This window comes from Benincasa hispida, chromosome 4 (assembly GCF_027475165.1).
Source record: "Benincasa hispida cultivar pf3 chromosome 4, pf3_genome.v1.1, whole genome shotgun sequence".
In the NCBI taxonomy this organism is placed as follows: domain Eukaryota; kingdom Viridiplantae; phylum Streptophyta; class Magnoliopsida; order Cucurbitales; family Cucurbitaceae; genus Benincasa; species Benincasa hispida.
The window spans coordinates 20,494,180-20,566,268 of NC_143481.1; the positions used below are offsets into that span (position 1 = coordinate 20,494,180).

The 72,089-nt window shown below is 35.5% G+C and overlaps 2 protein-coding genes across 7 annotated transcripts; both read left to right on the forward strand.

Annotated features, from left to right (window-relative positions):
• Positions 1-14,121: 14,121 nt before the first annotated feature.
• On the forward strand, positions 14,122-16,734 carry GLB3 (hemoglobin 3). The gene is given in 6 exon segments (XM_090313169.1): positions 14,122-14,161; positions 14,164-14,251; positions 14,571-14,689; positions 16,499-16,609; positions 16,612-16,646; positions 16,717-16,734. Coding segments are annotated over 6 exon segments (411 nt in total).
• A 3,820-nt stretch (positions 16,735-20,554) lies between these two features.
• On the forward strand, positions 20,555-58,012 carry LOC120076001 (MUS308 and mammalian DNA polymerase-like protein). 6 transcript variants are annotated; one of them, XM_039029770.2, is made up of 27 exons: positions 20,556-20,715; positions 21,212-21,654; positions 21,760-21,970; positions 22,082-22,966; positions 23,280-23,344; positions 31,291-31,396; positions 31,510-31,710; positions 32,011-32,211; positions 45,621-45,782; positions 45,859-46,098; positions 46,173-46,385; positions 46,562-46,912; positions 47,093-47,245; positions 48,697-48,915; positions 49,202-49,420; positions 49,518-49,635; positions 50,521-51,653; positions 51,830-52,027; positions 52,381-52,640; positions 54,024-54,213; positions 54,302-54,391; positions 55,502-55,854; positions 56,068-56,176; positions 56,318-56,455; positions 56,570-56,666; positions 56,748-56,899; positions 57,036-58,012. In XM_039029770.2, exons 1-26 carry the CDS (start codon positions 20,680-20,682, stop codon positions 56,846-56,848), a joined length of 6,492 nt encoding a protein of 2,163 aa, XP_038885698.1. In that variant the 5' UTR covers positions 20,556-20,679; the 3' UTR covers positions 56,849-56,899; positions 57,036-58,012. The 6 variants fall into 6 exon arrangements, with proteins under 6 accessions (XP_038885702.1, XP_038885698.1, XP_038885699.1 ...); XM_039029771.2 differs by having other exon boundaries at positions 57,079-58,012; XM_039029773.2 differs by having other exon boundaries at positions 57,091-57,950.
• The last annotated feature ends 14,077 nt before the right edge of the window (positions 58,013-72,089 follow it).

Below are 72,089 nucleotides of genomic sequence, written 5' to 3' on the forward strand. Positions count from 1 at the left end.
TTCAACCTTTTCCAATACACGAGATCTATTAGAAATAAAAATAATATTTTAAGAATTTATTTAATAAACAAAATTGAGAATTTAGGGTCTATTGGACAATTTTTTAAGTCTATGAATTATTTATAATAGATACAAATCTAGAAGTTAATAGGCTAAAATTATAACATTATATAAATGGATAATTACATACTAAATCTTTTCAAAATTTATTTTCATAAATGTCTAAATTTGTTGTTATTTTCAAATATAAGATTTTATGGGATTTTCGGTCAAAAATACCCTTTTCGATGGTGTGATGATTGATATTTTCATATTTACGAGGTATTCTTAATGCGAGAGAGAGTACATATTTATGAGAGATAAGTAATTAGTTGAGATTTTAAAACCATTTGCTATTGGAGAGAGAAAGTCTACTTAATGAAAATTATCCATTTTCCTTGATATTGGAGAGAATTTTCATAGCATTAATTTGTTAAGATAACCCATTTGCAATTGGAGAGAGAAAATGTTATTAATGAAATTTTATATACGTTGGTTACACGTTTTTTGGTTTCGCATTTTATTCTTTTTTTTTCATTAAAGTGTTTGAAAATTTTGTTCAAAGTGTTTGAAATATACCACGGTATAAAAATAAAAAATTGACTCAATATTCAACATAGTAGTATATATTATAAGCTTCATTTATATCATTGTTTATATCATACATTTCATAATTTATTTTTCCATTTTCACGTATGAATTTGTTAAGATTCTAGAGCAATTTGCAACTGGAAATAGAAAATGTATTTAATGAAATTTTATTTTTATACGTTGGTTCCACATTTTTTTGTTCCACATTTTATTTTTTTCTATTAAATTGTTTGAAAATATTGTGTAAAGTATTTAAAATATACCATAGTATAGAAATAAAAAATTAATAATATTCAACATAAATCTTAATATATATATCATAAACTTCATTGATATATTAGTATATACCATACATTTCATATTTTATTTTTCCAATTTCACGTATGAAGCATTTTTCTATTCTTTCCATTGATTCGTGGTTATTTTTAAACATTGAGTTAGGTGTTTGAATATATTCTAACAATATATGAAGTATATTAAGATTTTTTAGTATGTTTGAAATGTACTATTCAAAAGTTCTTATATAGGTACGACAGTACAATATTTGCGGATTCATGTCGTTTTTAGATATGTCTTTTAATATTGTATTAATTTTTGCAAATGTTCTAATCAATATATGATATATATTGGTAAACATATTTGATATATACTCAAATACAACTATTTTATGATATTTAATGTTCGATATAAGTATATATCATACATAAATTCAAAATAGTCAGATACAAACAGAAATATCTACCATGCTATATAAATAACAGTTTGACTCGATTTTTAGAATAAATCATAGTATATAAAATGAAATTTTCAACATAAATCACAATATATCGTATTCATAATATATATCCTACTTGGGGATTTATATAGATTAAACAAAATAAAAGAGGTACCTTGGTTTGCTTGCCCAAGGATCTTTCCAAATCCATCTTTGTTGTCGTTCAATCGTCCGTTGTGCCCATTCGTCGTTGTTCGACTGTCCACCACATCTCCACCATCGTCTGTGTCGCGTTTGTTAGAAATTAATAAGCTAGATACATTATGGATAACACATTCCTAGATACATTTCTAATTTCAAGATACATGCATTTCTAGATACATGTAATTGTTCAAGTACATAAATGGTATGTATACATGTACTTCACTTATTTTGTGTCCTTTAGGAAGTATCTCTTGAGTACTATATAAAGAGTTCATTTTCCTCATTTGTATGCAAGAGAAAAGAATAAAAAATCAATAGAAGCAAATTGAAGTTTGAAAAGAAATTGAGTTTCAAGAGAGCAATATTCTTCTCTTGTGTGTTCTTGAGTTTTGTAAGATAACAAGTTTCTTCTCTTAAAAGTTTGTGAAATTTAGAGTGAATTTAGAGTGGGCTCGTCAACAATTCCAATAAAGTGGTATTAGAGCCAAAGGATTGAAAGATGTCATCTAACATGTTGCAACATCAACTTCCTCGCTTTGAGGGAAAAATTATAGACGGTGGAGCCAACGAATGAAGGTTCTTTATGGATCTCAAGATCTTTGGGATATTATTGACAGAGGATATTTGGAGCCAGAAATTGAGGATGGTCTTTCACCACAACTACTCAATGAGTTGAGAGTGTTGGATTTTATGTCCTAAAACTCATAGTTTGTAAATTAATAAACTTATTCTATTTTGTTTTTCGATAAAATTGTTATTGAAATTGTAATCTTGAATCCAATAAACTAAGGTTTTGATGCTATTTAATGTAGTTTGAACTTTATGAAGTGACATAAATGTGGATCAAGTTCAAATATATAGCCAAAATGGTCTATAGTATATGCATAAGGTTGGACGCCTTGTTCTGGGGACACTATGGATGCGGCTCACTTTGTAGTTAGTACAAACGATGTGATCCTAAATTGTTCATATAGATATGTGTGAGTGGGGACATCCTATGCAATGAGTTTGCATAAGACGGAACATGAAATAGTCACTTTTTACGTTATAAATGTCGTTTTATGTATAAAACTGACTATTTCGTTAATTGATGACTTGGGTAACTTAATCTTAATCCTGAGTTAACTATGAGCTTCTGTTCACTCAAAATTATCCTTAGATCTGCATAGGTGAGGGCAGCTCATTATCGCTGGCCCAATAAGCCTCTCATTTCAGGGGTAAGATCAAGTGGATAGCTGGGAACATGGGGTGCAAGACGGAATTCACTCCTACCCGTTATAGAGATAGTAGATAGGTTGTTCCTTTTAATACTGAATCCAGGTCTTGAACAAGGGACTCCATCCTCTCCTTGGCCCGAGAGGGGTTCGGTTTATAGGTTGGACCTTAAACCAATTGTTCATTAGAGGATCAGTGGCACTTAAGAAACAAGATGTAGTCTTGGGGGTAAAACAATTTTTATGACCCAACCGAGATTACGAACAACCTGTGAAGGATTAGTTTACTAATCATTGTTATATCAAATGGACACAAATATATCTATAGTGAGGGGAGTGCAACTACGGGACTATAGTGGAATGACCCGTTAGTTAACAAATGTTGATTAGCTCCGTCTAAAAGAGTTTTAGTCAGCTAATCTCAGATCATTGGAGCCCATGATCTATAGGTTCATTAGGTTCCCCTACTAGCTCATATGGAATAAACTTAAAACAGTATGATAGAATAATTCGAATTGTCCGAATTAGGTGAAGAGAGAGAAACTGACAAATATATGCAATATAGTGGTCGATTTTTCAGTTTAGAAATACAGCTTTAATATTTAAATGTGATTTAAATATCAAGAATATGAATACGTTCATATTCGGAAGCTCGAAAATAATAGAAATGGTCAAAGATGTAAAAAGTCAAAGAGTTGAGTTTTGACTTTGAAAAGTCAAACTTTGTCCGACCTTATATTCAAATGTGATTTGAATTTCGAGAAAATGAATGTGAATTCATGCTCAGGAGGTCAAAATTAATCAACATGGAAAAAATCATAAAAAGTCAAAATGTTGACTTTTAGGTCAAAGTTTGACTTTGACAAAATGACTATTTTGCCCTTTGACTAAAGTTAGTGGGAAAATCCAAACTTTTGTTGGATAATTTCATTAACAAAATAGTGGGCTAGGTGTTGGCTTATAGTGGAGACATTAAGCCCACTTCGATAGTGGATTCTAGGTGTTGGGTTTTTATGAATTTGTTACATGCAATTTTGCATAGCCATTTTCTATAAATATGGGCTTTTCAATTTGGATTAAAAACTTTTGCCACTTTCGCCAAAATAGTTTTCAAAATTGAGCTGAAAAATAAAAACCCAAACCCAACCCAAAATCTATCTTCTAATTCTATCTCTTTCTCTCTCTCAGATTCTTCATCCATCGGGTCCCACAACCCGGTTCTGAGTCCAGAGGATAGTAGTTTAGCTCTAGTGGTGGTCCGTTCGTGTTCGGGTGGAGATGAAAACGTTTCGGAAGCTTCAAAGGTAATTTCTTCAAAAAAAAACCTAATTAATTAAGTAGGGTTGCATGCTATTTTCATTTTAATTGAAAGCAATTATAGTGTAATTAGATCATTATTCCGATGCGTATGTCTCGTGTTCCATCAGAGAGAAAAAAAGATGAGAATGCATTATTTTTCATCTACCAAGTTGTGGATGAAAATATTTTTGAAAGAATATCAGAAGTCTCTACTGCTAAAGCAGCATGGGATGCATTGCAGAATTTGTACGAAAGAGAAGAAAAGGTAAAATTGGTCCGATTGCAAACACTTCGAGCTGAATTTGATACCATTCGAATGAAAGATGTTGAAACTATTGAAGATTTTTTCAACCATGTTCTCTTAATTGTTAATCAATTGAGATCAAATGGAGAAGCAATCAAAGATAAAAGGGTGGTTGAAAAGATCCTTAGAAGCATGACTAGAAGATATGAGCATATTGTTGTAGCAATTGAAGAATCCAAAGATTTGTCAACTCTCTCCATCAATAGCTTAATGGGATCTCTTCACTCTCATGAACTCATTTGAAATTTTGATTATACTCCTTCAAAAGAATCTTTTCACATGCAATCTTTCTATAAAGGGCAATCTGTGGAAGAAGAGGTGGACGTGGCGGTAGAGGCAATAGACGATCCAATGTTGTAACAAATTCTGAGTCAGAGAGCAGAGATAATCAATCTTTTTCTAATAAAGGAAGGGGAAGAAATTCAAATAGAGGAAGAGGCAGAAGTGGTGGCCATGGAGATTTTTCTCACGTACAATGTTTCAATTGTAGACGTTATGGATATTTTCAAGCAGATTGATGGTCTAAGAAGGATAATTCTAATGAAGCAGAAACCACTCCAATGCATGAGCAACAGGATAATGATTAAGGTCTTCTCTTCCTCACATTCAACGTCCAAGAAACAAGCAATGAGGAAATATGGTATCTTGATAGTGGTTGCAGTAACCACATGACAGGAAGAAAGGATATTTTTATATCTTTAGATGAATCTCATCAAAATGTAGTGAAGACTGGTGACAACAAGAAGCTTGAGGTCAAAGGAAAAGAAGATATTCTTGTCAAGACAAAAAAGGGAGCAAAAAGAATTACTGATGTGTATTATGTTTCGAGTCTCAAACACAATCTTTTAAGTGTTGGGAAACTTCTCCTAAGAGGACATGATGTTATCTTTAAAGATAGCATATGTGAGATTAGAACCAATAATGGAGATCTCATAACGAAGGTACGCATAACTCACAACGAAATGTTTCCAATTAAAATATGCTATGAGAAGCTTGTTTGTTTTGAGACTTTAGTAAATGACTCTTCATGGTTGTGGCATTGTCAATTCGAGCACCTGAGTTTTGACACTTTGTCTCACATGTGTCAACAACATATGGTGAGAGGAATGCCAAATATTAAAAAGGAAGATTAATTTTGTGAAGCATGTGTTTTCGGAAAGCATCATTGAAATTCATTTCTGATTGAAGGTTCTTGGAGAGCATCAAAACCTCTCGAGCTTGTCCATACAGACTTATGTGGACCCATGAGAACTACTACACATAGAGGTAACCGTTATTTTCTCACATTTATTGATGATTACAGTCGAAAAACTTGGATTTATCTGCTAAAAGAAAAGAGCTCTACTTTCGAATGTACATTCAAAGCAATGGTGGAAAATGAAAGTAACTTGAAATTGAAAGCATTGAATTTGGATCGTGGAGGAGAATATATAATCTTTGCAGAATTCTTGAAAGAAAATGGAATCAAGCATCAAAAGATTGTTCGAAGAACTCTTTAACAAAATGGAGTTGCAGAGAGGAAAAACAGAATAATGATGGAACTTGCAAGAAGCATGTTAAAGGCCAAGAAGCTTCTAGATCAATTTTGGGAAGATATAGTAACTTGTGCTGTCTATCTCCTAAATCGAGCTTCAACTAAAAGTGTGCAAGGTATTACTCCTCAAGAAGCATGGAACGGATTGAAACCAACTATTAGTCACCTAAGAGTGTTTGGGTATATTTCTTACTCTCATGTTTCATATGAGAAAAGAGGTAAACTAGATGATAAATCAGAAAAATGCATTTTTGTTGGGTACAGTGAGAACTTCGAGGCTTACAGATTATACAACTCTGTAAGTAAGAAAGGTATTATTAGTCAAGATGTCAAGTTCGATGAAGCAAAATTCTGGCAATGGGATGCATCAAATAAAGACCAGAATCCATTACTTGTTGACATGAATGGCAAAGAAGATACTCGAGACTTGGAGCTTGAAGAGACTCAACCACTGACTTCACCTTCTTCATCACACTCCACAAGTGATGAAGAAACTACTCCAAGGAAGACAATAAATATTCGAGAGATCTATAATACTTCAAGAAGAATACAAGATGATGAACATGTTGGTTTTGCTTTATTTGCATATGTTGATCCTATATACTTTGAAGAAGCAATTCAAGATGAGAAATGGAAAGATGCAATGGATCAAAAGATTGATGTAATCAGAAGAAACGAGATTTGGGAGTTAGTCAAATTACCAAAGAATAGGAAAGCTCTTGGATTCAAATGGATCTATAGAACAAAACTGAAGCAAAATGGAGAAGTGCAGAAATACAAGACTAGACTCGTAGTAAAAGGTTACAAACAAAAGTTTGGTGTGGATTATGAAGAAGTTTTTGCACCAGTAACTCGCTTGGAAACTGTTCATTTGATGTTAGCCCTTGCAGCACAAGATAATTGGAAAGTTCATCAAATGGATGTCAAGTCAGCATTTCTAAATGGGTATTTAGATGACGAAATTTATGTTGAGCAGCCCTCTGGTTATGCCAAAATTGGAGAAGAAAATAAGGTGTGTCGATTGAAGAAAGCATCGTATGGGCTAAAGCAAGCACCAAGAGCCTGGTACAAACGTATCGATGATTTTTTCTTGAAGGATGGTTTCAGAAGATGTCCATATGAACATGCTCTCTACACTAAAGAAGACGAAAATGGTAATTTCTTGATGATTTGTCTATATGTTGATGATTTAATCTTTATGGGAAATTCAAACATGATGATTGATGAGTTCAAAGAGAGCCTGAAGAAATAATTTGAGATGACTGATATGGGTCTACTTCATTACTTTCTTGGTATTGAAGTTAAACAAGGTGATAATGAGATTACAATTTCCCAAAAGAAGTATGCAAAAGATTTGTTGATAAAGTTCAAAATGGAGAATGCTTATCCTGTTAGTACTCCTATGGAACTGGGTTTAAGGTTAAGCAAGCATAATGATAGTGAAGCTTTTGATGCCACCATCTATAGAAGTCTTGTTAGAAGTTTAATATATTTAACTACAACTAGACCTGATCTTATGTTCTCGTAAGTTTATTGAGTAGATTTATGACATCACCAAAAAGAAGTCATTGGGAAATTGGAAAGAGAGTTCTTAGATATATTTTTGGAACTATTGATCATGGAATCCATTATAAAAGGAATGTGGATAATGTTCTTGTTGGCTACAGTGATAGTGATTGGGGAGGAAATATTGATGATTTCAAAAGTACTTCTAGGTATGTATTTAATATTGGCTCTGGAGCAGTTTCGTGGGCATCAAAGAAGCATGATGCTGTAGTATTGTCAACAACGAAAGCTAAATACATTTCTTTGTCTGCAGCTAGTTGTCAAGCACTTTGGCTTAGAAAGGTACTACATGAATTGAAGTGTTCTCAAGAGAAAGGGACCGTCATGTTCTGTGACAATAAATCATCTATTTCACTTTTGAAAAATCTAGTTTTTCATGGAAAAAGCAAACACATGCACACCAAGTATCATTTAATCAGAGAATTGATCAAAGATGGAGAAGTATATATCAAGTATTTCAAGACACAAGATCAAGTTGCAGACATATTCACAAAAGCATTAAAGACAAACTTATTCTTGAAAATGAAAGAGAACCTCGGAGTCGGGGAAGTCTAGCTTAAGAGGGCATGTTAGAAATTAATAAGCTAGATACATTATGGATAACACATTCCTAGATACATTTCTAATTTCAAGATACATGTAATTGTTCAAGTACATTAATGGTATGTATACATGTACTTCATTTATTTTGTGTCTTTTAGGGAGTGTCTCTTGAGTACTATATAAAGAGTTTGATTCCCTCATTTGTATGCAAGAGAAAAGAATAAAAAATCAATAGAAGCAAATTGAAGTTTGAAAAGAAACTGAGTTTCAAGAGAATAATATTCTTCTCTTGTGCGTTTTTGAGTTTTGTAAGAGAACAAGTTTCTTTTCTTAAAAGTTTATGAAATTTTTAAAGTGAATTTAAAGTGGGCTCGTCAACGCTTCCAACAACATCATTGTCTGCCATCAAGCCCAATCGGTCAACATCCGTCTTCCAGCTAAGTTTGCCATTCATCATCTGCCATTCATCAGTTGTCTGCATTGCCCTGTCGTCTATCGACCAGTTGAATCCTTCGTTCATCGTCCACCTTTTCGCTCCAAGTTCATTGTTCATAGTTCGCCATTTTGTTCGTCTTCCAGTGTGGTCGCTAGCATTGAAGGTGGAGAGAGAGAGGAATAGAGAGAATGTGGGATAGAGAGAGAAAGAGAGTTGGAGAAAAAGAGGGTCCGAGAGAAGTGAGATAGAGTGAGAATGATTGGGGTTTTGAAAAATAATTTTGGGTAAAATAAAAATTACACCTGAATCCAGAAAACTTTTGAGTTTCCTTTCTTGAAATGTATAATTGATTATAGGTGGGGACAAAAAGGTAATTGAGCCCTAATGTTTATGTAATTAAGAAGTTAACTTAGACATTCTTGTAAATAATAGAAAAATTGGACATATGTATAACATAGGGTCTTTATTAAGGTTTTACGTGTTACTATCCTTTATATAAATTTGTGCCCATAACATGAAATTATGTATCCATCCACTACACACAAAAAAACAAACCAATCAACCGTGAACCATCTAATGAGGTGTACGACATAAAATGACGTGAGATTCAGAAGAAGAAGAAAAAAAAAAAACTAAGAGGTTGTCACAATGTGACTAGTAATTTTGCACCATTGTATGTGTGTGAGATAAATTGTAAAAGTTATATGACATGTGTGGATTGATAGAGAAAAAAATGTTTTTCAAATAAATCATTTTTATTTAAACTCTTTTGATAAAACGGTCTAAATACGCTTTAAAAGTGTTTTAAAACCTATTTTGAGTTGTTGCCAAATATTTTGATTTTTTCCTAAATGACTTGTTTTCAGAATTAAGCACTTGAAAATTTGAACCAAACACACTCTTACTTTTGTATCCAATTATTATTTGGGGTGGACATTTTTTGTTTTTTAATCTACATACAACAATTATTGGGAAGCATCCACATTGTGGTGACCTTGTTGAATACTTTGTCGCATCTTTAATTGTTAAACATTCAACAATGCATATTGGAAGGATGACGTAAAGTTAGTTACATGCTAACTATCCCGTGAGCAAAATACCTAACAATCTATGGAGAGATAGTGTGACTCTAATTACAATTTGAACCCCAACAAGTTTGCATAAGTCATTGTCGTGTTATTTGTACTTTTACTTAAAAGGTTTCATATTAATGAAAAATGTTGTCTATACTTATATATTATGAATTCTCGTCTTTTCTAACCAACACGCGACTTTGATTGCATTCATAATAATCATTTTCTCAAAGAATAACCATCAAATTTTCTTTCAAATAGTCATAATTCGTCAAACTATTTGCTAATAAACAAGACTTTTTTCTCATCCAAGTCACTAAGTACATAGCCTATTTGGTATACATCAGACATATATGTCACCATGACTATGTCCTACGAGTTTGCGACTTTTTTATTTGTCACTCAATCATCGAAATTCTGATGATGTGGTTATATATATTGGGTGCATGATTTTTTTACCAGTGATTGGAGACAAGACGAACTTATTCATATTTCTATTGTGATAACTTGTTCATATATATTGGACGTAAGCTCTCATAACTTGGTTTTGGTTTTCACCCAAAATGTTTGATATCAGTAGAGACACTATTACTATTTACATTCGTGGATTCCTTTATTTTGTAATGATTGTACGATTTTGATTACGTTTTCAATAATGCGAAAACTCAACCAATCATCATTCACTTTGATGTACGACATAAATCATTTGTGATATTTGACCATACCAGAAGAAGTAAACTCAAAATTGAACAACATAGACATAACTTTCCACAATCTCTATGGAAGATATTGTCCATATTGGACACAAAAGCCTTGTGACGTTGCTTTTAGCTTCACAAAAATGCATGGTTGTATTTTTCAACAATGCAAAAAATCCACCATCATTTATCTTAATAAGGTAGATAAAGTTTGTGAGACATGACGACCACACTAACTAAAATGGAAAACATGACAATATGCCCTCAACGTATCTCTACGAAATAGTGTGTTGTACACTATATGCCTAAGTTCCATGATTTTGCTCATAGTTTTACTCAATATATCCTCACTAACCGATACTATTATTTTTCCATACTAACCGATACTATTATTTTTCCATATATATAGTGTGCGTGTTTTGGAATTCAAATCATCCACTTTTAAATATGGTAATTATGGTCTTATCTACTATATATGATTTTTATTTTTATTTTTTATTTTTTGTAAAAATCAAGCATGCAATAACTTTTTAAAGAACACTGTTTACAAATTTGAGAGACAAATATTAATGAGCTATTTGAGCCGTTTAATTTAGTTATAGAGTATGGAGTTAATATGTATGTGGAGTTATGAAGTATATGTGGTCCAGAGTTAAGTTACTAAACTAGGTGTATATGGAGCAATTATTTGTAATTTTAAAAAAGTATGATTTTTTTGTGATTAATTTTTGTTCATTTAACTTTTCTTTTAACCATTCAATTGCACACATATTTTCTCAAATTTTTAACACTCAATCGAGATGTCAATTTAAAATCTTCACATATATTTTTCAATTTTTTACATGTGTCTTGTACTACTATTTGATACAAACAACAAAAAAATACAATATACTTTCACATTAACAGAATGTTGAGTGTAATATGCACGTGAAAATTTGGCCATGCCAAAATGAGCATAGTGCTTGTACCATCAATCTCGAGGTTAGAGGTTCGATTCCCCTCACTCCATGTATTTAATTCAATATTTTGTTAAAAAAAAAAAAAAAAAAAAAAGTAGGCCATCACAGGGTTTGGGGTTTTTTATGATATCTTATTTCAAATTTAGGTTAGGGTTTATTATGTATGTATGTTGGTGTTTGAAATGGAATCAAAATCTCACATTAACTAAGTAAGGAGATGATCATTAGTACATAAGGGACAACAACTATCCCAAATGGTATGGGATATTCGTCTATGCCTGGAACGAACAATATATGAGCTTTTGGACAGGTAATGAAGTGTTTTTGAAAAAGTTATTTGTATTTAAAAACTTTTAATAAATTGTTAAAAAAATATATATACAAATGTGTTTGGTTACATTTTTTCAAACCTATTTTTATACACATGTTTGTTTTGTTTGGCTATATAATAATAAAAAAAAACATTAACATTAAATTACTATGTTAGACGTCTATTAAACATTATGAGCTAATAATTTCAATTTTGTATTTAAAAATACTTTTACCATAAATTTTTTTAGTATATGATTGGGTGAATTATTGGTTGTTAGAATTAGTCATTGGAGATGAACGATGTAACTGGTGGTCGGAGTTAGTCATTGGAGTTCATTGTCGAAGTTGGTTGTCGAAGGCAATATTAGTACAAAGTTGGACATCAAAGGTGGTTTCGAAGCATGTTGACAGAGTTGATTGCTGGAGCATGTCTTTGATGACATTATCGTCAAAGTTGATCGACAATGTGCAAATTTCAATAGTGAATGTGATCGTAGTTAGTGAAGTTGAGTTTAATATCAACGTATGAAATTAGTGGTTAAAATCCAACTCAATTCAGCCAAGTTAATGCCACGAAACACTCATAATCAACAAAAATATCCAATATATTATCCCATGTGATGTGGCAAACACCTTTTTTTCTTTTTTATTAATATATTTTAGTTTCTATAATGGAGCTACATTATTAGCTCATCATGTATTCATGAATATTTTCCAGGCCACCCACCGATATTCCACAGCCCACAGATTCGAGTCCGTCGTCCAATGGCGTAGCTCCATCGACCCATTCAATCACTCGAATGGAGAGTCTCACTCCTGAGCTTCATCTTCCCTATAAATTTCATCCTTCGCCATTGAAGGCGTCTAACCTAACTTAACAATGTCTTGACCATTGATAACGGGTAGAAATGCACGTTATTACAGCACAAATAAGTAAAACAATAAGGAAATGCGACTGTAAAAATAAACAATATCATGTCCCAAAGTGTTAAACTGAGAAAATTGTGATCGCATGCGCCCATCGCATAAAAGCAGTTAATTTACTTATTTTGTGCAAGAAAAATGTGTTGGCGCAAGTAAATTTGTGATCCAAGGAATTAGGCGTCCGCACACATTGAAAGATTGCGATCGCAAAGTCATGCGATCGTATGCAAACACGATAAGTTGCTCAAGAAGGTGGCCGCATAAAGACGGCGCATCAAGGTGATAGCATAATAAATCATGATGGGACGGAAAGCTGATGGCGGTCGAATCCGAATTTAGTTGACAAGCCGTTAAAGCCACACTGTAGCAAGTACACTCAATTTTTGGTGACCTTTAATCGGCGCATCAGAACAAAAGATTTAATAACCCTCCATCATTGCAATCATTGGAGAGAAAGGTTGCTTCACCTTGAGCTCTATAAATATCGGAGACCACCATTGTAAAAGGGGTTAACAAGTTAGATCACCATAGATCATATACAAGATAGAGAGTCGTTAGTCTGTTCATATTCATACTTATATTTAGAAGACGGAGATGAGCTAAGAGACGAAGAAGCCGAGAGATCATTCCCAGGCAGATCAAGAGACTGTCAGGAAACGCTACAAAGGGAGAGAGGACCATCACTTGCGAAAGCAAAAACATTCAGCTAAATAGAGTGGAGTGAAAAAGACAGTGTAAAAAGCCACGGGAAGCAAGACATTGCTACCGGGCTTCTTATCCCTACATTCCATCATTGTTTTATATTCAGCACTTTATTTATAGAAAATGGAATTCTCATTCCAACTTATGTTCAATCTCTCCATACTTCACATGAATAGCTAAATTTCCGAATGGGTTGAGAAGTACTTAGCTAGCATGACCTAAGATTTACATTTTATGCGATCATCTTATCTTATGTATGCATCATTCACCCTTTAGAGATACTTAAGAGAGTAGTCGAAAGATAGAATCTAGACTTGAGAGAGTCAGATTAGAATCTAGGCTTGAGAGAGTCAGATTAGAACCGCATAAGCAAGAGATAGAAACTTAGACATAAGTTCTATTTGCTATTACGCATCGCATGCACCCTAAAAATAGGATATGATAGTATGCAGTCACCTTGTGTATGTGTGTATCATTTATCATCGCATAGACAAGAATAGAGGCTTAGACATAAGTCCTATCGACATTTTCGTATACATCGCATGCGTCTTAGAAATAAAAATTATGGCATTTGCATTGAGAGATGACATGCTTTTATTTGTGTGTAGCATGATCGCATAACTTGAACGCAATCTTAAAAAGTGTTAGCTAACCCCTTCTCATCCCGTTCACTGCATACTCATTGTAACTCTCGATTTTATAACTCTTTATTTGAACTCCGTCGCATAGGAAATATACTTAATCAAAACACCATCCAACTTATTTGTTTTCACCACCACAAGAGAATCAAAATTAATTGTCGCAAATTTATCCAGTAGTCCCTGTGTTCGACCCTGGACTTACCAAGAAATCTAGTGAGGCTTATACTTGGGTCTTATTAGGAAAACTTGCATGTGCAATGCGTAACACATCACTGCAACTTCACATCATAATTGCATCACATTTACAACGCATCAACCTTCGAGTCATTGACCTGAAGAAGTTGTTCACCACTGGAAGGGAGAGAAGATGCATAATTTGCAAGATAAGGCTTTTGAATGGAGTGGATTGAAGATGCCTTCGCCATCGATGAAGTCAATTTGTTTCAGAAGTTAGGTTTCCAGACGTTCGTTAATGTATCGACTAGATTCTATGACAGGTCTATTTCTGTTCTTCAATGTAGCATACACGAAGTGATTTGAGTTTTGTGTTGTTTTCTTATTTTGTTGAAAGGAAGTAAAATTGTTGCTGATTCTAAATTGGATTTTGTATCTTTTTTCTCTTCTTCGAGTAGACATGGAAATAACTTATAATTGACAGCTGATTGATAAATAAGACAATGGATGTGTCCATATCAGTTGATGAAAATGTTATTTGCTTCAACTATAATTGATCAGAATCAAACTGATTGTAATTTGTACTGTTGGGTACTGTGATTTATTGTTCCATCATTATTGTGAATACTATAGTGTATGAAGACTAGAAGGAGTGGTTCGATCAATTTTTGGGAATTCGAAGAAAGAAGATGCAATTTAAAACCAGTATGAGTTCTTCGTGCAGAGGATGGGAGGTCTACCTCTATATTCTCAAAGAAAAGGCAAGTTATTCATTTGCTCTCGCTAGTAGTTTTCTAGTATTGATTGAAAGCATAAACTGAACAGGCTCGAGGTTCAAATTTTATGTTTTGTTCTTATGCCAAATGGAGGGAATAAGATTATTCTTTCTTATGTGCAATTTTAGGTAGAAAGACCTCTTAAAAATATAAAAATATGGAAAAGAATAAAGACAATCAAGAAAAATATTTGATGGTTAATATATATACACAAATATAGAAATTCCAACACCAAATATATTTCAAAATGACAATTTCTCTTTATTCTCCCCACTTCTCCCGAAAATGAGAAACTACTGATATCTTTTAGTTTTTGGCTGTTTCTGAAAATCAAGCTTATAAAACCAAACGAAATTAGTTTGAAAAAAAAAAAAACAAAACTTACTTTTGGTTTTTAGAAATCGCCTAAGAATTCACAAGTTTCAAATTTTTTGTAAGAAAGATGAAAATTACCATAAAAGAAAATAGGAAACAACCATAAATTTCAAAAGCAAAAAACTTAAGATGAAATCAAACAGTTGTACTTTGTTAGTTTTTTTGTTTTACTCTAAATCCTCATTTCACCCATGAGTTTGGGTAATTAGTTTGATCTATGAGACTGTAGAATATATGAAATAAGAGATAGTACACCATTTTACAGGTTATGAATCTTGACCTCCTACCTCCTACCCTGATACAGGCTATAAAAAACTCAGCTGCTTAAGCAAGACTAAATTTAACCATTTCGTTCATTTCAACCGATATTGTACCATTTTTTGTTGTAATTGAGCACCAATTGGTTTAATAGAGGGACATACACAGAACAGTGTTCTAATGTTGTACTATGATCATGATTGTGTTAGGTTACCTCTTAACTAGTCTTAAAAACTGAAATATATTAAAATATGAAGGATGAAGAACTACAAGATAAGCTAAGTATAATGACACTTGAACCCCTTGACCTCTTGAGTATGCTAACCCAAGCACTAAACTACTCAACAACTGGCTAACTTCTCTTGATCCCCTTCCCTTTATTTATAACCAGATTTCTTAATTAACTCCTTAGTTAACCTTTATGCTCTTATTAATACCATACTAATATTCCTAACTAAGACTCTTAAAAATTGCTGTTTTTTCCCTTGATATTTAAATATGGGAATCTGTCTTTGGTTATTCTTTGTCGAATCTGACCCCTTGTTTGAGTTAAGGCAATCAATCAATTATGATGTTCAAAACTCTTCACCTAATAATTTATCATTGAGATCTCAATATGTCTTTTCTGCCATTTGAATTAGCATAAGTTATTTTGATGTCATGTGTGTGGGCAATCTGCAGTTTGGTTAGTTTATGAGACAAAGGGAACCTATTAAATGATGAAAGATATGTTTCAAAGTATTTTTCTCGTGTTTAAAAACACTTTTGCTATGTTCAAAATATTTCTTCCCCGCAATCATCTTGTTTGAGAGTAACGTAAAACTGTTATCATTGGTAAAAATCAAACGACATTTAAGTACTTTGTGAGAATATGCTTGTGTAGCGTCTAGTGCAATGTTAAAGTGATTTCTTATTAAGCATTTTTTTATCATAATGCACATAATTCAAGTACTTTTGTTAATAATTTTTTGTAAAAAAAAAAACCTGGATTACTTGTAAACTCACCCTAATTTAGCATAACTTATCAGCCTAATGACAGTTTAACAATTAGTTTGATATAAAATTATGGTCTTTGATGACCACAATTTCATGAGTACATAAAAATGTAATCTATTTGCAATATGCTTGTTATGATCCTTACAAAAGTTGGTGACATTTCAGGTCATCCAGCTTTTATAGGTCGACATCGACCATTCCCGATCACACATAGAGTGGTAGAAAGATGGTTACTTCACATGCAAGTAGCATTAGACAAAACCTCAGATATAGATGCAATTCAAATGTCAGAATGACAAATTTTTGTAGGCATGTATTCTTCTCTTGTTCCAGACCTTTATTTATTGACATTCTCTTATCTATAACTTTTTATTTATATATAGAAACCACCCTTCGATTAAGAAAAAAAAACTGAAAGAATACAAGGTTGTATAAATAGACACAATCTCATAAAAAGATCCAAACTAAAACAAAAATAAGTTCCAATCTAAAGGACAAGTGTAAAAATTCTAGAACACCAAAACTTAAAAGGGAGACATGAAATCTAACTAGCCAAATCCCTTCGAAGAGCTCTTAGTCTTTATAAACTTCTATTGTTTCTCTCGAGCCAAATGCCCTAAAAACAACACATAATCTTATATGAAGTAGTGAAGGAACTCTTATACAAGAATACCTCTGAGTGGAAGCGGATCGTTCCAAACTTATTGTTATAGAATTACCGCATTTACATTCTAACAGAACAAATATGCAATATACAATAAATTACCGACATGTTTTTAACAAATAAACAATAAGAGAATGAATACATACCAGTTGAAGACTCTTCTTCTCCAAATCTCATTCTCACCAAGGACTACTCCTCTCGCTCTCGCTAAGCATGTCCAAGCAAATCATCCACCAAATCACAGTCGTCTACCCACGAACAGTTTTCACACGAACATAGCAATGTGGAGGACACCACCACTTAGAACCCTCGGTATTCTCAGTGTGAGAATCCAGGAGGTGTGAGCTTTGTTGGATTTGGCAGAGGGAAGGAGGAAAGGAAAATCGTATACAACGACCAAGCAAATGGGAGAAGGCTGATGTCTATCGTATAGACGATGCTTGGTAGTTTAGAAGAAGGTACGTGATCGTTTAGCAAATAGGTCGCGATCATAAGACAATCGTTTAGCAAACAATCGGGCGCGCGATCCTTTAGGAAAGAGCTAGACGATTGTTTAGAAAATCTTATGCGATCGTTTAGAAAGAAGTGCACGTACATAACAATCACCTAGCTTGATAGTCTATACGATAGTAGCTCATTGTCTAAACCATCACACACCAGCGCCTAATTGATCACACGCTTGTCCCTAAACGATCGCATAGCGTGCCGTATTTTCTAAAGGATCGTCTACCTTTTACTAAACGATTGCTTAGTAAAACATACACGATCGTGTAGCCTCATCTAAACGATAAGCATCCCAACTATGCGATAGCTTTTTCTCTCCCACTTGCTTATCGTTTACACGATCTGTCTTTTCTCCTACCTCTACCAAATTCACCAAAGACCATACTTTGTACTATCACTCCGAGAATACCAAGGGCTCCAACTGGTGGTTTCATCCCCACTGTTTACTTGTTCGTGACTATTCGTGTTGCTGCCGTTCGTGTAGACGATCGTGCTGCCGCAACCGACTGATTTGCTGGACGATAGAGCGTGTAAAGATTATTCCACTGATTTTGAGCCCGACGTTTGAAGAGAGTCTTCAACTGGTATGAGAACTCTTTCCCTTATGTTTTATTATTTGAAGCATGTCGTTAATTAGTGTTTATTTGCATAAATATATGTTAGAATGTATATGTTGTATTTCGGTCACAATGAAATCGGAAAGATCCGAACGTGCTCATGGATGCTCTTTGTTAAGAGTTCCTTCAGATCAAACCCCTATCGAGCTAAGAGAGGGTATGATGCCACATTGTTCAAACCCTATAATCAGTCCTTAAGGAAGCAATTTATCTACTTACCCCAATATTAGGGAAAAAGTGAATTATATGTTGTGTAGCTGTGTTCCCAGCTTCGCAATTAGGCGAATCCCCAAAATGGTAGACATATTGAGTCGACGAACTGGCCACTCTCATTCATTCATATAAAATGACCGCCTTCATATGCAATAATTCACAACTCACTCAGAATTCAGGTAATGTCATCTATGGTCATCTTGGTGAAATGTAAGTCTCACTATTAATGGTGTTTTATAATGAGAATATTAATTTCATGGTCTGATCTTATACAAACCCTTTTGTATAGAACACCCCTGCTCACATATCTCTACATGAATGATCAGGATCATATCATTTGTAGAACTTTACAACAATTGTAACATCTACAAAGAGGACTGTATTTGTAGTGTCACCAGGATAAGGTACCTAATCTTATCCATCTACTACAGACCCTTCAGGTTATCACTTAAACACAATCCACTTGTATGTCTCTATATACATGTTTACGCTTTAGAAGATATTCTTGAATGTTTGTTTATTGGTTGTGTGGGTTAATGCTACTGAATGTCAAATAAAATACCTCAAATTTTATTAAATAAATAAATTGTTTGTACAATGCAATTATAAACTATAGAACTCATGTGATCTAGGGCATCAACCCAAACAACCCCAACTCTTCCTCCAACTCACCCTGACTCTCTCCTTCCTTTCTAATATTTTCAATGGCTCCACTCATCGACCACCCTTGGTGACTACTGCTATCACACTCTAACGACACACTTTAACGATCACCTTCGTCGCCCAACTTTGTTGTCCAACTCCAGGTTTCGACAACCACCTCCGGTAACCAACTCCAATGACCAACTCTGGGCTCTGACAACCACCTTCGATGACAACTCCAACGAAGACCATCTTCGATGATCAATTCCGAGAAACATCATCTTTGTCAACCAACACTAGCATTCACCTTAGACGAGCAACTCTGACGAAGACCACCTCTAACAAGACCCTTAATGTCAACCCTATTTAATCTTGGTGTTTTGATCTAATTCATTCCGAACCTTTGAAAGTATGTCGTAGTATGTCTGATTTTAATTTTATATGCATTTAACTTTATTCTAATCTAACTATATATCGTTATCTTACTTGTAGAGTCAAAACTAATTGCACAATTCCTCCAATAATTAGTTTGAGGTTCATTAGTTGTACATTCAGATTCTACTTTCTATAGTCCAAATTTTGTTTAATCGTCAAGGAACAATTGTGATGTATTGAGTGTCATTCCTTGTTGTACATTTTTTTACATTACATAGATATTTTTGTGGATATTATTATTTCATTTGTAAGCGGCAAATTAGACTTAACCATAAAAACTAACCATAAAAAATATTTGCAAAAATGAGTGTGCAAAAAAAAAAAAAAAAACTTTGTATTAGTATAAAATGCAAAGAATCGAATATTTGCAAAAAAAGAACAAAATCTTTTGCCATAAAAATTTGGAATTCATATTTCTGGGTAAGAAACAATATAAGAATTTGTTTTGTTTTGTTTTAATTAACATTTATGGTCGAGTTAAAATTAATTGAGGGTTAAGGATTAGAGAAAATGTTTATTTTATTAGAATATGACATGTCTTTGAGGATGTAGATAAAATTGTTATGCAATTGAGTGTTCAAGTTCTATGGTGAAAATATGTTAAATTTTTAGAAGGAAAGACAAAAAGTTATTTAATTTTTAAGCTTCTTCGGTGTTCATGATTAAGTGTTAAATAGTTGTTAAAAGTTTATATTTGTTTGAAATATGTTTAGTGTCTAGGAATGTGAAAAAGATATATGTTATGTAATCGAGTGTTCAAAAAATGAATTCAAAAGTTGTATTTAGTATATGTTTATTTTGTAGAAATTTGTTATGTTTTAAGAATTATAAAAAGAAATAAAACATTTTATAGTGTTAAAAATTTTAGGAAAATATGTGTAGTTAGAAATTTTTAAAAATAGAAAAAAAATTTCAAAACAAAATTAATTTTGTTTAGAAAAGCTGCACTAGATATCAAAATTAAACTAAACTCCGTATTTCAAACTTTCTTACTTGACCCACCACTCCATACATTCTATCTAAATATATTTATACCCCAAATACAGACAATCTAATCTTTTACCGACTCAAACGCCCTAAATGACTGCAGTAACCCCATGGCCTACTAACTTCGACCATTGCTGCTGCACTGTGAGTAATATTTCGTACATCGGCTTTCGCGGTAGGCTTGAGAATTTTAAAACTTCATTCGAATTCCATTTCTTTTTGGCGCCGAGACGCTGCCGAGATTGCAGTTCAAGTTTCGTCAAGGCTCTCTCGATTGCTCATGAATGGCGTCCGGCTCTCCTCCTTCTCGCATCGACCAGGTCTTCTTCCACTTCAGTCTGTATAGATAATACCCTATGGGCTAATACTAATCACCAACTTGAATTCAATTTTACTATTTCTTAATGTTCCCCTCAAAAAATGGCCGTTCATGTTCTTCTTGCCGATTCAGAGGGGAATTTCTTAAAGTTTTCTTTTTCTCCTTCTCCGTCTTCGTTGTCTTATGCGATTTTTCTGAGGCATGGGGAAGATTATATTGTGTTATGTTTGCGCTTTGGATCTTATGAATGAAGGAAATATCTACTTGGCTTCTGAGAACATTAAGAGGACCAAGAAATTCAATTTGCTCTTTGTTGTTTTTAATTTAGATTAATTCGAGGTCTATTACAATCCTTTTGTCAATTCTTGATGGGATGGGATGATATTTGTGTTCCTGAACATAATAATTTGATTGGACATATTATTTATTCCGATTTGAATTGATGGGTGGACATTTAAGCGGTTCTTATATGTGTGGGTTTCCTGTACTGCGTACAGTTTTATGCTTCAAAGAAAAGGAAACCTCTTACTCCCAGTCTGAAGTCTGGGAGTTACGACGAGGATGGGAAAAAGACACTTGAAGGATCGCCTGGTGCTAAAGGTACGTTGGACAATTACCTGGTGACCTCACAGGACCATTGCAACTCTGATAACCCATCATATTCAGTTCGGGAAAACTTGTCTGGGCAAGACCTGGTAAAGAGAAACCTATTGTTGAGAATTAATAGCTCCTCTAGAAATGAACACGAGGAACCCACTTTGTCTAGAGGGTGTGACACTGCTGCAGCAACTGAAGGAATCAAGAAAAGAACTCTGGAGGACTCATACGAGACCAACAGTTCAACAGTTAAAACTATGGCAAGTGACTGGGGTGTCACACCCTGCACGGAGAAACCAGAGCTTAAACAGTTTGCAGCTGATTTTTTGTCTCTGTACTGCAGGTATATGTTAACTCTAGTTTGTTAAAGATAACACGTTTTTATTTATTTATTTATGTATTTTTCCATGTTTGATTAAAATTATAAATGTTGTCGCCATATTTGTAGCAATGAACTACAGACAACTGTTAGTTCGCCAGTAGAGCAAAAAGTGACTTTTCTAAAGCGGCACCCCAGTCCATCTCTACTAGAGGGGGAGGCTAAATTACCAAAGAAGATACATTCTATTGCGGGTCCATCAAATGCCAAAGGTGAACCTGATTCCTCAAATGCATTGAGTGATGGAAACAAGCAGTTCAATTTTGTTGTTGAAACTGGGGTATCTGTTTTGGTTTCTTCTGAAAACTTGTGATTAGTTTGACCTTCTTTTATAGATGTATATAATTATTTGAAAAATCTGATATCATTTATCTGCATGGCTTCTATGCAGGATACCGACAGTCATCATCCTGTTATGCTTAAGGCATGTCTGCAGAAATGCAATGCACCTAGATCACCTTATTGTTTGACTGAATGCAAGACACCAGGCGTGTCAACTGTCAATACATGTTTTCATGCAACTCCCAAATCTGGAAGCTCGACATTTTCTCCTGGAGAAGCTTTTTGGAAAGAAGCAATTGTGTTTGCAGATGGTTTATGCGCTCCAAGCATTGACCTTATTTATTGTGATGCTAAAGGAGCTAATCTTGTAGAGAGTCAGAGTAATACAAAGAAACTTCCCATACTAGGGGAACCTGCTCAGAAAAGGTTAAAAGGACAGTTTGGTGGAGGTAGTGGTGGAGCCCGGCTTGGGGAATCTGGTGCTTCCTTAGTTTCATTGAGGAGTGATTTAAAAGAGTTAAATAGAAAAGTGTCTTCACTACCTGTTAAGCATTTTGACTTCTCGGCTGATGATAAAAACTTGGTTGAAAGTACGTCACCTTGTTGTGCTTCAAATGAATCTAAAGTTAATGCATATGACCTTAATGAGCAGTCTGATTATTGTTATACTACTCATGATAGTCTATCAAAGCATAATAATAAGACCCGTGACAGTGATTCTCTTACAAAAGAAAAGATACATGAAACTAAAGTAACTTCCTCTGTTCCGGTAGTGACTGAAGCGAAATTAAAAATATTTAGTCCCTCTGATAGTATCACATCTGACACAGCGGTTCATGAACTTGGAGCTTCTACTGTTCATGATTTCAAAGAGGAAATGACACCTTCAAGTTCAATAAGACATAAAGATTGGCTGGATTTAAGTTGCTGGCTGCCTCCTGAAATTTGCAGCATTTATAAAGAGAAAGGAATAACAAAACTGCATCCTTGGCAGGTAGCGTAAAGTATTAAAAAACTTTCTAATTGCTTCCCTGGCAAGTGTCTCAATATATTTGGAGTACATGGGCGTTCTTTTTTTGTACTCCATAAAATGTATCATTTTATAACTGAAACACATTACATTTTTAGTTGGTTCTATGAAAATATTACCATTTTGATATATGGTACTTTTTGCTATATGACTATGTTGGTTGTGTTACTTTGTTTACTTCTTTACTGTTATGCTATTTTTTCTAATAAAAAGAAACTTTCTTTACTATAATGCTCGATGATTGAAAAACACTCAGTATTCTGCTTCACTTTTATAGGTTGAATGTCTTAAGGTAGATGGTGTCTTGCAGAGAAGAAATCTTGTTTATTGTGCATCTACCAGGTACTATAATTTAGCGTTGACTTTTCCCTTTCGCGGGAGTGGGTTACTATTGTGTCACAAATATTTATAGTATCCAAGAACGGGGGGAAATGTTGTTGCCTGCTAGCTTTAGTTTAGGGGTCTTGTAGAGGGTACCCTTTCAGAAAACAGATATAATTTATAAGGTAAGCTTTTTGGAACCTTGTTTCAGAGTTTTCCCCAACACATACCTTAGTAATAAATAAAGGGGAGCTCCCCCATCCTTTTTCTTTGGTTGGGGGTGGGGATGGTGTATGTATTAGGGATTGCAAACCAATGATGCAGGGAGGCTCTTCTACATTTCCCCTCACATGGAAAGGGAAGCTTTTGTAGCGAGCTAGTTTCTTTGAAATTTTTGGTTTGGGATGAATGTAAGATGGTCCTTTAAGGTTTTAAGGGTTTGGAGCAGTATTCATTTCAATATCTTCTTTTGGGTTTCAATGAACAGAAATTCTTGTAGGATCATCCTTTATTTACAATATATGTCACTTCCATTTTCCTTCATGAAAGTCAATTGTTGAACCCTTTTTTTTTATAAAAAAATTAAATTAATAATAATAATAATAATTTTTATATTTTTAATAAAGGAAACTTTTCACAGATAGAAAAAATGTCAAACTATTTACAAAAATAGCAAAAAAACACTGATAGTATTAGCGTCTATCAGTGATAGATTTCTATCAGCGTCTATCATTGATAATCACTGATAGACTTTTTGTTGAAAAAAAAGAGAAGGCAAGAACACAAGATTTACGTGGAAAACCTTAGATCAGGGAGAAAAAACCACGTTAGAGACTGATTTTTTATTATTGAATTGATACACAAAGTACAAGAGAATAAGCCAAATAAATAGACTAGTGGGAAGCCCTAGGTTACATACAATTACTAAAATACCCCTAGGGTTACAAGCTGTTTTTCGATACTCCCCCTCAAGTTGGGGCATAGATATCAATAAGGCCCAACTTGCTGACACAATAATCAAAGGTTTGTCTCAGTAACCCTTTTGTGAGTACATCTGCAATTTGCTGATTTGAGGGAACCTAAGGTATGCATATACTTCCGTTGTCAAGTCTTTCTTTGATTAAGTGCCGGTCGATCTCAACATGTTTGTTTTGTCATGCTGAACAGAATTATTTGCAATACTTATTGCTGTCTTGTTGTCACAGAACAGTTTCATTGGGAGCTCATTGCCTTGATGAAGATCTGACAACACTTATCAACCAGATTTCTTCACATATCCCTAAACTCATGGCCCGATACTCAGCTTCCGCACTACTTCTGGTCACAACTCCCTGTTTCTTGCTCCTCCAGGTCACTAGATTACCCCAGACAAATGTGCAATACCCAGATGTTGATTTTCTATCAACAATAGACCCTGCCCAATTAGAATCAGTGTAGGCTTCAATGCAATGTTTATTAGATTTCTTGAACAATAACCCCTTCCTAGGTGTACCTTTCAGATATCTTAGGATGCGTTCAACCGCCGTCATATGTTTCTCATAAGGGGCCTGCATAAATTGACTGACAACACTAACTACATATGAAATATCGGGTCTCGTGTGAGATAAGTATATCAATTTCCCAACTAACTGCTGATACCTTTCTTTATTGACTGGGTAGTATTGTTGAGCTTTGATTTATATTCGATGGGTGTCAACAGGTTTGCATCCAGTCATTCCTGTCTCCTTTAGGAGGTCAATAGTGTATTTCCGTTGGGACACAGATATCCCATCCCTTGACCGGGCTACTTCCATTCCGAGGAAATATCTTAACTTCCCAAGGTCTTTAATCTCAAATTCTTTGGCTATCTTTGTTTTGAGTTTTACAATTTCATCATCATCATCACTAGAGAGCACAATATCGTCAACATACACAATGAGAACTGCAACCTTCCTTGAAGTTGACTTCTTTGTAAACAGTGTGTGATCTGAGTGCCCTTGGATATACCTTTGTCCTTTAACAAAGGTGGCAAATCTGTCAAACCAGGCCCTCAGAGACTGTTTCAACCCATATAGTGACTTTCTTAGCCGGCAGACTGGCTGTTTGAACTGATCTTCAAATCCGGGAGGAGGATTCATGTAGACTTCTTTCTCAAGTTCTCCATTGAGAAAGACATTCTTTACATCCAGTTGATGCAGAGGCCAATCTTTGTTAACTGCAACTGACAATAATACTCAGATAGTATTGAGTTTAGCTACGGGAGAGAATGTCTCGGAGTAATCTACACCAAAGTTTGAGTAAACCGTTTGGCAACTAACCTGGCCTTGTACCGGTCAACGATTCCATCTGATTTGTACTTTATAGTGAAGACCCATTTGCACCCAACTGTCTTGTGCCCTTTGGGTAGGATCACCTGGTCCTACGTTCTGTTTTTCTCAAGAGCCCTCATCTCCTCCATAACAACAGTCTTCCAAACTTCAGTTTTCATTGCTTCCTGTATGCTACTCGATATCACCCCTGTATCTAAACTGGTGGTAAAGGCCTTAAATTCAGATGACAGGTTACTGTATGTCATGTAACTATGCATAGGGTACCTCGTACATGACCGAATACCTTTCCTCAGGGCTATTGGAAGATCGAGAGAAGCATCATGCTCTTCCAGACCGTCGGAATTCCCATTGTGATCAATTGTCTCCTCTACCTGGGTTTCATCTTCAGAAGCCTCCTTTACACCATCATCTTTAGTATCACTCACATTTTCTGGATCACTATTCACCATCATCTTCCCATCTGCCATAGTGGTGTTGTCAGCACCTTCTCCTCCTTTTTCCTCTCTGCATTCGTTAGTCTCAGCACAAGTACCAATCTCATTAATTTCAGGAATACACGTACCTGATATCAGGTTTGACTCATGAACCGGAGCCGGAGATGCGACAGGTGGCGCTGTTTCCTTCCTGAGATTCTTCCTATAATATATTATCCATGGGACTTGATTGGTAGGGAGGATAAAACCGACATGTGTTCGAGAATAGGAGATGACTTTAATGGAACTGTATAGGTGGACCAGTTAGCCTTTTCATTGGATGTCTCCTCCTGAAGAGGGCTAATGGGAAAGAAGGGCTGATCCTCAAGGAAGGTGATATCCATGGAAACAAAATATTCGCGAGAGGATGGGTGGTAACATTTATACCCACGCTGATAAAGTGGATACCCAACGAAGACGCATTTTTGAGCATGGGGGGTGAACTTCGTGCGGTTTGGACCATGGGAGTGAACAAAGGCAACACAGCCAAACACTCGAAGTGGTATATCGGAGATTAAACGAGTAGTTGGTTAGGACTCTTTCAAACAATCTAATAGATTTTGAAAGTTGAGGACTCGGGAAGGCATTCGGTTGATTAAGTGAGTGGCAGTAAGGATAGCATCCCCCCATAGGTAAGACGGGAGGGATGTGGATAGCATTAAAGACTTGGCAACTTCCACCAAATGACGATTTTTTCTTTCGGCTACCCCATTTTGCTGGGGAGTGTAAGCACACGAACTTTGGTGGATAACCCCTTTGGATGCAAGAAAGTCCTGGAAGGAAGTATTAAAGAATTCCCACCCATTGTCACTTCTCAAAATACCAATCCTGGCATTAAACTGGGTTTCCACAGTAGCATAGAATTGCTGGAATACAGATAACACCTCGGACTTATCAGTGAAAAGAAAGACCCAAGTAAGCCGAGTGTGATCATCTATAAAAGTGACAAACCAACGTTTCCCTTTGGAGGTTGTGGTTGGTGAGGGACTCCAAACATCACTGTGAACTAATGTGGAGGGTTTGGATGGTTTATAGGGCTGGGAGTGAAAGGAGACACGACTTTGTTTGGCACGAATACACATATCACAATTTAAAGAAGACATATTAATATTGCGAAATAAATGCGGAAACAAGTATTTCATGTATTGAAAATTTGGATGACCTAAACGGTAATGCCATAACAGAAAATCATTCTCAGAATTAGAAAAATTTAAAGAGACAAGGCTAGTCCTATAATCGTTCCTAGAGGAAGCATCATCAGTCAGGAAGTAGAGCCTCCTATCGTGCCGGGCAGTGCCAATCGTCGTCCCTGAGCTCAGATCCTGAAATAAAACAGAGTCGGGTGAAAAAACTGCCTGACAATTCAGATCTCTTGTAATCTTACTGATGGATAACAAATTATATGAAATTTTAGGAACATGCAAAACATCCCGTAAAACCAAACCTCAAACGGAGATAAATGCCCTTTCCTTGCAACAGGTGCAAACGACCCCTCTGCAATCCTAATTCGTTCGTTACCAGCACTTGGACAATATGAAAGAAATTAACCAGAAATACCAGTAAGGTGATATGTCGCCCCTGAGTCAACCATCCATGGTTTTTTTACCGTTAATACTAATAAGACCAAAAGACTGGATAGTACCTGACTGAGCGATGGCACTGACTCCAACTATATTTAGGCTGGTTGTACTGTCTGCTGAGGGCTGATGCTGGGGGTTCTCATTCGCCGAGTCATTCACAAGAGCACGTCTAGGGGTTGATTTGTCATGTGACTGGCGACGTTTACTATTCGGGGGTCGTCCATATAACTTCCAACACTGATCTTTTGTATGCCACGACTTTTTAAAGTGCTCACAAATAGGAGTGAGCTTCTTATCGACGTCAGTGTTGGAGGACTTAGTGGCAAAAGCAGCAGCATCTGTAGAGGTAATTACCGGGTTATTCATTGCACTGGATCTGTCTTCCTCTAGACGTATTTCTGAGCAAACTTCCATGAGAGAGGGAGTAGGCTGTTGCCCCAGAATCCAACTCCGAATAGCATCAAACTTCGAATTTAGTCCAGCAACGAAGTCATAGACACGGTCTGCTTCTTCAATTTTTGCATACTGTGTTCCGTCATGTGCACATTTCCAGACCATCTCCCTACACAGATTCATCTCTTGCCACAAAAGAGACATTTTATTGAAATAGGATGTTACGTCCATAGTTCCTTACTTGCATTCATGTGCCTGTTTTCATAACGTATAGAGTCGAGATGCATTCTGCCTCTTTGAATAGAGTTGTTGTACAGCATCCCAAATATCTTTGGCAGTTGCAGCATAGAGTAACGATCTGCCAATCTGGGGTTCTATACTATTAATCAAAACAGATCTTAGCAACAAGTCTTCCCCCTTCCAGATCTGTTCCTGAGGGTCTCCTGATCCGGGCTTAGGTATCTCTCCAGTAAAGTACCCAAATTTATGACGTCCTTCCAAGGCCATGGATTGGGACTAGGAAAAGTAGTTCTGGCTATTCAGTTTTTCTCTGATAATAAATCCTGCAGTATTTCCCATGGATCTAGACAAAATATTTATAGTGGGTAAAATAGGGAAAGAATTTATCGGATTTTCAAAATATATTGGTATGTTGTCTGATAAATCTAGTTGAGAGTTTGTCCCAAGAACCGTTCCGAAATCGGCAATCTGCTGTTGGATATGGGTAAAATGTCATTGGAGATCATTCGACCCTCGGCAAGGTTGCTGTGTGTAACGGTCATGCTTGTCCAGGGCCTGTTGCCTATGGCCGCATGCCCAATCCAACCCCCTTCTAGCATATTTTCATGTCCTGTATTGTATTAGTTTAGTTAGCTTGCTTTCTTTACATTTTCATTGTAAGTGACCACTCGCCCTTTTGCATATGCAAGGGTGACAGTTGGCTTTTTGTTCAGAATGCACTATATGGGGATAAGACTAACCATCATTTCCTCATACCCGGAGTAGTACTCTATAAAGCCGTTGTTGTTGCTTATTGCTTTCTAGTCTACTACAATCTTTCTTTCTTTATACACACTCTCAAATCTTCTTACGAAAACCTTTTCTCTAAACCCGTTTTCTAAAACCATTTTCCCTCGAACGGGATTGGAGGTTGCAAGAGGCACTCGGTGTGCCATCGGCAGTCCGTATTCGAGTTGGCTGGCTTGTTCGTGAGCGGGAACAAGTGCCGCACAATCGCTAAGAGAAGCTTACGAAAGAGCGATTGTGACACTGTGCAGACCTGATCGTCGGCGCCATCGGAGCAGACCGCTGGATCGAAGAGCCGGTCGAAGTACTTAGGTAGAAGACCGGCGAATGGGGTTTGGCCGACTTCTCCCGGGTGGACTCGACCATGAAGAGTGCTGGGTTCGTCGGCTGGGTCATCGTGACTGGTGGCTTCGCGGCTAGGTCATCGTGAAGGCGGGCGGCAGAAACGATTGGCTGGGTTTGGAAAGCCCTGGAGTCACGTGAAATCGCAACCAGTGGCTGATCGGCTAGATAATCGTGATGCCGCTCGATTGGGTCATCGCGAAATCGCACGGAGGAATGAGTCGGCTGGGTCTGGAACACACGGGTATCACGCGACTGGGGATGCGGCTGTTCGGCTGGGGAAGATCGACTGGGGTTGGGTTGGCTTTGGTTGAAATTCGATGGGATTTCCTCGGCCAAGGATGGGCGGCTGGAGCTAGGTCGGCTAGGGTTGAGGTCCGACACTGATTGGATGATTTTCGGCAGTGCATCTTGAAGGTACTGTTCCACGGTTACTTGTACGGCTTTAGTGATGTCGGCGTATATGGTCTCACTTGTACCAATGGAGTTTTCTGGAGGAGAATCTTGTCTATTCTCATTGATGGTGGTTAGGATTTCGTCGCCATGCTTTGATACCATGTTGAAAAAAAAGAGAGGTAAGAACACAATATTTACGTGGAAAACCCTAGATTAGGGAGAAAAAACCACGATAGAGACTGATTTTTTGTTATTGAATTGATACACAAAGTACAAGAGAATAGGCCAAATAAATAGACTAGTGGGAAGCCCTAAAGTACATACAATTACTAAAATATCCCTAGGGTTACAAGCTTTTTTTCGACACTTTTATCAGCCTCTTTCAAAGAAAATTAAAATTTTGCTATTTTGTGTAAATGGTTTCCCTTATTTTTCTATTTTTGTTAATAAATTATGTAAATGTTCTTTATTCTCTTGTTTTCATTTAGTATGTACACTAATCTCTTGCTTTTGAAAACAATTCAAGTACCTTTTGTAAATTTTAGGCTTGTATACGGCAAGTTGAAGCACATATTAATCTTAACACTTACAGGTCACTCAGTTTCATTTTTAAAAGAAGTTTTGAGAATATAAGCATAAAGTTATTTGTAAAGAAGTTCCGATTCATGATTCTCTAGTGGTATGCTCTCTGCAAGTTCACTACAAAGGATTTGGATTCTCTGTTCTGGAAATGTGAGTTTGCTTCATTGTTTGAAATTATGTTGGATACTCATGGTGTGTCCATTTTTGCCTAGTTGGGCTTGTCGTTCAATATTAGAGGAAGTGCCTTTTCATCTTTCATTTTGAGATGAAGGCTGTACTATTTGGAAAACTTTTTTGGCCACTCTGAGGAATATTTGGGTTGAAAGGACCAAAAGAATTTCTAGGGGTAGGGATGTTTGAGCATTAGCCTCTTTTCATTTGTGTGGTTTCGTTCTCAAAAAAAATTTAGTTGTTGAATCAATCTTTACAAGATGGAAGCCTTAGTATACCAGAACCCAACTATTAAACAACAGACTGACAAGTAACAATTGATCCAATAACTTACAAAATAACTAACAAGCATATCCTAACAACAACCAAGGTGGGCAAGTGAAAACAGAAAACAAGTAGTTTTAAAGAATTTGTCATTGAGCTGCATCATCTTGGGACTAGGTATGAGCCTCAGCCCACTATGATGCCTTTTCCGTTGCCTTCCTGTTGTTAAACCTTTCATTTTATCTAGTTCACTTTGTTGGTGTTTTACCATTCCTAATGATAGTTTAGTTTCTCATTAAGATAGTAATTTATTAGTAAATAATTTTTTATGATGAAGTAATTATAATTGAAGTGCTTATAATAGTAAATGCTAAAAGAAATACTTCCAAACTCACCTCACGTGTTGCTTATTTTGTCTGTATCTTCTGCAGTGCTGGAAAAAGTTTTGTTGCAGAGATTTTAATGTTAAGGCGGGTAATTTCTACTGGAAAGATGGCACTTATTGTACTTCCATATGTATCAATTTGTGCAGAAAAGGTGATCTATGCCTTTCAAATTCAATAAACTTTGCAGATACAATGATCTTGTCAATAGTTGTATTCTTACATTTGATAATTTTATATTTTGTTTGCAATTTTTAATTGTCCTAGGCTGCGCATCTTGATGCTCTTCTTGAACCTCTGGATAAGCATGTGCGTAGTTATTATGGAAATCAAGGTGGTGGAACGCTTCCTAAGGATACTTCTGTGGCTGTTTGCACAATTGAGAAGGCAAACTCTTTGATAAACAGATTGTTGGAGGAGGGTCGTTTGTCAGAAATTGGAATTATTGTGATTGATGAATTGCACATGGTAAGTAAGAAAATCAATATGAAATTACAATTTCTTTATGAAAACTTTCAAATGTGAGATGGAAATAGTGGACTGTTCGTGTTGTGTAGCATACTTGTGGCAATTTCTTTGGTGGATTTTTATAAATATTGATATTCTTGCTTTCTGACCTGTAAATAAGTGATGATTGATATGGTAGTAGCCTGAATGTTTCGTACATTAGTTTCCTATTTTCTTGAAGAGGCCAATTTGTAGATAATCTATACCTTAAATCTTTCCCAGTCAGGGTATTCACCTGGATGATTCTTGTTTTATTCATAGGTTGGAGATCAGACGAGGGGTTATCTTTTGGAACTATTATTGACTAAACTTCGTTATGCTGCTGGTGAAGGTAATTTAGATTCTAGCAGTGGTGAGAGTTCAGGGACGAGCAGTGGTAAGTCAGACCCTGCTCATGGTATTCAAATAGTTGGCATGAGTGCAACCATGCCGAATGTTGCAGCTGTTGCAGATTGGCTTCAGGTTAGTGAATTAATAATAACCCTTTGAGAAGTTAATGGAAATATGATTGTTGTTAGAGGAAGCATAGGTGTTATTTTTTCAAAGTTTAGGCTTGTGTAGACGTTGGTTGTTCAATTGAGAAACATTGTGCGACTTCTTGTTAGGATGTGCTGGTAGTGGTTTTGATAAAAGAAAAATGCTTCTATAAAGAAAAACCTTCTATGTTACAAGGACTGAAAGCTTTATTTTATTGTTTGGTTTTAAACTTTTATTACAATGAATATACTATTTCTTTAATCTATGAAGTTCTTTTTGAATGATCAATATAAGTTTTTTCCCTTTGAAAGGAGTTTTTGTGGTTGGGTTGGGTTGAAACACTTTTTAAACCCAACCCAATTGTTTGAATTGTATATTTCTTAAACCCAATTAACCTTTATTAAATAATGAACCAAACCCAACTATGAAACATTTGAGTTTGATTGGTTTGGGTTAGTCTGGTCACCTGTTTAAATTTTTTATTCTAAAAATAAGTAAAATATTAATATGTAAAACTTTTATTTAATTATTTTCATATATTTAATTAAGATTAATAGCTCAATTTCAATTTATATTATAAAATTTTTTCTTTTCAAAGTGCTAAAAAATTATTTTTAGAAGTTGTTGGAGAATAAATTAATAAAGAAATCATGAAATAAAATAAAAGAAAAATATATGTATAAGTAATTGTATGAGAAGTAATATTGATGAAAGTAAAAGAAGAAGAGAAAGGGAGAAGAGACACACAGTGGTTACGTGGAAAACCCTAGAACAGGAAGGAAAAATCACGGTACAAGATATTTTCTTATTTCTGTGATTCAAACTATACAGAGAGGCTACACATATAAATAAAATAGTAGAAAAGCCTAAAGCACTGTTAAAAGACAAAAATGCCCCTAGGGTAAATCCCCCTACTTTTGACACTCCCCCTCAAGTTGGGGCGTAGATATCAGTAAGGCCCAACTTGCTAACACAAGAATCAAAGTTTTATCTGAGAAGTCCTTTTGTAAGAACATTTGCGATTTGTTGACTGGAAGTGTTGTAATTCTGAACTTTTCTCTTATTTTTCTTGTGAATTTACAAGAGGGAGCATCCCTTATATATACAACTATGTTAGCCAACTATGGAAAGAACTTATAATGGAAAAAATGTACATATGGTAAGAATAAGAATAAATGACAATTACAGGGAATAAAATCTAACTGGGTAAGGAAAGTAGAATGCTTTCCATATTCAACACTCCTCCTCAAGCTGGGCTGTATATGTTGATAAAGTCCAATTTGTTTTTTAAAGCTTCAAACATATTCTTGAATAGGGCCTTTGTAAGTATGTCAACAATTTGTCTCTTGGTAGGTATGTAGTTGAGAGAGATGCTTTTGTTTTCAATTTTTTTTTTTTTTAATAAAATGCCGATCGATGTCCACATGTTTTATGTGATCATGATGGACAGGGTTTTTGGTGATACTTATAGTAGCTTGATTATCACAGTGTACTTCCATCGGTCCTTCTGATTTGATTTTAAGTTCAGATAGAATACTTTTGAGCCACATTCCTTCACATATTCCTTAGGCTAGAGCTCTTAGTTTAGCTTTAGCACTGCTCCTGGACACTACAGATTGTTTCTTACTTCGCTAGGTGACTAAATTTCCCCAAACAAAGGGGTAATATCCAAAAGTTGATCGTCTGTCTATTTTTGAGCTTGCCTAATCGGTATCTGTGAAGATTTCAATGTTCCTCCTCCTAGATTTCTTGAAGTATAATCTTTCTCTTGGAGTTCCTTTCAAGTACTTGAGTATTCTGTACACAACTTGCATATTGTCTTCTGTTGGACTGTTCATAAATTGACTTATAAAGCTGACTGCAAAACAAATATCAGGTCTTGTGTGAGTTAGGTAAATCAATTTTCCAACTAGCCTTTGATACTGATCTTTGTTAACCATTGTGTGATTGTTTTCTTTGATTATGTGATTGTTTGTGTCAATTGGGGTATTAGTGGGCTTGCATCCAAGCATTCCAGTTTCCTTTAACAGGTCAAGGACATATTTTCTTTGAGAAATGCTCAAGCCTGTTTTTGAGCGGGCCATTTCCATCCCTAGGAAGTATTTAAGGTTGCCTAAGTCTTTTACTTCGAATTCCTTGGCTAAGAGAAGCTTTAGATTTCTTATTTCTTCTTCATGGCCTCTTGTAAGGATAATGTCATTTATATAGACAATGATAATAGCTATTTTACCCGTGCAAGAATGTTTGACGAAGAGAGTATGGTCATATTGACATTGTAAGTACCCATTTTTCTTTACCACTCTTGAAAATTTATCAAACCACGCCCTAGGGAGGCCATAAGGGATTTTTTGAGTTTACATACCTTATTTATGGTTTTAGTAGATTCTATACCGGTAGGTATATCCATATACACTTCTTCTTCTAAGTCTCCATTAAGGAAGACATTTTTTATGTCTAATTGGTGAAGAATCCAATCATTATTCATAGCTAGGGAAAGAAGGACACGAATAGTATTTAATTTTGCCATCGGGACAAATGTTTCTTGATAGTCAATGCCATACGATTGGGTGAACCCTTTGACGACGAGTCTAGCTTTGAATTTATCTATTCCTCTGTTAGCTTTGTATTTGATGGTGAAGATCCATTTGCATCTTATTGTTTTCTTTCCTGGAGGTAGGTCTGTTATTTCCCATGTGTTGTTCTTTTCTAAGGCCTTTATTTCGTCTAATACAACTTGCTTCCAATTAATATCCTTGAGGGCTTCATAGACATTGTTCGGAATGTGTACTTGGGATAGTGTAGTTGTGAATGCTTTGAACTTGGGAGAGAGATTTTTGTAAAACAGGTAGTTTTGGATGGGATGCATCGTACGGGTTCTTACCCCTTTCCGTTTTGCAATGGGAAGATCAATGTCTTCAGTGTGTGTTTCTACTGTGGAGTTGGAGACATGATTTTCCAGTATTTCGGTTGGGTTCTGATTGAGTACTGGCTCACGTCCAAGGGTGTTCTTCCTTCTAGTATAGACTATAGGGTCTTTTCTACCTTTGGGGGGCCTTGATTGGGAACATCGATTTTATGTATATAAGAGACACAAGGAACACTTTCTTCAATGAGATCTAGTTGGTTTCCTTCGTTTTCCAGAAGTTTTTCGTTTTCTATGAGAGTGGAAGGTTCAGTGGTGTCTTGCTTTTGGAAGTAGGGTTGAGTTTCAAAGAAGGTTACACCCATGGATGTATAGAACCTTTTAGTAGTTGGTGAATAGCATTTGTATCCCTTTTGGCTTGGAGCATAATCGAGAAAGATGCATTTTATTGCCTTAGGATCTAACTTACTCCTATTGGGTCTATGATCTTGAATGAAGGCTGTGCAACCAAATATTTTTAAAGGGACTTAAGAAAATAACCTATCATGTGGAAAAACTTCCTTAAGTTTTTGTAAGGGAGTTTTGAAGCCTAATATTCGAGAGGGCATTCTATTAATAAGGTAGGTGGTTGTTAGAACCGCTTCTCCCCAAAAAAGATAGGGAGTGTTAACGTCACACATTAAAGCTCTAGAAACTTCTAAGAGATGTCTGTTTTTTCTCTCTGCAATTCCATTTTGATAGGTACTTAGGTGGGCAATATTTTTTTCGTTTAGAATTTTTTTTAAAGAAGTGTTAAAATAATCCTTAGCATTGTTAGTGTGAAGGATTTGGATTTTGGTGTTAAAGAGATTGAGAATCATAGCAAACAAGTTCTGGAATATGATAGTGACTTCAGATTTTTCTTTCATTAAAAATGCCCAAGTAAGTCTAGTGTGATCATCGATAAAGGAAACAAACCATTTAGTTCCTGTTACATTCTGAACTCTACTAGGTCCCCAAGCATCACTATGCATCATAGAAAAAGGATAAGAGGGTTTATATGTGCTTACCGGATATGAGGATCGAGCCAATTTTGCCATTTCACAATACTCACATTGAAACACCTGAGAACTTTTATTAAAAATATCTGGAAACATTCGTTTCAAATATAGAAAATTGGGATGTCCTAAACAATTATGCCATAATATTATTGTACTATCATAATTGTCTTTAGAAGCAACAAAAGTAGATGTACGAACATAATTATCTTTAGAAGCAACAAAAGTAGATGTACTATCATAATTGTCTTTAGAGATAAAAAAATAGACTTACTAAGACCTAACTCCTTGACTTGCGGCTTAAGAGCATTTAGTATGTAGAGACCCGAGGTTTCCTTAGCATTGCTAATCATCTTCCCCGAATTCAAATCCTGAAATATGCAATTATGTGAGTAGAAAGTTGCACTGCAAATTTTCATAAACGTTAGTTTGCTTATGGAAAGGAGGTTGCATCTAAGATTTGGGACATGCAACACATTCTCTACCACTAGATCTTTAGATACAAACACATCCCCAATTCCCATTACTTTAGAATAGGCACCATCAACAATTTTTACAATGATTTGACTATTACATTGTGTGTAGTTAGTTAAAAGTGAGATGTCACCTGTCATGTGATCTGCTGCACTAGAATCAATAATCCAAGTACTACAATTTTCTTTGGTTGCATCAAGGGCCCAAAGGAAGTTACCTGATTGTGCCATTATTGCTACACTGGTTTCTGATGTTTTTTGAATAGGTTTTAGTTGGCCAAATAGTTTTTGGAGAAGGTCCAACTGCTCCTTAGTAAACACATTATGTTCGGGGTTGAAGTTACTTTCTGATGATGTACTTGCGTGATAGGCCTTTCCACATCTGTCTCCAACACCTTTGTTGGGCTTCCAATCTGGAGGTTTACCATGAATTTCCCAACACACTTCTTTAGTGTGTCCTGGTTTTTAATAGTGTTCACACCATGGTCTTGGTTTTCGTTGCCGATTCTCAGTTCTTGTGTAGTTCTGGTTTCGATTGTGTAACGGTTATCATGAGTATTTATACGTACCTCATTACCAAGATTTCGAGCAAGGCTGATCCTTCAGTTTCAGAACTTGTAGTCATTCCAACATTAGTTTCTTCCTACTTTCTTTTCTTCTTACTTCTGCAAACACTTCTCTGATGTTAGATAATGGTTTAATAGCTAAGATTCTACCATGTACCTCATCGAGTTCTTTATTAAGGCCAAGCAAAAATTTGAACACTCGTTTCTTTTCAACTATCTTTTTGAATATAGCTTCATTTGCAGTGCATTCCCACTTATGGCTTTCAAATACATCCAGTTGCTGCCAAAGACGAGATAGGTGAGTGAAATAGTGAGTGACTTGCATATCTCCTTGCCGAAGCTCATGAATTTTTCCTTCAATTTCAAATGACTATGCAGTATTTTCTTGGTCAGAATAAGTTTCACGGGCTGCTTACCAGATTTCGCTTGCAGTTGAGAAGAGTAAAAATCCTTCACCAATCTCTATCGTCATGGAGTTGATTAGCCACGACATAACCATATTATTTTCCGCCTTCCATATCTTGTATCTTTGATCAACTTGGTCTGGGATAGGATTTTTGCTTGATAGGTAGTCTTCCTTTCCTTTTACACATATGAACATCATAACTGATTGTCACCAATGCAGATAATTCCTTCCATTTGATTAGTGTGGTAATACATAACTCTTTCTTTTTTATTTCTTGTGATGATTTTACAAGAGGGAGCACCCCTTATATGTACAACTATGATAGCTAAGTATGGAAAAACCTATAACAGTCAAAAAATGTACATATGGTAAGAATAAAAATAAAACCTAATTACACGGAATAAAATCATATGTACAAGGTAGGAGGAGATTTTCCATATTCAACAATTAGTGATTGGAAGTATGGTCCCTTCAGTATTATTAGAATTTATGGATGCCATAGAAAATTGTTGATTGGCAAAACAAGAAATTAAGGACAAAATAGGGAGAAAAACAAGAAAACTTATAAAAAAACACTCCAGACCCGAAAAACCGCTCCAGACCTGATCCGATTGGGTTCAAAAAAACACTCCAGACCCGGTATTGTCAAAGAGCCATTCCAGACCCGATTCGATTGGGTTAAAAAAGAAACACTCCAGACCCGACCCGATCTGATTAGGTTTCTGCCAAAAAAATTCTGCTCCAGACCCGATCTTTAACACGATCCGCCCCACGAAAACTTATCAATTTATTGACTCGGTTCAGCGATCCACATACCAGCAATTGGGCGATCGACACTCTGCACCCACGATTAGCGACCACCCATGATCGGAGACGATGCTTACGAGAATCGACACCCACGGTCGACGACTTTCGGTTGATGAACGAGCTTTGTGGTCGTCGGTCGAAGAATGGGTTTTGGCCGGAATGCTTTGATTAGTTTGCGATTCGCTGTTTAAACGCGATTTGATGCGTTTCGGCCAGCCGTTCGTGAGAGTCGGAGTACAGATTCGCTTCGGACATGAAGCTCCAAGGAATCGGTGGAGGTTTCTCTGATGCACTGCTTCAAGGAAATTGGTATGTTTGAGATTTCAATGTTCTGTTTTTCTTTTCTAGGGTTTCGGACGTGAAACCTATAAAAAAGACTCAGAGAGGTTGCTCTGATACCATGTTGTAATTATGAACTTTTCTTTTATTTTTCTTGTGAATTTACAAGAGGGAGCATCCCTTATATATACAACCATGTTAGCCAACTATGGAAAAAACTTATACATATGGTAAGAATAAGAATAAATGCAAATTACAGGGAATAAAATCCAACTGGGTAAGGAAAGTAGAAGACTTTCCATATTCAACAGGAAGGAATGTAGGGCATACAAATGCTGCCACTGTCAAGCATTTCTCTGATGAAATGTCTATCAATTTCCACATGTTTTGTTCTGCCATGCTGCACTGGATTGTTTGTGATGCTTATTGCGGTTTTGTTGTCACAATAGAGTCTCATTGGGAGATCTGTCTTGATCGAGATCAGTTTGGACCTTTTTCAGCTAGATTTCTTCACATATTCCTAGGCTCATAGGTCTGTACTCTACCTCAGTACTGCTTCTGGCAACAACCCCTTGTTTCTTACTCCTCCACGTAACGAGATTACCCCACACAAAGGTACAATACCCAGATGTTGAATTTCTGTCCACGACGGAGCCTGCCCAATCAACATCCGTGTAAGCCTCAATGGCATCGTTTGTTAGACTTCTTGAACATCAACTCCTTATTGAGAGTGGTTTTCAAATATCTTAGGATGCACTCCACAACCTTCATATGTTCTTCGTAAGGAGCCTGCATAAATTGACTGATTGCACTGACAGCGTAAGATATGTCTGGTTTGGTATGAGATAGGTAGATCAATTTTCCAACAAGCCGCTGATATCTTTCCTTGTTGACTGGAATACCATTATTCAAGTTACTGAGTTTAGCATTAACCTCCACAGGGGTATCAACTGGTTTACAACCCATCATACCTGTTTCCTTAAGCAGGTCAAGAGTGTAGAAACTGAAATCCCTTCTTTCGACCGAGCCACTTCTATTCCGAGGAAGTACCTCAATTTTCCAAGGTCTTTAATTTCAAACTCCTCAACCATTTTCCTCTTTAGCCTGACAATCTCTGAGGCATCATCACCAGATATGACAATGTCATCCACATATACAATAAGGACTACAATTTTCTCTAATACTGATTTTTTTGTAAACAGAGTGTGATCTGAATGCCCTTGACTGTACCCTTGAGATTTCACGAAGGTAGTGAATCTGCCCAACCAAGCTCTCAGAGATTGCTTCAACCCATACAAGGATTTCCTCAGCTTACAAACTCGGTGATTAAACTATCTCTTGAATCCCGGAGGGGGACTCATGTAAACTTCTTCTTCTAACTCTCCATTAAGGAAGACATTTTTTACATCAAGTTGATGGAGGGGCTAGTCTCTTTAACTGCTACTGACAGAAGGACACAGACAATATTTAACTTTTCCATTGGGGAGAAAGTCTCGGAGATCTATTTCGAAGGTCTGAATAAAGCCTTTGGCAACCAATCTTGCCTTGTACCTATCAATCGTTCCATCAGGCTTGTACTTTATGGTAAACACCCACATGCATCCAACTGTCACGTGTCCTCTTGGAAGGGTGATCTGATCCCAAGTGTTATTTTTCTCAATCGCCCCCATTTCCTCCATAATTGCAGTTTTCCATTCAGGAATCTCCATCGCTGCATGTATATTGCTGTTATCGTAATTGTGTCCAGGCTTGTAGTAAGGGCCTTGAATTCATGAGACAGATTACTGTAAGATAGGTAACTCTGCAACGGATACTTCGTGCAGGATTTAGTACCTTTTTCAAGGCAATGGGAAGATCGAGAGAGGCATTGTGACTTTTCTTCTCATTTGACTCTCCACATTCAACCTTCTGCTCAAGAGTTTCATCTTCTTAGGAACCTTTTGCACATTCACCTTCAAGAGTATCATCTGTTGGAGTAGTTTTTTCAAAACTGTCATCATTTGCAACCACATCTTCATTGCATAAGGTGTCTTTGGTACAATCGTCGGTACTGTCGAAGATTTCTTTGTTTTCACCTATATCATTTTCAACACAAACGTCATTTTCAACACAAACATCATTATTACTAGAGGTACCAGTACCTGGAGATGATGCTGGATCTGACTCATGGACTGGAACCGGAGAGGTAACAGGCGACACTATTTCCTTTCTGAGATTCTTCCTATAGTATGTTATCCACGGGACTTGTTTGGTAGGAAGATAATCTCGTTAACACTCACAACAGGCTCAAGAAGGACAATCCTAGGTTCAGGTAACACTAATGAACTTGGACTCCAATTAGTCTCTTCACTAGTACTCTCCCCTTAAAGATGACTAATGGGAAAGAAGGGTTGATCTTCAAGAAAGGTGATCCATTGGGACGAAATACTTTCGTGAAGACGGGTGATAACATTTGTACCCGCGTTGATGAAGAGGATACCCAACAAAGACGCATTTCGGAGTACGGAGGGTAAATTTGGTGCGATTAGGACCATGGGTATGGAAAAAACAACACACCCAAATACCCGAAGAGGAACATCAGGGATAAAGCGATTATTGGGGTAGGACTCCTTGAAACATTCCAGTGGGGTGTGAAACTTTAAGACATGGGAAGGCATCCGGTTTATCAAATGAGCTGCCGTTAAGACAGCAACTCTCCATAAGTAGGACGGAAGGGAAGTTGACAACATAAGGGATCGAGCTACCTAGACGAGGTGACGGTTTTTCTGTTCAACCACCCCATTTTGTTGAGGAGTGTACGCACACGAACTCTAATGAACAATCCCCTTAGAGGCTAAAAAGTCCCGAAATGAATTATTGAAGAACTCACGACCGTTATCACTTCAAAGGATAGCGATTTTTGTATTGAACTGGGTTTCCACAGTAGTATAAAACTGTTGAAATATTGACGAGACTTTGGACTTATCGGTGAGAAGGAATATCCTAGTAAGCCTAGTGTGATCATCAATGAAGGTCACAAACCAACGTTTGCCAGTAGAGGTAGTAACGGGGGAAGGACCCCAAACATCACTATGGAAGAGAGTGAACGGTTTGAATGGCTTATAAGACTGGAAGCCCAACGAGATACGATGTTGTTTAACCCGAATGCACACATCACAAGTCAAAGTAGAGACATTAGCATTATGAAACAGATGGGGAAATAAATATTTCATATATTGAAAACTAGAATGCCCAAGACGATAATGCCATAACATGTAATATTTTTCAGAAGTAGAAAAACAAGATGAAAGTAAATTAGTCCTATCACATGTTCTAGAGGAAGTATTTGCGTTAAGGAAATAAAGACCCCTATCATGTTGGGCAGTGTCAAGCGGCGTCTCCGAGCTCAGATCCTGAAAAACAACAGTATCGAGTGAGAAAGTGACCTAACACCCCAGTTCTCTAGTAATCTTACTAACAGATAATAAATTACAAGAAATTCTTGAAACGTGCAACACATCTTGTAGCGTTAAACCCTCAAACAGGGATAGATGACCATTTCTTGCCACAAGGGCAAAGGATCCATCCGCAATTCTGATTTTCTCATTACCAACACTTGGACAATATGAAATAAACCGGTCAGACGAGCCGGTTAAGTGATCTGTAGCCCCCGAATCTGGAATCCATGGCTTGCTACCATTAACACTAATGAGACCAAAGGATTGAAATGTACCTGACTGGGCAATTGCACTGACACCCACAACACTGAAGTCATTTTGACCAGTTCCCTGATTCTGAGGCTGAGAACCACCATTAGCTGACTCACTTACCAATGCTCGTCCAGACCCTGACTGATGGCGTTTACCACTAGGTGGGTGACCATGCAACTTCCAGCACCGATTTTTGGTGTGCCAAGGTTTCTTGCAGTGTTCACATACTGGGGGAGGCTTACTGTTCTGTTTGTCATTAACCGGTCCAGATGTCTTAAATGCAACAGAATCTGTCGGAGAGATCAACAGATTATTCATAGCATTCGATCTGTCTTCCTCAAGACGGATTTCAGAGCATACTTCCTTGAGGGAAGTTATTGGACGATGGCCAAGTATCCGACTCCGTACAACATCGATGTTGGAATTTAGGCTTGCAAGAAAGTCGTAAACACAATCTGTTTCCTCAGATTTGAAGTGTAGCACTCCTCCGCAAGGGCAGTTGCAGACCATTTCACGACATAAGTCCTTCTTTTGCCAAAGGAGAGACAATTTGTTGAAATATGCTGTGACATCCATTGTTCCTTGTTTGCACTCATGAACTTGTTTGCATAGAGTATAGAGGCGAAAGGCATTTTGCTGTTTGGAATACAACTTCTGATCCGCATCTCAGATATCTCGAGCAATGGCAACATACAGTAGGGGTTTTCCTATCTGGGGTTCCATGCTACCTACTAACACTGATCGGAGTAATGAATCCTTTCCCTTCCAGATACGTTCTTGAGGATCTCCTAGTCTTGGTTTTGGTATCTCTCTTGTCAAGTACCCAAATTTGTGACGACCCTCGAAGGCCATCTCGATAGATTGTGATCATGAAAAATAATTCTGACCATTTAACTTTTCCCCAATAATAAAGCCCGCAGAGTTTCCCATAGACCCAGATAATAAATTTGTTGTAGGTAAAGCAAGGAAAGAAGTTACCGGGTTTGCTGAACACAGATCTGACTGGGTCGGAGCTGACTGAATATTCGAGGTCGTACCAAGAGCTTCCCCGAGAGTAGCCATCTGTTGCTGAATAGACTGGGTTTGTTGTTTAATCTGAAGTTGAAGTTGAGTGAACTGTTCTTGGATCTCAGTTGGATATGCGGTCTTGAGCCTTGAAACAGAGTGCACACCGTCAGACTTTTGTCCGGGATAGTGAGCCAATGATTCCCCAATTTCAAACCCGCTAGCCATAGGGAGGTTGATTACGGCTGCTGCTAACATCGGGCTGGGATGGTGGCACGTTCGGCGCCGGATAGTACCTCCATTTGGGATCAGCTTCGTATCACGGATTGACTGCTGTGGAACCCGAGCAATCGTGAATAGAGGTCGTAGCTGGGAACGAACAGAAGCTTTGGTTGAGATCTGTTGGGTTCTGGGTTGGGATGCGCTAACAGGTTGAGGGCCGAACGGCGGAAGACCGAACGGTTGGGTTCCGGTCGGTGGAGGTGTGGCGTGAGGGGTAGTCACGGTCTGCTAGCTTCCCATCCATTCGGCTGGTCTATGAAGATGAGGAAGGATTGTCTTGAAGTACTGCTCTACGGTGTTCTGTACGGCCGTAGCTATATCGGTGGTTGAGGTGCCATCGTTTTCACCCGATGGCAGTTGTGATTCTCTTGTTTGGGTTTCCTCAATGGTGGCTAGGGTTTTGTCTCCATGCTCTAATACCATGATGAAAGTAAAAGAAAAAGAGAAAGGGAGAAGAGGCACACAATGGTTATATGGAAAACCCTAGAATAGGGAGGAAAAACCACGGTACAAGATATTTTCTTATTTCCGTGATTCAAACAATACAGAGAGGCTACACATATAAATAGAATAGTAGAAAACGCTAGAACATTGTTAAAAGACAAAAATGCTCCTAGGGTAAAAACCCCCTACTTTTAATAAATATCAACATACTTTTTAACATTAATAATAAGTTCAAGTTGGTTCAGGTTGGTTTGGGTTATTTTAGGTGCCGATGAACCAACCTAGCCCATAAGAGCCAGGAAGCACCACTAATAGAGCGATTGACTTAATCAAGGACTTTTATTTGAACCCAACCCAACCTTAATGAATTGATAACCAACCCAAACCGTACGGGTTGGGTTGAGTTGATCAGGTTTTAAAAAGAAGAATTGAAAAATGGCTAAAATGGATGTAATTAAAATAACAAAAAGATATGATATAAATAAGAGAGAGTGTGTTTAAGAAGTTAGTGAGAGAAAGCATTTGCATTAATTTTTTAATGAAGTTGGAGGGGAGAAAATGTTTACAAAGAGAGATCGGCAAAAGAGTGTCGGTAGAGAGAGATCGTAGGAGAAAATTTATTGAGAAAAGTTAATGAGTAATGGTATGGATGTAGAAAGAAATTAGAGGGAGATGGAATATGATGTAGACTATAGAGAGATTAGTAAGGGAAAGATATATTCACATAATTCTTCCTAAATAAGAAAAGAAAATGGCAAAAAGACACTTATATTAATGAAAAGTAACTATTATCCATTTGAAACTTTTATTTTTATTTTTTATTTTTTTTAAAGAAACAAAAAATATTATGTTAATCTCTGCATTTAAAGGAATCTTATACACATGTGAAAATTATACATTAATGATTTGATAATAGAGTCACAGTAGAGGATCTAAATTGATTCACATAGTCATGCTTAAAGTTTTTGATTGATGTAATTATTTAGTTTGGGGTTTTAATAGAGAGATTAGTAAGGGAAAGATATATTCACGTAATTCTTCCTAAATAAGAAAAGAAAAAGGTGAGAAGACACTTATATTAATGAAAAGTCACTATTATCCATTTGATTTTTTTTTAATTTTTTAATTTTTAATTTTTTTTAAAAAAACAAAAGATATTATGTTAATCTCTGCATTTAAAGGAGTCTTATACACATGTGAAAATTATGCACTAATGATTTGATAATAGAGTCACAATAAAGGATCTAAATTGATTCACATATTAATGTTTAAAGTTTTTGATTGATGTAGTTTTTTAGTTTGGGGTTTTAATTGATACAACCTTCAAAGATCAGAGGTGTAACTTGATTTTTTTTTCAAAATAAAATATTTTCAAATTTTATAGGAAATAGCTCCTTACTCTTTACATACATAATTTGAGTTCTTATTTACGTGGTTTGGGGATCAAGTGCTATAGTTATACCTTTTGAAAAAATCTATAGGCTTGGTCTTTGCATCTTTTATGTCAGACTACTCCATTGTTGCTTTGAAAATCTTCATGCAGGCAGCCTTGTACCATACTGATTTTCGACCTGTTCCTTTAGAGGAGTACATCAAAGTTGGGAATACCATTTATAATAAAAGTTTGGAAATTGTTAGAACAATCTCGAAAACAGCTAATCTTGGCGGTAGGGATCCAGATCACATTGTAGAATTATGTAATGAGGTATGATTTCTTTTGATTTGTTGAGTAGTACTTGTTCCTAAATTTATATTGAATAACTTTTTTAATTGTATTTCAGGTAGTTGAAGAGGGTCACTCGGTATTGATCTTTTGCTCCAGTCGGAAAGGATGTGAATCAACAGCAAAACACGTGTCAAAATTCCTCAAGAAGTTTTCTGTTAATATTCACGACGAGAACAGTGAGGTTACAGACATTTTTTCGGCAATTGATGCACTGCGAAGATGTCCTTCTGGACTGGATCCTGTATTAGAGGAAACCTTTCCATCTGGTGTTGCCTACCATCATGCTGGCCTTACTGTATATTCATCATCTCTTATTCCTAAAGTAGATCATATTTGAGCATCTTTTAATTATTTATTACTTCTCAATAGGTAGAGGAGAGAGAGGTTGTTGAAACTTGCTACCGCAAGGGTCTTTTGCGTGTTTTAACTGCTACATCTACCTTAGCTGCTGGAGTTAACCTTCCAGCTCGAAGGGTCATTTTCCGACAACCCAGGATTGGGCGAGACTTTATTGATGGTGCAAGGTACAGACAGATGGCTGGTCGGGCTGGCCGGACTGGGATTGATACCAAGGGGGAGAGTGTAAGTCTTCATTCTTAACTGAAGTGCCAGTTTTGTATTAAAATGCTGATTTACGAACATTTATCAATTGACCTACTCTACCCTACTTCTTGGCTTTTTATTTGTTGTATTGAAACATTTACCTTTTGTTAGATTCTTCTTTTTCCCGACATTTTACTCCATTTCCATCTAAACAGGTACTCATCTGCAGACCAGAAGAGATTAAAAGAATTAATGAACTTCTTAACGAGAGCTGTCCACCTTTGCAATCATGTTTGTCTGAAGATAAGAATGGAATGACTCATGCAATTTTAGAAGTTGTGGCTGGTGGGATTGTTCAAACTGCAACTGATATTCATCGATATGTAAGGTGTACTCTTCTGAATTCTACAAAACCATTTCAAGATGTGGTTAAATCAGCACAAGAATCTCTTCGGTGGTTATGCCATGGGAAATTTCTTGAATGGAATGGGGATACCAAGTTGTATAGTACCACACCTCTTGGACGTGCATCATTTGGAAGCTCCCTTAGCCCAGAAGAATCACTTGTAATAAACCTCTCCTATAACTCCATCACCATTACTCATCGTGACAGCATGTGTTACGAAATTATCATTTACTGTTAAATCTTCGTTTGGTTCTATCAGTCAATTACTACGTAGGATAAGTGGTAATTAAGTGGACTGAAGGCTTTCTGACTGATTATTTTATTTTGAATCTCTCGTTAGATTGTTTTGGATGATCTTTCAAGGGCCCGAGAAGGATTTGTGCTTGCATCTGATTTACATTTGGTGTACCTAGTCACGCCGATCAATGTTGACGTTGAGCCAGATTGGGAGTTATACTATGAACGGTTTATGGGTTTGCCTTCTCTTGACCAGGTATGGTTGGTTATTTTGCTAGTTTAGATCGCTTTTGGACGATCAGAAAGTTACAATCAGAGTCTCGTTTTTGGACCAGATTAGGTTCTTAACCCTTTCTACAATTAATTTCTGAGATATATGTTATAAAAACCATTGGTAAAAAGTTCTAAGATATATCTTATTTAAATGCAAAGAAGTAAAAGTTGATATATTAGTCCACAATTCAGCAACATTCCTACTACCAGAAAGTTTAGATGTGTGGTGCTAAATTAGATGTCTCTTCTTTTGTTTATCTTTGTGAACTGGAGCTGTTAGTTTTTTGTTTCCTGGAAATGAGAGAAGACTTCTTGTTCCCTTCTTAAATAGTTTTGGACCAAGTGATGTTTAGTGTCCTGAAATTCGATAAACATGTAAGAATTACTATCTTTGGTGCTTATTCCAGTTATGTTAACGCTTTTCCCCTTTCAGCTCTCTTAAAACACACCCTCCATTCTTTTCAGTACATTCTCCTCTTCTGGATTGAATGGATGATTCTTTGCAAGTGAAATTTCATTTGCCGACAATGAAGTCTGCCAACTTTCCTTTCATAGCTCCAATCAGTTTTCCATTTAGTTTTTAATGCAATTATGCCCCGTAGGTGGAACTGCTCTAATACGACCCGTATTGCTTCCTTCTGGTCAGCATTGGCCATGATTTCAATGGTCAACAGCCAAAAGAATTTCAACTTAGGAGTATTATTCAACAAAATTCCACTTGGATATTGCTCCCTCTCTCTCTCTCCAGTCCATTTTATTTAGCTAATTTACGGGCCAGCCGATTCTTTTCTCTTCCCAGTCACTGGTTTATTAATCCTCTCACTTTGACTATGGTACAGGGTAAGTTCTTTCTATGTTCTCATATGCACAACCCCTTTCTACTCGTCTTCTGTACGTAAAATGGTTGAGGCAAGGGTCTATCATAATTTACTAGGTTTTTTATTTCCAAATAGCTCCAGTGAGGCTCCATGTAAGATGGATTAAGATGGATTAAGGGAGTTGCAGATAAAGCTCAACGTCTTGTTATTTAGTAAATGTGAAATTAACTGCACTGTGGTAGCTTGTCAGACCTCTTGAGATATCGCTTCTTTATTTTTCAACGCAAATACTATCATGAAATGGAATACTTCCACAGCAACATACATGTTCAGAAACGTAGGGTGTGTTTCATCCAAGTTGAGCATTGATGTCTGCTTATTTATTTATTTCATTTTAACACATTTCCTTGTCTATGTCGTTAGACATTAATAATGTTGAGTGTCCATAAGATAATATGTGGAGGAATTTATGTATTTTGAATTTCACTGTCGCCAAACGATCCCACCAGGCTGCCGTCTCTTTGCTACATGACTAGCAAATTAAGTTTGTCAAACTCCTTCCCTCTTATTTTTCTACATACTTCCCTTCTAATAAATATGTAAAATGAAAATGCAGTCTGTTGGAAATCGAGTTGGAGTGACCGAACCGTTTTTGATGCGTATGGCACATGGTGCACCCATTCGACGTGCAAATGTCTCAAGAAATGGTGTCGTGGGTTTACGTACCAAGCGGGATGAACATGGGTGCATGTATGATGACAGGTCTTCAGAGGAGCAAACTATTCGAGTGTGTAAACGATTTTATGTGGCCCTCATCTTGTCAAGACTTGTTCAGGTGTGTGGATGTGTTGCTGTTTATCTTACATTTATTTCTACATGATTGGTAATTTTAATGTTTTGTAGTGCCCCTACATTATAGAAATACAAAACATGAATACCTTTTTTCTGAGTTACCTTACATGTATACAAAGACAATAGAATTCTTTTATTTGCTCTTCCTCTCAACAGCTGAGCAAATAAATTACATTCCGTCTTTGTGGTTACTCATCTTTCAATTTAGTCCAGTAATCGAGCAGCTTTTGAAAGATTTCCACCTAATTTAATTCATGCTGTTTCTGAAGGAAACTCCTATTCCTGAAGTTTGTGAAGCTTTTAAAGTTGCCAGAGGGATGGTTCAAGCATTACAAGAGACTGCCGGAAGGTTTGCATCTATGGTCTCCGTATTTTGTGAGAGGCTTGGATGGCACGATCTGGAAGGTTTGGTAGCCAAGTTCCAAAATCGTGTTTCATTTGGAGTTAGAGCAGAGATTGTAGAACTTACTACTATTCCATACGTTAAGGTCAGGCACCGTGCTTCATTTATTTGCTTTTCTGTTCCTTTGTATATTCTAATCAACAGCAGTTTGATGTTATTTACTTTGAGCAATCCGTTATCAGGGTTCTCGAGCCAGAGCACTCTATAAAGCTGGTTTGCGGACACCTTTAGCAATTGCAGAAGCCTCTGATGCTGAATTAGTTAAAGCTCTTTTTGAGTCTGCATCATGGACTGCAGAAGGTGAGCTTAACAAGACACGATTATTTGTTTGTGCTGATTCTGGTCAGCAGGTAAATTATCCTTGATATTGTGCGATTTCCTCGCCCAAGGAGTTTGTTCAAATTTTGTAGTTGATTTTAGTGGGAGGGTGTAATGGCTGCATGAAGCAATCTAGTTTCAAGGACTAGGGAGAGTATTCTGATTGACCCTCTATTTATCGGGGATGCTAACCTACTAAGTAAACCAACCAACTGACCAACAAACCAAGACCAACAATGAAAACAAACTCAAATCACAGTTACAAATTAATTCCTAATTATTGTACACCAGCCTCCCTGTCTATGAACTTGGGTTTAGTCATTGTTCTCAACCCATTACTAACTAATTATGACACGATCTTGGAAATATGTTGTCTTCAACCCATGTTGGGAAACAACCAAACTCTTTCAGACAGAAAACAAAAGGATACTAAATACAAAGATTATATAGCAGACATAAAGATATGGGGAGGCATGACCAGAAAGAACTCTATGTAATACATAAGGTAAGCCCAAAAGCTAGACATTTTACATTCTTTGCCCACCAATGGTGGAAAAAGTACATCCTGTCCGAAACAACAGTCTGAGCTGCAGTAAATCAAATAGACAATGAACTCTGAACTGTAGTATTTAAATATGCACAAATACCTGATACTCTAATGATTTTTCACTTAGTTGTAGTGATAATTTGTTGAGTCATTAGGATTGCGGAGTGTGATTCATTCTCTATTCTTTTACTTTTCATTTATTTTCAGATTCAAACCACTATATTCTTAGGGATTAAATGATTTCTGGCTAGTGGCTACTGTTATAATCGTAGTTATCTTGCCCCAGTTTCAAAATTCTAATATTGAGGTTGATTGTATAGAGAGTACAGCACAAAAACGGATGCATGTTGGATTAGCTAGGAAGATTAAGCACGGTGCTCGTAAAGTTGTTCTTGATAAAGCTGAAGAGGCAAGGATTGCTGCATTCTCAGCTTTTAAATCATTGGGGTTTATTGTGCCACAAATTTCTCGTCCCTTATCAGCAAGTGCAGATGGAAATATAACAGCACAAGCGGCTGCAAGTTTTCCCTCTGAAATCGATACTTTTAACAGAGTTGTTAGCACACGACAAATGGAGCATGTTTTAACAAAGTCATGTGTTGGAGGAACTTCCAGTTCTGAAAAAGTAGGTGGCAAGAACCTGAGTGAAACAGGAGCAATTTCTGTTGAAGTAAAACAGCCCACTTTTGGTGTTACTCCTCCAGTGAATGTTGGAGGGTCTGCAATCCAGGAGTCAAATACCGTTGTTGAAGGTGCAGGAAAGGTAGATGTTGCAATCTCTAATCACATGGAAAGAATTACTGATAAAGATGCTTGGAGGGAACAACATAGTATTAAAGTTTTGCATCCTCTGAAAAGAGACGGTTCTTCCATGAAAGGTCCTATCAGTGCAGCTAGCGCATCTGGTGGATTTGAATCTTTCTTGGATTTGTGGGATGCTAGCCAGGAATTTTATTTTGATCTCTATTACACCAAACGATCTGAAGTGAATTCCGTTGTCCCCTTTGAATTACATGGGATAGCCATCTGTTGGGAAAATTCTCCGGTGTATTATGTGAACCTCCCAAAGGATTTGTTGGGCTCCAAGAGTGGAAAAGGACTTTATCCAGATGACAGCACATCTGGTGATCAGGTGGATGTTTCACAATATAAACATTGGTTTGAGATGATAGAAACGAGATGGAAAAAGATCAGGGAAATTTTTGCGAAGAAAAATGTTAGAAAGTTTGCATGGAATTTGAAAATTCAGGTTCAGGTACTTAAATGTCCGGGAGTTTCCATCCAGAAATTGGGTTTCCTGAATTCTGCTCGACGTAATATGGGTCTTAAACTTGTGGATGGTTCATATTTAGTGTTGTCCAGGGTTCACATAAGCAATGTAATTGACATGTGCATTGTAGCTTGGATTCTTTGGCCAGATGACGAGAGAAATTCAACCCCAAACCTGGAGAAGGTATGGCAGAATCAACTCAACTTATGCAAAAACATAACTGAAGAATATATATTTTTTACTAGTATCATTTTTCAACCAAGATAACACATTATTTTGAAGGATTTTCTGCTGTGATGAATTGTCTAATATTTTATGATATCTGATCTTCAACTGAAATTGTGATGGTGATGAAATAGGAAGTCAAGAAAAGATTATCTGGTGAAGCAGCTGCTGCTGCTACCCGGAGTGGCCAGTGGAAGAATCAGATGAGAAGAGTAGCCCATAATGGTTGCTGTCGGCGTGTTGCACAGACACGAGCTCTATGTTCTGTACTCTGGAAGCTAATAATTTCTGAAAAGTTCTTGGAAGCTCTCAACGATATAGAGATTCCATTGGTAAATTTTGCCTTTTGTTTTCCCCTGTACGTTTTGCTGAAGGGAAGATGACATTAGGATAAGAGTTGATTCTTCTAATGCTAATAAAAATAATAAACAGTAGCTGTTAGAAGGTTGTTTGCTATAAATATGATGCAATTCTGATCTAATTGTCGTAAGAATAAAAACAATCAGATTTAAGTTCACGTTCATATTTGCTTTTGTTGCTTTTTAGCAAGATTTAAATGGTACTTAATATGAAGTTTTCTTCTTCCACAAAGCAGCTGTATGATATCTGTAACTTCAGCCTAAATATATTACCAATTATACTATTGAAGCATTTGAATTCGTTTAACCAATGGAAACTTTTGTAGGTAAGTATTCTTGCTGATATGGAGACCTGGGGGATAGGTGTTGACATGGAGGGATGCATTCGGGCCCGTAATTTACTGGGAAAAAAACTCAGGTGCCTTGAGAAGGAAGCTTATAGGCTAGCTGGCATGACCTTCTCCCTGTATGCAGCAGCAGATATTGCTAATGTTCTATATGGACATTTGAAGCTGTCTATTCCAGAGGGGTTCAACAAAGGCAAACAACATCCAAGTACTGATAAACATTGTTTGGACTTGCTGAGGTAATAAATTGATTTTAATAATTTTTATGCATGCATGCAAAATTGATAATAAATGCAAGGATGCAGGATATGGAACTATAAACTTTCTGATGTTCATTGGCCTCTCCATTTTAATTCTAACTCCGAGTTAACAGGAAAAGGCCTCCAATATCGTTGAGTCTTCAAATCTTATTTCCCCTCAACAATACCAACATAAGAATTAAGAGGCTCTAGGCTTAGCATCCGCATTCTGAATTCATTGTCCTTGGGTGGTGGGCTCCATCAGATTTCTTTCATCATCTTTCAGCAAGTAATTGTAAGAGTAAAATAACCCGAAGGCAATAACAAGGTTCCTCCCTTTTCTCTCTCGAGAATTCAAATCCAAAAACAAGCTCCCCTCCCAATCAACCTAACGATTATTTATATACCCCCTCTATCAGTAACAGACACCTCACTCTCATGCCAGTGGTCCCCCCACAACCATACACGTTCCCTCCTCACTTAACATTCTCAGCATTAACACTCTTCCCCAATTACCTTCTTACCATTTCTTTGATATTGAAATACAATTGGTGGCCCAACATTAATCTTTTATCATATCCCAGAAAGTTGAGCATCCTCTTTTGTTGAGCCAACTGGAACGGTGAGTTGATCTTTTTTCCACCTGTAGTTGCCCAAAAAACCACACATTCCATCATCCAACTGAGGGAATGCGTTTTTTCTGAATACAAGCAATTTCCTTCTCATATTTTTCTTGCTTAAAGAAATTCAAATAAAGAGGAAATCACATCATTTTCACCATGGCATTTTAAAGCCATCTAAGTTGACACAATAAAAGGGGAGGGAAGCATAATCTTTTTCTCCGTTTTTTCAATGCAATGAAAGTTTCTTTGAACCCAATGCAGAAATTGTTTTCAACAATGCAGCCGCTCTAGTTCATACTTCAAATTAATATTAAACGCTGATAAGAGGACAATTACTTGCCTTGCACTTTATTTGAATCCAAATGCTGAAGCCTTGAATTTTAAAATACTAGCAGAAATTGAAATCTCTAGACTCTAAGAGAAGAGAGGAGCATTTTCAATTCCATCGTACGACGTGCTTAAATGCACCTAATTTATTTATTTACTGGATACCAAATGATGTAATACGATTGGGATACTTTGGTAAATTCATATTAATCGTGGTTAATCTTCAATTCATGACCAAACATGTATCAGTAACGAAGAATTTAATAGATTTTAAGAGGGAGAAAGTAACTGCAAGTTCATATTCCTGTAAGTCCATAAATGTTCATACAAAAGTTTTGAATTCTGAAGGATATCTGACTCGCTTACCGTGCATTTTCTTAGCGCTCTCGTGTGTCTAGGGAGCCAAGCATTTGATATAGATCTTATATTTCAGGAATGAACACCCTATTGTTCCAGTCATTAAAGAGCACCGGACATTGGCAAAGCTCTTTAACTGTACTTTGGGATCCATTTGCTCGTTAGCTAAGCTATCTGCAAGGACACATAAATACACGCTACATGGTCATTGGCTCCAAACATCCACAGCAACTGGCCGGCTTTCCATGGAGGAGCCTAACCTTCAGGTATGGGGTTTTATTTCCTCTTTTCCATATTTTGTTTATGATATTAAAGATGAAACAACATGCTAAAGTTTGAATTCTTGGAGTGCAGTGTGTTGAGCATGCGGTAGATTTCAAAATGAATGAAGAAGATGTTGAGCATTGTAAAATTAACGCTCGTGATTTTTTCATCTCTACGCAGGTATTTCCATTAAGTTCTATTTACTAACCTCTTAAGAATTTATGGTGGATGAGAGTTTAGTCTCCATTTCAATTTCATTCTTTGATGAAATTTATTGTCTCTCAAAAAATATTTCTTGAGCATTATGGATCTTTTTGGGGTCCATGCTTCTCTTACATTGTATCTAGCAATCTGTATCAAGAAATTAATAACAATAATCACTGTTCACATTCTTCTTTCCAACACTTTTGATAGTCCAGAGTGTGGACAAATACACGATTCAATTTCCTTCTAAGTGGGTGTCTTTTGAGTTTGTCGCCTGTCCATGCTATTTAGTTTTATATCTTTCTGAATAGATTTTTTTTTTCTAAAAAAAAAAAGCGATTTTGTAGAAATATGATATGGAGGATAAAATTGTTTCAATTTTTATTTTACGATTGCAATTTGGGATCTGGCAATTTTGTATGAAAGTGATCCAAAAGAGCAAAATGTATGTAGCATAATTTATATTCGTAAAAACCCCTGGTTCTCAACATTTACTTCGTTTTTAATATTGTGACAACCAATAATACTGATGTAATAATTACATCAAATGGTCTTGGTGGTCCATGATATTTTGCATGCCACTTTGCCTGTAAACTATTAGCCCAACGGGGTTAAAATATGAAAAATGTACAAAATACAATTTACTTGATGTTTATGCATGAAATGGTGAACTGATGATTGTGAATTATGTCGGATTTAATCTATGGCGAGGTGATGTCAGTGAATGTAGTAGCTGTGACAACTTGGATAGGATGACTTTAATAGTGTGTAAAGACTACTTACCCCCCCCCCCCCCCCCCCCCCCCAAAAAAAAAAAAAGTGTGTTAAGAGTAGATTTGGAGTAGTCTGTCTGTTTGACTTTGGGAGTAAATATCAAACATTTTTTTTTGGTTAAGTAGTTTCATTCATCAAAGAAGTTATGACTTATGAGCATTCAACAGTTACCGCTTTTCTCCAGAGGTTGGCATTTATGCTGCTGTCTTGTCTGAAAGTGAGATGATTGTTTTCTCTTTTATTTTAGTTAAAGAATCAAAGATTCTATTCTGCGTGCAACCTTGGTTGAGTTGTGATTTTAATATACTGTAGGAAAATTGGCTACTCTTATCGGCGGATTATTCTCAGATAGAGTTACGGCTGATGGCACATTTTTCAAAAGACTCCTTACTGATTGAACTCCTCAGTAAACCTCATGGGGATGTGTTTACTATGATTGCTGCTAGATGGACAGGGAAGACGGAAGACTCTGTTGGATCTCATGAGCGAGATCAGACCAAAAGGTTGGTATATGGAATCCTTTATGGAATGGGCGCCAAAACACTTGCATTACAACTGGAATGTAGTAAAGATCAGGCTGTAGAGAAAATTCAAAGTTTCAAGAGTTCTTTCCCTGGTGTGGCTTCATGGCTTCATGAGGTGGTTGCATTTTGCCGTCAGAAGGGGTAAAAACTTATTGTTCTCTTTGGTATTTTTCTATTTTCATTTGTTTAGATAAATTCTTATTCTAAGTCGTAGGAGGTTACCTGGAAATGGGTCCTCTATACATGCACTTATAAATTTGTGTACGAGAGTGTATGCTGAAACAATATATACATCTAAACTTGCTTTGGATTTCCTTTCACTTGCGTATCACATTCTATCGCAATTTTTTTCAGGTATGTTGAAACTCTAAAAGGAAGAAGACGCTTCTTGTCAAAAATTAATTCTCCAAACAGCAAAGAAAAATCAAAAGCACAGCGACAAGCTGTGAATTCAGTTTGTCAGGTATTTCTACCTTTTCCTTTTGTGTGATTACCATTTACCATTCTTCTGTTCTGGGGTGGCTTGAAGGAACTCCCCTCTCTCTCCCTGTCTTGATTTTAGGAGTATTCTGTAATTATGTGCTAGTAGTTTTGCTTTTACTAGGGTTCAGCGGCGGACATAATTAAAGTGGCTATGATCAACATTTACTCCGTCATTGGAATGGATGACCCGGGGAATCCTACAGAGTTACCTGCAGCTAACTCTAATATACTGAGGGGCCACTGCCGAATTGTATTACAGGTTCATATGCAGTTTCCTTTTTCAAACTGCATAACTTTTACAGTTGCCTTGTTCTTTACTGTCTATTTGACTTCATGTAGAATCATTTCAGTAATTACGAAGTTTTTTACGCAGGTACATGATGAGTTAGTGTTAGAAGTGGACCCTTCCGTCGTCAAGGAGGCAGCAGCTATGTTACAGAAGAGTATGGAAAATGCTGCCTCCCTTCTGGGTAAATATGTAGCATTTACATTTTTCCTTTTTCTACATTCAAAATGTCCATCACAAGATCTGTAAATCCGATTCTTTTCAGTTCCTTTGCAAGTCAAACTGAAAGTTGGACGAACATGGGGTTCTTTGGAGCCATTCTTGCATGATAACGTCAAGATTGAAGTTCTTGTACCTGGATCTTGACCACCAAATTTTTTTTATTACGAAGAGGAATTTTCAGATAACTAGACCAAGGTCTGTATGTTATAGCCATATAAAATTCGTCTGTTCCAGCAAATTCATCAGAATTCGATCATCTGCTAAAACTTTCATCTTGGTTTCTTGGTTCAAATTAATAGTTTTTAAATATATATTCTATTTTTCTTGTCAGATGGTAAATGTTCTTAGTCTGATTGAACTTAAAAGGGTTTCAGTTTCTTCAGCAGAATGCTTGGTGGAAGCAATAGAAAATCTGTTCTCAAGAACAAAGCTGATGGGAACAGTGCTTGGCATTATTCTGAGACCTTTTGTCGGATGCTTCAATCGGTATTTTCGTTTACTCAGCAGCCTCCAAATCAACCAAACAATTCACCGAAAAATCTGTTGTATGGCGGCAAAGTAAATGGATGGTCTGCCTTTGACAGTCAGAGTGGTCACCTCTCATCTCTCTTCTGCTGTTGTTGCCTTCCCTTGGAGTCATCTTTCAGCATCTGCTTGTTGCAACAATTCCTTAGCAGAGTTACTCAAGTTGATTGCGAATTGAGGGAAGACCCATCGTTCCTACTATCTTCTAATGTTATTTTACCTTTTGACTGAACTGGTGATATTCTCCCCCACACTGCTGTATGGATTATGAGTAGAAGTGTTTCGTGATTCTGCAAACAACATACTCAGAGAAGCTACAGAGTGACATCTTAGCGAGAGCAAGAATCCCAAGGCGGCATACTTGTTAAGCTACCAATACCTTTCCGAGAAAGAGCTGCATTTTGTTTCTCATTTGATACTTCATTGCATTGAGCGAATTGACCTGACTTGAACATTTCCAGCATCTTCTCAGTCATCCTCATGTCTTTACTGCCAAGGTTTTGCCATCCTTGTTTGTTAGGGTATGCGTTTGGCCACTATTTCCATAAACTATAACAACAAATTTCAGCTATTGCATTTGGAGATGAGTTTTTCAGTGAGATTCAATGCTGGCCTCTCTCCACCCCCTTCAAGCTCTCTTCATTTTGGCACCATTTCTCTTGTTTCAATCTGTGCATAATGATAGTGTTATTAAATTATTTAATGATATTTCATTCTTTTAGTGTGCCTTTGTTAATCATTGAACCATTTTTTTTATGAGACAATCTTTGAATTATTGTCGAAGAACCTTTCGTTGGTTCATTTAAACTCTGCATTGGTTTGTTTTGCAGGTAAGTGTTTTATAGTATGATTTGTAAATCTTAACATATTATATATATGTGTGTGTGTATATATAATATATTTAAAAAAAAATCCCTTTTTCTCCCCTTCCAAAATGCCTCTTCTTTTCATTGTGATGTGACGAGTTAATATTTAATGATCACAACCATATTTTCTTGAATTGTATAGGACGGCTTCCTGTAATTTAACTTTAATAAAATTTTTAGTCGGACGAATAACCGAAGAATACCAAGAAAAATGGGAACAATGATAAATTTAGTTTTGATGTTTGATTTCATTAAATTAGAATTTTGTCATTTTTTTAAAATAGTTAAGTAATGTTTTTGAAGTTGAGTTTTCATGATTTTTTTTTAACGCGTATATAGAATTTGGTAGGTAATTCCATTGTTAGAGGATTTACATTATAGAAATAGCTACGTTCCTAATTTCTTGTGATTGACCTTTTTATTTGCAAAAATAATATTTGAAAATTTTGATCCTTTTTCAAAACTACCGTCCTGTTTTAGACCTTTCCTTGCAATTTCTATTGATTTAAAAAGAGGCCCAATACCATCTTTCATCGGCCTTCATCTTTCTGGGCCTTTTGTTCAAACTGGATCCAATTTACCTAGACCGCCCCGTACATGTGATTAACCCATGAATTGAGTGGTTCACAATTTTTTCCCAAAAACTTTGCTAAAAGATGTATATATAAATAAAAAAAAGCTTTGCGGGAAAGGACTAAAATTAATATATATTTAAATTAACGTGATATAAAAAATGATATTAATATTTTTTTCACATTTTAGTCACCATGTCTCTTTTTTATCTACATCAAATAACCAACGCATCGAACCATCGAGTATGTGCTTTTTTTATTTTTAAAATAACCAATGATATTCAAAATTATAACATGGAAATAATGTTTTTTTTTTTTTTTAATCTAGAACAAAGTTTTGAGACACATGTTTGGTTAAACATGATATAATTAAAAGTTCATTATTAATATTTTTATGGTTGCTCTCAATAAATATGTACATGGTGATCTTAATATTTACATGTTAGTATTTGATAAAAATCATGAAAATCACGTTTCAAAACTATTCTACCAAAGGAACAAGACAGTAAATGATTGAAGACAATCAAACTATATATAATCCAAGATAGAGATAGCGACTTGTAGAGAATAGGTGAAATAGAATAGTTGAAGCGAAAGAGAAAGATAATAAAGATAGTGGTAGACAAAAAGCAAAGTATGACCATATGAAAGATTTAAATTCGAATATAGTTCAATAAAAAAAAGGACATCAATTACTAAATAAAAGTTTGATGGTTCGATTCCACACCACAATAGTTTTACACCATTTGAAAAGAAATAGAGAAATGTTTGGTTTCTCTTTCTACATTTGCTTTTGCTTTTTAAGAAGCCATATTGAGTCCAATAAATCCTAAATTATATGGTGGGCTAGCCAGCCTAAACGCATTTCAATCAATATCTCACATGTGAACTATTTCAGGTGAATCTAAAAAACCCCTTTCTTATTTCTCCTTTTTTTTCTCTCTCTCTCTCTCCCTTTATAAGATAAAAGGTCTTTTTGAGACCCATCCTGTGACTTTGTGGTATCAGAAATCTTTATGGTGGGAATAGTGTCATCCACTAATTAAAGAAAAAGAAAAAGAAAAGGAAAAGGAAAAAAAAAAAAAACAATCTTCCACTTGCATTTTTCTTCTTCTACTTCACAAAAATATTTCAACAAAATCTTCTCTTTTTATGGGGATGGAGAGTTATAAGGCAAAGCACATGCTTTAGTGGGCCGGTTTGTGTTGCAATACAAATCTACTCACTAGAACACGACACATATAGCAACAGCTACCCTTCAATTTCATTGAACTTCCCCACCACACTTTTTTTCCCTTGTCCAACCAACATCATTAAAACTTTTTCGATTTCGATTTCATCGATTCAAACATAATTCAATGATAATAACATTTGTGGAAGGTTATCTCAAGCGGGACCCAAAGTTCATAGGTGAGTCAAGCTCAGGGAAAATTGGAAGGCGACATGAGAAATGCGGTTCATAAGAAAAAGTTGGAGCCTTATATTTTGGGCCAATCAGTTGGGCCCAAAATATATATCAACTGAAAACTAATTGAGTTGCCTTTGGTCTGATACCCTATAACCTCGAGCGTCATAAATAGTTCTAACATCGACAGAGTTACACGTAAATACTGGCGATTGTAAGAGAAAAGGTATTAAAAATAGTCCCATTTAACGATCCCAGAAAGGAGGGTAACAAGAGCTCTGACTTTACTTTTGTATGCTTAGTTGAATTACATACTCTCTGTAATAACTTACGCATTGAAGTGTGGTAAGCTCGACACCACACCTATGTGAAGATCTTTCACATAGGTCAGCTCGAAAAGTGAGACCAAATCGAAAAAAAGGGGTGAGAGGTCAAATCCATAGAAGCCTACGACAACGAGGAACGAGTGCGAGATCCACATGCCAACTACATCAATTACCATTTCAAAAATCATTGATTCAATTTTCCACATCATCGAAACTTTTTCTATTATTAAAATTGATGCTAGTTTCCTCTCAATTTCTTTGTCTAAAACAAAGAAATCAATAGGTAAAAGTAATGTTTATTAGCTTAATTATCAAAAACTAAATGGTTATGGAAAGAGCTTTTTTCATATTTCAAAAGACTTGACTTAGGGTGTGTTTGGAATGCATTTTCAAGTGTTTATTTTAAAAAATAAGTCATTTTGAAAAAAGTGGGAGTGTTTGGCAACGACCAAAAATAGTTTTTAAAGTGTATTTTCAATAATTTTTGTAAAAAATGTTTAAATAAAAATGAGTTTTTAAAAAAAATAATTTTTTTCTCAAATCAACCCAAACGGGCCCTTAATTTTTGAAAACACCTCTACAAAGTAGATAACAAACACAAAGAATCCAATAAGTGGATGTAATATTTCTAAATTTAATTTTTAAAAACCAAAAACCAAAAACCAAAAATAAAAAACCAAATGGTTATTAAACATAACCTACTTTTTATTTTTTAAAGCGCTTTAGAAAATACAAGTAGAAAGTGTCACAAAATATATAAATTTATGAATGAAAGTAGTATTTATAAATTATTTTTTTAAAAATAAAAACCAAAAAGTTAGCGAACAACACCTGAATTATCAATTTAGTTGATACATTAGGTTTAAATTTAATTTGGACAATATGATTTGACCTTAATTTCATTTGGTCCCATCTGGTTTTTATGATTTGGTTAACCCTCACATTTCTTCCCTAAATTATTTTTTTATTCCTCCAAAATTCCACCTTGTTTTGGTCTATTTCTGACTTTAATTTACATGGTAAAACAATATTGTTTCGTAATTGGGTTTAATCAACTTCCGTTTGTAATTTCTCTCTATCTTTAGTACAAATTAGGGTGGAGGATTCGAACCACGAACCTTTTGATCTTTTTACACATAAAAGCGTTAGTTGAGCTAAGCTTTGATTAGTACTCTCTCTTATTTGTTATGCATTTTTAATTCTTAACAAAAATGTTTCTAAGTAATTTACTGAAAATTTTTCTTATTAAAAAAGTAAAGATAATAAGCACGCTTGATTATAGGAGGTCGTAGAATGAAAGTAAAGTTACAAAAATGATTTTAATATATACAATTAAAGAAACATGTTATTCAACCACAAAATTGAAAAAATGACTCTATTGAAATATAATGAGTACAATTAAAACAATTAGAATTTAGCTTCTATAGTTTATAAATAGTTTCTATGTTTTGATAAAAATATCATAAATAGTCTCTACAGGTAGGGACTGTTTATGAAGTTTTGTCAAATCATAGACTAAAAGTCCATTTGAATTGATTTAAGAAAAAAATATTTTTCAAAAACTTATTTTATTTAAACACTTTTGATCAAAACGGTTTAAAATAATTTGAAAAACTATTTTGAGTGATAAACACTCCCGTTTCTTTCAAAATGACTTATTTTTAAAATTAAATATTTGAAAATGTAATCCAAATCCACCCTAAATTCTAACCATAGATCGTATGAAATAAATTCTAATTTTTTCAAACCATAATCACTAGATTTATAGTTTAACCTAATTTGATCCTACATACTTTTTGTACCACTGAAAATACTACAAAAATACTTTCAGAGAAGAACAAGCTTTACTATAATATAAAAGTATATTGTATATTAAAACTTTTGTATTTATTGGGCATTAAAATAGAATTACTTATGACACTTACTATAGTTATTATCTTCTCTATCATTTTTTTTTTTAATGGAAAGAAGTCACTTTTAGGATAAATGTATAATGTTTTTACTGGTTGATCTATATTTCTGATATGACAACTATGGTCAATTCATCTTAAAAAGAGAGTTGTGTTGTGTATGTAATATAATAAAGCTTTGAAACCAAACCAACTCTATTCAACTAATTATTGTTCAACAAAGTCAAAATTAGGCTAAACTAAAATGAGAAAACAAAGTTGAATAAGAGTTTTTTTTTAAGAGAAATATATAATTTGGTTTCTTATTCATTCTCCATTATATATTTGAATTACATAAAGCAATAAGTTTTTTTTTTCTCAATAGTACAATGCATAAAGTAAAAAGTTCAACTACAAAAGATCAAACTTGTTTGAATTGGTATTTATAATTTGGTTTGAGCTTATTCATTTTCTATTGTGATTTCTTTTAGATATATTAAAGTTAACAATACTTTAGTTTTGTTTCATTTACTTTATTCACTACAAGAAAAAGAGACTCTTTTGACGCCTAAAACCGTTGTCGGGAGATAGGGTCTCTCCTGACGATATAAGGAAGTATCGAGAGTAAAAAATAACTCCCAACGCCATATACTAGTCGTCGGGAGATGGGAACTATCTTTCGACAGTAGGACACTGCTCGTCGAGAGTTATAAGAATTCCCGACGAGTTATTTATTTGTCGAAAGTTCCTTAGAAACTCCCGACGGATCTTCTGACGGCTAACGTGTGCCGTCGGGAGATCTAGTATAAAATTCCTCTTCTTCTTCTTCTCAAATCAATCCCAAACTCTAATAGTTTGTCGTTCTTGATCACGATCAGTCCGCTGTTCAATAAGATAAATTTTACGAGAGAATTTGCTAAAAAAAAATAGATAAATAAAAGTTTGAGAGAGACTAAGAGAGTTTCTCAAACTTTGTATTGTTAATTAAAATACATGTAAATATATAGTATATAAAAGACTAATTAAATTTCTAATCCTTATTATTTAAGTTTTTTTTTTCTTTTTCTTTTTCGATTTGGTCCATTTAAATTTCGTTTACAGCCAAGGTTAAAAAGCATGGTAACTTAATATTATATAAGGGCTTAAATGTCTTAAATTTCTGTTCTCAACTTTCAATCAGTAAGGGCTTAAATGGCAATAATTTTATAAGTTTAGGGTTGATTATTTAAATTGAAAATTTAATGGTATGATTGTAATGATTCACTTTAGGTGTGGTTTTGGAACTATTTCCTAGATATTTTTATTAAAGCTTAGCTCTCATTCGCGTTGGGGTTTGCAGTGGGTATCTAGTGGCTTTGACTTTTGACCCATTTCTCCTTGGTCTATTCTCGATATTCTCTGAATTGACATAAAAGATCCTACACCAATGTGGTGTGAAGTGTATTGCACTCTAATACTTAAATTAATACGAGGAGTAGCTAAGCATATAAAGAAATAAAGTCGGATATCTGTCATTTGGAAATTACTTACTATCCGTCTTTGGGGTGGTCGAATGAGGCTATGTATTAGCCAATCATCTGACTCACATTTATGGTTAGTGTGACAGTAGCGGTATTAGAGAAGTTTTTGGCACTTGAGTTAGCAGGGTGTCAATTTGGACACGGCTCGATTATTTCTCAATTGGTATATATATTCACTGACTTAGTTGGTTGACCTAAACCCCGAGGTACTGGTAGTTCTCTTTTAGGATGTGTGCTCTCCCATGTTATTTCTCGATATCTTATGATTTGGGTCTTACATGGGGCAATTGCCAATTTTTTTATTATTATTATTTACCACTATTTTTTGTTTCAATAATATGTAGTCGTTGCCAAAATAAGCATAATTCAACTGAAATAGTGTTTGTACTATCAACTTCGATGTCAATAGCTCGATTCCCCATTTTTCAATATTGTAAAAAACAAAATATATATATATATATAGTAATTATGTTTTGAATCCCTAAACTCTCGAGTCAAGATCAAATTCGACTCAACCTCCTGTTTGAATTAATTTTATCTTGAACCATAATTTTTGTCTCATGTATTTCTATAGTTACTTTCTCAAGAATGAAAAAGAAAAAAAAATATATAAAAATTTTAGAACTGAAGGGTTTTCACACTTAGTTGGACAATTGTCGGAAGGGATTACTAGAGATTAAATCTATTTTTCAAAATTTATTTTCATAAATGTCTAATTTTTTTTTTTAATATTTTTATATATAAGATTTAATATAATTTTTGGACAAAAATATCCCCTGTGGTGAGCAGATAAAGAGAGAATATACTTGAAAAAATGTATTCATTATATAATATTAATTAGTTGAGATTTTCTTACCATGTTCAATTAGAGAGACAAAATGATGATTTTATTTTTTAGTGAACGCATTTCACGTATCAAGTAATTGGATTTGTTGGAGATTTTTAAATATATCTTAAATATTATATTAGATATTTTCAAATGATCTAACTAGTATATGAAATATACTAATAAGTATATTTGATATGCATTCAAATAGATAGTTGTACCATTTGCAAGTTTATAAATCTTATATATAAAAATACTAAATTACGTCTGAAAATTCTATTATATAAATTACGAGTATATATTGTTTAACCGAATTCCTTTATCAATTATATCACAGTATATAAGTCACAGATTAATTCAATGTTCAACATAAATCAAGTATATAGCATAAATTTGAAGAAGTTGGAAATAAATAAAAATATCTACTACAATATATAAATCACAGATGGACTCAATGTACGACATAAAATATATATGACAAGGTTTTAAGTGAGAAATTGAAGAAGGTGGAAAGTTGTGGATATTTTGAAAAATTGTATGATTTAATATTTTTTCCTAAAATAATGTAGCTCATTCAGTGTCCTTTTTCTCTTTCCTATTTTAAAAAACTTATAACTAAGTTAATGATTGGGGACTAAATGGTAATTGGCTTTTTTTTTTTTTTTTTTTTTTTGTAATTTTGAAGTTAACTTAGAGATTTTTGTAAATAATGGAAAAATTAAACATAATTGAAATATAGGGTCTTGTGTATGGTTGTCCTTATCAGAAATCACACATTTAAGTTTTCACCTTAAACTAGCATATTTTTTAAAAACTTTTTCAAATAGTCGGTCCATCTCGAGCACCGATATTTAGATTAAAAAAAATTAACCTTTTCTAACTTATCGATTTTGACCCTTTTGGGTATTTCTTGATACATCTCGATTATAGTAATTTTTCCAAAATATTATATGATCTTCCTAAATCTTATACTAAATCTCATATATTTTCAAATTTTGACCAAATATTATATAAAATCTTATGTAATTTTTTAAATCTTTAGTCCCATTTCTTTTTCCAAATAAATTTACCAATTATCCAAATATATATTTTTTACATGGATATCAAGTTATTGATTTTGATTTTGATTTTTAATTTTTTGGAAAGATTAAAATTTTCAAAAAAAAAAAAAAAATACGATAAACATATAAAATCTCGGTATGAATCTCATGCAAATTAACATCAAGATCGGTGAATTCTCGGACAGATTCATCGACATTTGATATATTTTTCATCTTACCTATTTTTTTTTAAAAAAAATTTAATCCTTCCCAAAATTTAAAAATCAACATGCAATCATCCACCTAAATTAATCTAATTGGTAAATTCATTTGAAAATTTGGAAATTCATATAATTTTGGAAACATAAATTGACCTAAAATTAGGTAAGAATTTAATATAATATTTGGTAAAGATAACCGAATTTGGAAAAAATTTGAAAATATATAAGATTATCCCATATTTAGAACTTCTTACAACTTCTTTATCACGCTTTTTAACTTTCCTAATTAAACACTTAATTAATTAATTAATCATTAAAAAGAAGTTTTTAAAACCTACCTCCTTATTTGATAGTTATTTGATTTTTTTTATAAAATTCTTTTTATATATAATTATTTATTGTTTTCTATTTTTTAAAAAGGAAAAACTAAAAACTTGTTGTTGGTAATTGTTTTTTTATTTTCCATTTTTTAAAATTTGAAAAAAAAGCTTGATAATTGTGTATCTTTTTCTTTTAAAGCCAAATAAAAATGGACGATGTTTTAATTCTATACTTTTTTTATAAAAATAATATTGAACTATTTTTGCATTAGCTTTCCGTCTAATATACATAATTATAAGATTTTTTTTATTTTAATTTTAAAAAAAATCCATATTAGCAAAAACATTATTAGCAATAATTTATATGCATGGATTAATAAAAAATCAAATGAAAAAAAATTTAACATATCGATAAAATACAAGAAAATTGTTTTATTTTTTAAGAAAAATTATAGGAAAATAAGAAAATAATAAAAATAATTACTCTAAATCCAAGGAATCTTTGTCGTTTTCTTGAGACAATTTTGTAATCTGGTACTCCGATATTTAAGCTGTAAATTTTTAAATAGTTTTAAAAATCTTTAAAATATTATTGTTAAAAAAAAGGAGAATTAACGTGGAAATAAAATGTATAGCAAAAAAGATATTTTGAACATTATTTTTCATTCAATTTCTTATAAAATGGGAAAATTGTTAATATGAAATGGAAAGGCAACAAAAGTAAAAAGATTTTACATGTGAAAATTTATTAACCACTTGATCACAGTACACATTCCAAAATAATGCACATTCCATAGATCCAACTTGTGTTCAAAAGGTGGAAGACAAACATCTTCACCATGCCCGTTTCTATAAAGCTAAATCCATTTTTAAAAACGTTGCTTTCCGTTTTTAAAATACCCTAACTGTTTTAAAAGCATTTTTAAAATTGAAAAACAAAAAACTTTGTTGGATACCAAATTGATCAATTTAAAAAAAAAATTAAAACTAAAAACCAAAATCCAATTGATTATCAAATCATCTCGTTTTTTAGCTTTCATTTTCAGAACTTTGCTTAAACACTCTAAAAGATAATAAAAGTAGTATTTAAATAAATTTAAACGTACATGTTGGAGGAGAAATTTCGGACCAACCACGGACTACCACGTCATTTGCTAAATTAATGACGAAATTCCAAAATCGTCAAATTTGTGACCAATTAAGAGTTGGCATGTATCTCAAATTGAAATTGAGGAAAAATCCTGTGTTTTCGTCGCAGACGTTGATTGAGTAAAATTAATTTCGACTAATGTGACGTAATAATTTGGGCATTGGCCCAGTTACTCCCAAATATGGGCTTAATGTGGGTCTAAAACGCCAAAATAGGCCTAAGCCCAGTTAATTGGTCCTAAAGACCAGACTCAAGTCCAATTAATTAGGCCCAAAGGCCAGACCCAAGTCCAATTAAATTAGGCCCAAAGGTCAAGCCCATGGGCCAATTAAAGGCAGGCCCAAGCCCATGAAGCCCATTAGGGAGCTCTATAAATAGAGAAACTCACCTCATTTGCAACGGTCAACAATTCTATACTCCAGAGAGTTTATAGGGAATTCTCTATGATCATGCCTGAAGATTGAAGTCCTTACAAGCATTTTGAAGACTGAAGTCCATTGAAGATGCAAACATTCTGAAGACTGAAGTCCTTTGAAGATACAAGCATTCTGAAGACCGAAGTCCTTTGAAGATACAAGCAATTCTACATTCAGAGAGCTCAGAGAGAATTCATCAACAAGCAGAAGACTCATAAGACTCCTGAAACAGACCGAAGATCCTTGAAGACACAAACACTCTTCCAAGACTTCTACTTCAAGAATGTTCCGTGCTTTTCTTCTTTAAGTCAAGCACATCCACCCAATCGAGAGAGAATCAGAGGATCAAGTACTAGAGATCGAACCACATCACATCAAATCAACCTCAACATCAACACCAACTCACGTTCAACTCCACGAAATAAGTTTCTCTGAAAACCTCGTGCGAACACTAATCCTCCAAGAAGATCAATAAGCCCGAAGGCCGATCATCCAAGAAGATCAATAAGCCCAAAGGACGATCATCTAAGAAGATCAACAACCCCAAAGGTTGATCGTCTAAGAAGATCAACGAACCTAAAGGTTGATCGTCCAAGAAGATCAACGAACCTAAAGGCCGATCGTCCAAGAAGATCAACAAGTCCAAAAGCTGATCGTTTAAGAAGATCAACCAGCTTAAAGACTGTAGTTTATTTTGTAAGTATCAAAATACTATGTATTAGAAATTGTATCCACTTTCCACAAAATCAATACAAATACAAAATTCAAGTTCCACGAAATAAATTTCTATTGAAATCTCGTGCGAACAAATTGGCATGCCCAGTTAGACCTCTCTACCTCTCATCTCTCTCTCGTCATCTGAGTCAACAAATCTACAAATGGCACCAAAGAAAGCTGCATCCAAAGCTACCGTCGCAAGCAACACTTACATAAGCTTTGTCATCACGGAGAAAATCTGGGACCAGTTGATGGAATCTCCTAAAGACGGGATCGTCATTAGAGAAAATCCCTTGTTCCACAACTATGCTTTTGCTACTGATCCATCAGATAAAGAATCACACTTTGATGTAGTGTCTGTCATGGTGACTGACGTAGCGGTTGAGTCGGCCATGGCAGAGATGGAGAGAAAGAAAAATCTCCTCATGAAAGCTATAGAAGAGCAAGATCATGAAATCACTGCTTTAAGAGATCAAATACAGGCTCGAGAAACTACTGAGTCAAGTCAATCTCCAGCTACAAAAGCCAATGACAAAGGAAAGACTGTCTTGCAGGAAAGTCAACTACCACAATCTCCCTCTGTTGCCTCCCTGTCAGTTCAACAGCTCTAGGATATGATCACAAACTCCATAAGAGCTTAGTACGGAGGACTGTTGCAAACTTCTTTTTTGTACTTCAAGTCGTACACCAAGAGAAGCAATAACCTGAGAATGCCAACTGGGTATCAACCTCTAAAGTTCCAACAGTTTGATGGAAAGGGCAATTCAAAACAACATGTTGCTCACTTCATTGAAACCTGCAAAAATGTAGGAACTAGAGGAGACTAGCTAGTCAAGTAGTTTATCCGTACCTTGAAAGGAAACGCTTTTGATTGGTATACTGATCTAAAGCTAGAAGTGATTGACAGCTGGGAACAGTTGGAAAGAGAGTTCCTCACCCGCTTCTACAACACAAGGCGCATCTTAGCATGATAGAGCTGACGAACACAAAATAGCGGAAAGAAGTGCCGATCATTAACTACATCAATCGATGGAGAGCTCTGAGTCTGGACTGCAAAGATTGACTCACTAAATTATTTGCAGTGGAGATGTGCACCCAAGCCATGCACTGGGAACTTTTCTACATTCTGCAAGGGATAAAGCTTCGTTTATTTGAGGAGTTGGCAACACGCACTATGATATGAAGCTGAGCATGGCCAACAGGGGAACTAAAGATTTCTTAGTCCCTGAAGGAAGAAAATACAAGAATGAAGCCAATGGCATTGAAAAAATCATGGATAGTGCCACAAGAGAATCTATGGTCGTTCAGATGACCTCATTGAAACTTTCCTCCAAAGGAAAAGAAACAAAGTCTGAAAGAAAGCATGATAGCGACCAGAAGCGTCGCCCAACTCTCAAAGAAAGACATGAGAAGGTTTATCCATTCCCTGACTCTAATGTTGTCGAAATGTTGGAGCAATTATTAGAGAAACAACTTATTCAACTGCCAGAATATAAATGATCGGAACAAGCAAGAAAAGTAGATGATCCTAACTACTGTAAGTATCATCGAGTCGTTAGTCATCTGGCTGAAAAGTGCATTATGCGGAAGGAGCTGATTCTAAAGTTGGCTCGTGAAAAGAAGATTGAGCTGGAGCTTGATGAAATAGCTCAAACAAATTACGCGGCAGTAGCGATGACTACAAGTGTCCTAACCTTGCTTGCTTCTCATAATCAAAGAGAAAGTTTCATCTAGTTGGGACTTTTGAGCCTATAATTGTTTGTTTCCAACAAGAGATTCTAACAACATATTTCGAAGCAAAGATAATCCTGTTGAAGATGACAATGAAGGGTGGATAGTTGTGAATCGTTGAACAAGAAGACAACCAAATTTCACCCAAAAAGAGTCGCATTCCTATCAAAGCTATAGAAGAAGGAACAAGACTCATAGAAAGAAAGGCAAAAAGATGACATGGAAGGCTAAACCTGCTAAGAAAGAAGACAAAGATTTCTCTCAATTCCGACGACTTGCAACTTTGGTAGAATTTCTCCCAAGAAGCTATCTCAATAATCATCCAGAGAAAGTATCAGAAGTTATTGCATGTCACATTGTCGGCATAGTGGAAGTCGACAACAATCATATAACTACTGAAGAAGTCAACGACTCAAAAGAAATGAAACAAAGAACTTCTGTCTTCAATCATATTAAACTTCAAATGCTCGATCTTCAATCTTTCATAGATTGAGTATGGCCACGGTAGGAGAAGAAGACCAATGTCCAACGACTACTTCTACTCGAACTTTAGCCTTCAAAAGTCTAAGTATTTTCACATCAAAGAAAAATTGACCTTCTACATCTTCTTTTGATTGTCTCAAGACAATAAACGATCAACATAAAGGAAGGATAAAATTTTTGAAGGCAACATCGTTTCATGAAGAAAACAACGACGAAAAGATTCATAGTTGTGTGTTTTCACGCATGAAGAGGAAATTATCTGTTGATATAAATACATAAGGTTCCTTGATAGTGAAGCCAAGACTCATCATATTGATGAATCCTATAAATAAAGAGGATGATCAAAGCCATGATGAAATAAAAGCTTCTGAAATTTAAATATTGAAGCTCCTCATCGCAAGAGTCTAAACTGTATGGTACTCTTGGCCCACATGAGCTTACAAGGTGAACGAACCAAAAAAAAAATTCTCATTGAACTACGTTATGACTTGATCCCTGGCATTGTAAAGGGTACGTAGGCAGCTTGAAAGAAACTTCAAGTTCAATTCAGCAAACAAAAAACAATTGAATTACGTTATAACTTGATCCCTGTCATTGTAAAGGGTACATAGACAGCTTGAAAGAAACTTCAAGTTTAGTCCAACAAACAAAAAATATATGAACTACGTCATGACTTGATCCCTTTCTTCAAGGGTACGTAGGCAACTTAAAGCAATTTAAGTTTAGTCCATAAAAAAAGAGTACCATAATCTGTTGGGTTTTATGTTCTCAAACTCGTGGTTTATAAACATTAGAACTTATTCTAAGAATTCAATAAAATTGTTGTTGAATATATTGTTTTTTAGAAATCCAATAAACCTAAGTCCCTTGACTATTATATGTGTACTTAAACTTTATGTGGAGACATACAAGTGAATCGGGTTCGAGAAAATAGTCAAAATGATCTATAGTATATGAATAAGGTTGGGTACCTTATTCTTGTAACATTATTGGATGCGACCTACTCTGTAGTTGTTACAAAGAGTTGTAAAATGCTACATACGAAGTGATTCTAATTCGTGCATGTTGAGACATGAGGAGTTGAAGGTATCCTGTGCAAATGAGTTTTGTGCAAGATTGGACCACGAAACCTGTCACTCTTACTTTATAATGCTGTTTACTGTATAAGACTGACTATTTCAAAGCGATGACCTAGGTAACTTAACCTTAATCCTGAGACTATGAACTCTTATTTGTTAGGGATTATTCTTTGATCTACAAACGGTGAGAGTAGACCAATTGCCTATGCTCAATAAGCTTACCATTTTGGGGATAAGACTGGATGAATAGCTGGGAACATAGGGTGCAAGAGGGAATTCACTTCTACCTGATTAGGGTT

Excerpts from the sequence above, each read along its gene's own strand:
- LOC120076001 (XM_039029770.2), top strand. The coding sequence starts at position 20,680 with ATGGCGTCCGGCTCTCCTCCTTCTCGCATCGACCAG. Across the intron at positions 46,099-46,172 it reads ACCATCATGCTGGCCTTACT|GTAGAGGAGAGAGAGGTTGT; the intron begins GTATATTCATCA and ends ACTTCTCAATAG. Across the intron at positions 48,916-49,201 it reads TCTTGTCAAGACTTGTTCAG|GAAACTCCTATTCCTGAAGT; the intron begins GTGTGTGGATGT and ends CTGTTTCTGAAG.